We start from the raw sequence: 72,089 nt of genomic DNA, 5'->3' as shown, positions 1-72,089 counted from the left end.
AATGCTCGCAATGGATTCAGCTTATTTGAAAACCTTTATTTTTATGATAAACTTTCAAATATCTGACTTTGTTTAAAAAATAATCAATTTATTGTTTTTCATTTTTCATTTTCCAGTTCACTTCGGAGTGCTCTCTAGAGTGCAATTCTCTATTGAATCATCAACTGTTAGGTTCGGTTTAATCAAAAAAGTGAGTTTCATACACTCCATATCCTAAGACAGTAGTAGGACACCCTGATTTTTATGCAAAGGGGTCATTTTAGGGGGGTCTAACCCCTTGCTCATTTTTGACCCAAAAAATCGAGATTTTCGATATTTAGTTTTTGAGCTGGAATGGAAGCCTTATCAATGCTGATTACGAAACCGGAAATCCCAATTGGATCAGACGAATATAACAAGAGATATTGAAGATTGAAATTTTCAACTTTTGAAAAATGACATTTCCAAAATGAAAATCTGAACGGTGAGAGATAGGCTTTCGAGAATGCTCGCAATGGATTCAGCTTATTTGAAAACCTATATTTCCATGATAAACTTTCAAATATCTGACTTTGTTTAAAAAAAATAATTTTTTTTTCCATTTTTCATTTTCCAGTTCACTTTGAACTGCTCTCTGGAGTGCAATTCTCTATTGAATCATCAACTGTTAGGTTTGGTTGAATCAAAAAAGTAAGTACTATACACTCCATATCCTAAGACAGTAGTAGGACACCCTGATTTTTATGCAGAGGAGCAAATAGGTCATTTTAGGGGGGGTCTAAGCCCTTGCTCATTTTTGACCCAAAAAATCGAGATTTTCGATATTTAGTTTTTGAGCTGGAATGGAAGCCTTATCAATGCTGATTACGAAACCGGAAATCCCAATTGGATCAGACGAATATAACAAGAGATATTGAAGATTGAAATTTTCAACTTTTGAAAAATGACATTTCCAAAAAATTCAACATGTGCATCTCAATTCGAAAACTATGTGCAGTTTCAAGATTTCGGTCGAATTGGTTTAACAGTTTTTGAGGAATTGATATCACACTTTGCCGAATAGACCACTGAAATCACAATTCCTATCTGAACTATCGAACTAAAATTCAACATGTGCATCTCAAATCAAAAACTGTGTACAGTTTCGGGATTTGGGTCGAATTGATCCAATAGTTCCTTAGGAATTGAAATGATATTTTGTCGATTCGACCACTGAAATCTCAATTCCTATCTGAACTATCGAACTGAAATTCAACATGTGCATCTCAATTCGAAAACTGTGTAAAATTTCAAGATTTGGTTGGAATTGATCCAACAGTTTTCGAGGAATTGATATCACACTTTGCCGAATTGACCACTGAAATCTCAATTCCTATCTGAACTATCGAACTGAAATTCAACATGTGCATCTCAATTCGGACACTATGTGCAGTTTCAAGATTTGGTTCGAATCGATCCAATAGTTCCTTAGGAATTGAAATGATATTTTGCCGAATCGACTACTGAAATCATCATTCCTATCAGAACTATCGATCTGAAATTCAACATTAGCATCTCAATTCGAAAACTATGTGCAGTTTCAAGATTTGGGTCGAATTGGTTCAACAGTTTTTGAGGAATTGATATCACACTTTGCCGAATAGACCACTGAAATCTCAATTCCTATCTGCACTATCGAACTGAAATTCAACATGTGCATCTCAATTCGAAAACTATGTGCAGTTTCAAGATTCGGTTCGAATTGATCCAACAGTTTTCGAGGAATTGATATCACACTTTGCCGAATTGACCACTGAAATCTCAATTCCTATCTGAACTATCGAACTGAAATTCAACATGTGCATCTCAATTCGAAAACTATGTGCAGTTTCAAGATTTGGTTCGAATCGATCCAATAGTACCTTAGGAATTGAAATGATATTTTGCCGAATCGACTACTGAAATCTCCATTCCTATCAGAACTATCGATCTGAAATTCAACATGTGCATCTCAATTCGAAAACTATGTGCAGTTTCAAGATTTGGTTCGAATTGATCCAACAGTATTCAAGGAATTGTTATCACACTTTGCCGAATTGACCACTGAAATCTCAATTCCTATCTGAACTATCGAACTGAAATTCAACATGGGCCTCTCAATCCGAAAACTATGTGCAGTTTCAAGATTTGGTTCGAATTGATCCAATAGTTCCTTAGGAATTGAAATGATATTTTGTCGAATCGACTTCTGAAATCTTAATTCCTATTAGAACTATCGATCTGAAATTCAACATGTGCATTTCATTTCGAAAACTATGTGCAGTTTCAAGATTTGGTTCGAATTGATCCAACAGTTTTCGAGGAATTGATATCACACTTTGCCGAATAGACCACTGAAATCTCAATTCCTATCTGCACTATCGAACTGAAATTCAATATGTGCATCTCAATTCGAAAACTATGTGCAGTTTCAAGATTTGGGTCGAATTGGTTCAACAGTTTTTGAGGAATTGATATCACACTTTGCCGAATAGACCACTGAAATCTCAATTCCTATCTGCACTATCGAACTGAAATTCAACATGTGCATCTCAATTCGAAAACTATGTGCAGTTTCAAGATTTGGTACGAATTGATCCAACAGTTTTCGAGTAATTGATATCACACTTTGCCGAATTGACCACTGAAATCTCAATTCCCATCTGAACTATCGAACTGAAATTCAACATGTACATCTCAATCCGAAAACTATGTGCAGTTTCAAGATTTGGTTCGAATTGATCCAACAGTTTTCGAGGAATTGATATCACAATTTGCCTAATAGACAACTAGAATCTCAATTCCTATCTGAACTATCGAACTGAAATTCAACATGTGCATCTCAATTCGAAAACTATGTGCAGTTTCAAGATTTGGTTCGAATCGATCCAATAGTTCCTTAGGAATTTAAATGATATTTTGCCGAATCGACTACTGAAATCTTCATTCCTATCAGAACTATCGATCTGAAATTCAACATGTGCATCTCAATTCGTAAACTATGTGCAGTTTCAAGATTTGGGTCGAATTGGTTCAACAGTTTTTGAGGAATTGATATCACACTTTGCCGAATAGACCACTAAAATCTCAATTCCTATCTGCACCATCGAACTGAAATTCAACATGTGCATCTCAATTCGAAAACTATGTGCAGTTTCAAGATTTGGTTCGAATTGATCCAACAGTTTTCGAGGAATTGATATCACACTTTGCCGAATAGACCACTGAAATCTCAATTCCTATCTGCACTATCGAACTGAAATTCAACATGTGCATCTCAATTCGAAAACTATGTGCAGTTTCAAGATTTGTTTCGAATTGATCCAACAGTTTTCGAGGAATTGATATCACACTTTGCCGAATTGACCACTGAAATCTCAATTCCTATCTGAACTATCGAACTGAAATTCAACATGTACATCTCAATCCGAAAACTATGTGCAGTTTCAAGATTTGGTTCGAATTGATCCAATAGTTTTCGAGGAATTGATATCACACTTTGCCGAATTGACCACTGAAATCTCAATTCTATCGAACTATCGAACTGAAATTCAACATGTGCATCTCAATTCGAAAACTGTGTGAAATTTCAAGATTTGGTTCGAATTGAATCAACAGTTTTCGAGGAATTGATATCACACTTTGCCAAATTACTGAAATCTCAATTCCTATCTGAACTATCGAACTGAAATTCAACATGTGCATCTCAATTCGAAAACTATGTGCAGTTTCAAGATTTGGTTCGAATCGATCCAATAGTTCCTTAGGAATTGAAATGATATTTTGCCGAATCGACTACTGAAATCTTCATTCATATCAGAACTATCGATCTGAAATTCAACATGTGCATCTCAATTCGAAAACTCTGTGCAGTTTCAAGATTTGGGTCGAATTGGTTCAACAGTTTTAGAGGAATTGATATCACACTTTGCCGAATAGACCACTGAAACCTCAATTCCTATCAGAACTATCGAACTGAAATTCAACATATGCATCTTATTTCGAAAACTATGTTCAGTTTCAAGATTTGGTTCGAATTGATCCAACAGTTTTCGAGGAATTGATATCACAATTTGCCGAATAGACCACTAGAATCTCAATTCCTATCTGCACTATCGAACTGAAATTCAACATGTGCATCTCAATTCGAAAACTATGTGCAGTTTCGAGATTCGGTTCGAATTGATCCAACAGTTTTCGATATTTTGTCGAATCGCCTTCTGAAATCTCCATTCCTATTAGAACTATCGATCTGAAATTCAACATGTGCATATCATTTCGACAACTATGTGCAGTTTCAAGATTTGGTTCGAATTGATCCAACAGTTTTCGAGGAATTGATATCACACTTTGCCGAATTGACCACTGAAATCTCAATTCCTATCTGAACTATCGAACTGAAATTCAACATGTGCATCTCAATTCGAAAACTATGTGCAGTTTCAAGATTTGGTTCGAATCGATCCAATAGTTCCTTAGGAATTGAAATGATATTTAGCCGAATCGACTACTGAAATCTTCATTCCTATCAGAACTATCGATCTGAAATTCAACATGTGCATCTCAATTCGAAAACTATGTGCAGTTTCAAGATTTGGGTCGAATTGGTTCAACAGTTTTTGAGGAATTGATATCACACTTTGCCAAATAGACCACTGAAATCTCAATTCCTATCTGCACTATCGAACTGAAATTCAACATGTGCATCTCAATTCGAAAACTATGTGCAGTTTCAAGATTTGGTTCGAATTGATCCAACAGTTTTCGAGTAATTGATATCACACTTTGCCGAATTGACCACTGAAATCTCAATTCCCATCTGAACTATCGAACTGAAATTCAACATGTACATCTCAATCCGAAAACTATGTGCAGTTTCAAGATTTGGTTCGAATTGATCCAACAGTTTTCGAGGAATTGATATCACAATTTGCCTAATAGACAACTAGAATCTCAATTCCTATCTGAACTATCGAACTGAAATTCAACATGTGCATCTCAATTCGAAAACTATGTGCAGTTTCAAGATTTGGTTCGAATCTATCCAATAGTTCCTTAGGAATTTAAATGATATTTTGCCGAATCGACTACTGAAATCTTCATTCCTATCAGAACTATCGATCTGAAATTCAACATGTGCATCTCAATTCGTAAACTATGTGCAGTTTCAAGATTTGGGTCGAATTGGTTCAACAGTTTTTGAGGAATTGATATCACACTTTGCCGAATAGACCACTAAAATCTCAATTCCTATCTGCACTATCGAACTGAAATTCAACATAAGCATCTCAATTCGAAAACTATGTGCAGTTTCAAGATTTGGTTCGAATTGATCCAACAGTTTTCGAGGAATTGATATCGCACTTTGCCGAATTGACCACTGAAATCTCAATTCCTATCTGAACTATCAAACTGAAATTCAACATGTGCATCTCAATTCGAAAACTATGTGCAGTTTCAAGATTTGGTTCGAATTGGTTCAACAGTTTTTGAGGAATTGATATCACACTTTTCCGAATAGACCACTAAAATCTCAATTCCTATCTGCACTATCGAACTGAAATGTGCATCTCAATTCGAAAACTATGAGCAGTTTCAAGATTTGGTTCGAATTGATCCAATAGTTCTTTAGGAATTGAAATGATATTTTGTCGAATCGACTTCTGAAATCTCCATTCCTATTAGAACTATCGATCTGAAATTCAACATGTGAATCTCATTTCGAAAACTATGTGCAGTTTCAAGATTTGGTTCGAATTGGTCCAACAGTTTTCGAGGAATTGATATCACACTTTGCCGAATAGACCACTGAAATCTCAATTCCTATCTGCACTATCGAACTGAAATTCAACATGTGCATCTCAATTCGAAAACTATGTGCAGTTTCAAGATTTGGTTCGAATTGATCCAACAGTTTTCGAGGAATTGATATCACAATTTGCCGAATAGACCACTAGAATCTCAATTCCTATCTGCACTATCGAACTGAAATTCAACATGTGCATCTCAATTCGAAAACTATGTGCAGTTTCGAGATTCGGTTCGAATTGATCCAACAGTTTTCGATATTTTGTCGAATCGCCTTCTGAAATCTCCATTCCTATTAGAACTATCGATCTGAAATTCAACATGTGCATATCATTTCGATAACTATGTGCAGTTTCAAGATTTGGTTCGAATTGATCCAACAGTTTTCGAGGAATTGATATCACACTTTGCCGAATTGACCACTGAAATCTCAATTCCTATCTGAACTATCGAACTGAAATTCAACATGTGCATCTCAATTCGAAAACTATGTGCAGTTTCAAGATTTGGTTCGAATCGATCCAATAGTTCCTTAGGAATTGAAATGATATTTAGCCGAATCGACTACTGAAATCTTCATTCCTATCAGAACTATCGATCTGAAATTCAACATTTGCATCTCAATTCGAAAACTATGTGCAGTTTCAAGATTTGGGTCGAATTGGTTCAACAGTTTTTGAGGAATTGATATCACACTTTGCCAAATAGACCACTGAAATCTCAATTCCTATCTGCACTATCGAACTGAAATTCAACATGTGCATCTCAATTCGAAAACTATGTGCAGTTTCAAGATTTGGTTCGAATTGATCCAACAGTTTTCGAGTAATTGATATCACACTTTGCCGAATTGACCACTGAAATCTCAATTCCCATCTGAACTATCGAACTGAAATTCAACATGTACATCTCAATCCGAAAACTATGTGCAGTTTCAAGATTTGGTTCGAATTGATCCAACAGTTTTCGAGGAATTGATATCACAATTTGCCTAATAGACAACTAGAATCTCAATTGCATCTCAATTCCTAAAGAACTATTGGATCAATTCGAACCAAATCTTGAAACTGCTCATAGTTTTCGAATTGAGATGCACATGTTCAATTTCAGTTCGATAGTGCAGATAGGAATTGAGATTTTAGTGGTCTATTCGGAAAAGTGTGATATCAATTCCTCAAAAACTGTTGAACCAATTCGAACCAAATCTTGAAACTTCACATAGTTTTCGAATTGAGATGCACATGTTGAATTTCAGTTTGATAGTTCAGATAGGAATTGAGATTTCAGTGGTCAATTCGGCAAAGTGCGATATCAATTCCTCGAAAACTGTTGGATCAATTCGAACCAAATCTTGAAACTGCACATAGTTTTCGAATTGAGATGCTTATGTTGAATTTCAGTTCGATAGTGCAGATAGGAATTGAGATTTTAGTGGTCTATTCGGCAAAGTGTGATATCAATTCCTCAAAAACTGTTGAACCAATTCGACCCAAATCTTGAAACTGCACATAGTTTACGAATTGAGATGCACATGTTGAATTTCAGATCGATAGTTCTGATAGGAATGAAGATTTCAGTAGTCGATTCGGCAAAATATCATTTAAATTCCTAAGGAACTATTGGATCGATTCGAACCAAATCTTGAAACTGCACATAGTTTTCGAATTGAGATGCACATGTTGAATTTCAGTTCGATAGTTCATATAGGAATTGAGATTCTAGTTGTCTATTAGGCAAATTGTGATATCAATTCCTCGAAAACTGTTGGATCAATTCGAACCAAATCTTGAAACTGCACATAGTTTTCGGATTGAGATGTACATGTTGAATTTCAGTTCGATAGTTCAGATGGGAATTGAGATTTCAGTGGTCAATTCGGCAAAGTGTGATATCAATTCCTCGAAAACTGTTGGATCAATTCGAACCAAATCTTGAAACTGCACATAGTTTTCGAATTGAGATGCACATGTTGAATTTCAGTTCGATAGTGCAGATATGAATTGAGATTTCAGTGGTCTATTCGGCAAAGTGTGATATCAATTCATCGAAAACTGTTGGTTCAATTCTTGAAAACGCACATGGTTTTCGAATTGAGATGCACAAGTTGAATTTCAGATCGATAGTTCTGATAGGAATGAAGATTTCAGTAGTTGATTCGGCAAAATATCATTTAAATTCCTAAGGAACTATTGGATCGATTCGAACCAAATCTTGAAACTGCACATAGTTTTCGAATTGAGATGCACATGTTGAATTTCAGTTCGATAGTTCAGATAGGAATTGAGATTCTAGTTGTCTATTAGGCAAATTGTGATATCAATTCCTCGAAAACTGTTGGATCAATTCGAACCAAATCTTGAAACTGCACATAGTTTTCGGATTGAGATGTACATGTTGAATTTCAGTTCGATAGTTCAGATGGGAATTGAGATTTCAGTGGTCAATTCGGCAAAGTGTGATATCAATTCCTCGAAAACTGTTGGATCAATTCGAACCAAATCTTGAAACTGCACATAGTTTTCGAATTGAGATGCACATGTTGAATTTCAGTTCGATAGTGCAGATAGGAATTGAGATTTCAGTGGTCTATTCGGCAAAGTGTGATATCAATTCCTCAAAAACTGTTGAACCAATTCGACCCAAATCTTGAAACTGCACATAGTTTTCGAATTGAGATGCAAATGTTGAATTTCAGATCGATAGTTCTGATAGGAATGAAGATTTCAGTAGTCGATTCGGCTAAATATCATTTCAATTCCTAAGGAACTATTGGATCGATTCGAACCAAATCTTGAAACTGCACATAGTTTTCGAATTGAGATGCACATGTTGAATTTCAGTTCGATAGTTCAGATAGGAATTGAGATTTCAGTGGTCAATTCGGCAAAGTGTGATATCAATTCCTCGAAAACTGTTGGATCAATTCGAACCAAATCTTGAAACTGCACATAGTTGTCGAAATGATATGCACATGTTGAATTTCAGATCGATAGTTCTAATAGGAATGGAGATTTCAGAAGGCGATTCGACAAAATATCGAAAACTGTTGGATCAATTCGAACCGAATCTCGAAACTGCACATAGTTTTCGAATTGAGATGCACATGTTGAATTTCAGTTCGATAGTGCAGATAGGAATTGAGATTCTAGTGGTCTATTCGGCAAATTGTGATATCAATTCCTCGAAAACTGTTGGATCAATTCGAACCAAATCTTGAAACTGAACATAGTTTTCGAAATAAGATGCATATGTTGAATTTCAGTTCGATAGTTCTGATAGGAATTGAGGTTTCAGTGGTCTATTCGGCAAAGTGTGATATCAATTCCTCTAAAACTGTTGAACCAATTCGACCCAAATCTTGAAACTGCACAGAGTTTTCGAATTGAGATGCACATGTTGAATTTCAGATCGATAGTTCTGATATGAATGAAGATTTCAGTAGTCGATTCGGCAAAATATCATTTCAATTCCTAAGGAACTATTGGATCGATTCGAACCAAATCTTGAAACTGCACATAGTTTTCGAATTGAGATGCACATGTTGAATTTCAGTTCGATTGTTCAGATAGGAATTGAGATTTCAGTAATTTGGCAAAGTGTGATATCAATTCCTCGAAAACTGTTGATTCAATTCGAACCAAATCTTCAAATTTCACACAGTTTTCGAATTGAGATGCACATGTTGAATTTCAGTTCGATAGTTCGATAGAATTGAGATTTCAGTGGTCAATTCGGCAAAGTGTGATATCAATTCCTCGAAAACTATTGGATCAATTCGAACCAAATCTTGAAACTGCACATAGTTTTCGGATTGAGATGTACATGTTGAATTTCAGTTCGATAGTTCAGATAGGAATTGAGATTTCAGTGGTCAATTCGGCAAAGTGTGATATCAATTCTTCGAAAACTGTTGGATCAATTCGAACCAAATCTTGAAACTGCACATAGTTTTCGAATTGAGATGCACATGTTGAATTTCAGTTCGATGGTGCAGATAGGAATTGAGATTTTAGTGGTCTATTCGGCAAAGTGTGATATCAATTCCTCAAAAACTGTTGAACCAATTCGACCCAAATCTTGAAACTGCACATAGTTTTCGAATTGAGATGCACATGTTGAATTTCAGATCGATAGTTCTGATAGGAATTGAGATTTTAGTGGTCTATTCGGCAAAGTGTGATATCAATTCCTCAAAAACTGTTGAACCAATTCGACCCAAATCTTGAAACTGCACATAGTTTTCGAATTGAGAAGCACATGTTGAATTTCAGATCGATAGTTCTGATAGGAATGAAGATTTCAGTAGTCGATTCGGCAAAATATCATTTCAATTCCTAAGGAACTATTGGATCGATTCGAACCAAATCTTGAAACTGCACATAGTTTTCGAATTGAGATGCACATGTTGAATTTCAGTTCGATAGTTCAGATAGGAATTGAGATTTCAGTGGTCAATTCGGCAAAGTGTGATATCAATTCCTCGAAAACTGTTGGATCAATTCGAACCAAATCTTGAAACTGCACATAGTTTTCGAATTGAGATGCACATGTTGAATTTCAGTTCGATGGTGCAGATAGGAATTGAGATTTTAGTGGTCTATTCGGCAAAGTGTGATATCAATTCCTCAAAAACTGTTGAACCAATTCGACCCAAATCTTGAAACTGCACATAGTTTTCGAATTGAGATGCACATGTTGAATTTCAGATCGATAGTTCTGATAGGAATGAAGATTTCAGTAGTCGATTCGGCAAAATATCATTTCAATTCCTAAGGAACTATTGGATCGATTCGAACCAAATCTTGAAACTGCACATAGTTTTCGAATTGAGATGCACATGTTGAATTTCAGTTCGATAGTGCAGATAGGAATTGAGATTTCAGTGGTCTATTCGGCAAAGTGTGATATCAATTCCTCGAAAACTGTTGGATCGATTCGAACCAAATCTTGAAACTGCACATAGTTTTCGAATTGAGATGCACATGTTGAATTTCAGTTCGATAGTTCAGATAGGAATTGAGATTTCAGTGGTCAATTCGGCAAAGTGTGATATCAATTCCTCGAAAACTGTTGGATCAATTCGAACCAAATGTGGGAACTGCACATAGTTTTCGAATTGAGATGCACATGTTGAATTTCAGTTCTATAGTGCTGATAGGAATTGAGATTTCAGTGGTCTATTCGGCAAAGTGTGATATCAATTCCTCAAAAACTGTTGAACCAATTCGAACCAAATCTTGAAACTGCACATAGTTTTCGAATTGAGATGCACATGTTGAATTTCAGTTTGATAGTTCAGATAGGAATTGAGATTTCAGTTGTCAATTCGGCAAAGTGTGATATCAATTCTTCGAAAACTGTTGGATCAATTCGAACCAAATCTTGAAACTGCACGTAGTTTTCGAATTGAGATGCACATGTTGAATTTCAGTTCGATAGTGCAGATAGGAATTGAGATTTCAGTGGTCTATTCGGCAAAGTGTGATATCAATTCCTCGAAAACTGTTGGACCAATTCGAACCAAATCTTGAAACTGCACATAGTTTTCGAAATGAGATTCACATGTTGAATTTCAGATCGATAGTTCTAATAGGAATGGAGATTTCAGAAGTCGATTCGACAAAATATCATTTCAATTCCTAAAGAACTATTGGATCAATTCGAACCAAATCTTGAAACTGCTCATAGTTTTCGAATTGAGATGCACATGTTTAATTTCAGTTCGATAGTGCAGATAGGAATTGAGATTTTAGTGGTCTATTCGGAAAAGTGTGATATCAATTCCTCAAAAACTGTTGAACCAATTCGAACCAAATCTTGAAACTGCACATAGTTTTCGAATTGAGATGCACATGTTGAATTTCAGTTTGATAGTTCAGATAGGAATTGAGATTTCAGTGGTCAATTCGGCAAAGTGCGATATCAATTCCTCGAAAACTGTTGGATCAATTCGAACCAAATCTTGAAACTGCACATAGTTTTCGAATTGAGATGCTTATGTTGAATTTCAGTTCGATAGTGCAGATAGGAATTGAGATTTTAGTGGTCTATTCGGCAAAGTGTGATATCAATTCCTCAAAAACTGTTGAACCAATTCGACCCAAATCTTGAAACTGCACATAGTTTACGAATTGAGATGCACATGTTGAATTTCAGATCGATAGTTCTGATAGGAATGAAGATTTCAGTAGTCGATTCGGCAAAATATCATTTAAATTCCTAAGGAACTATTGGATCGATTCGAACCAAATCTTGAAACTGCACATAGTTTTCGAATTGAGATGCACATGTTGAATTTCAGTTCGATAGTTCAGATAGGAATTGAGATTCTAGTTGTCTATTAGGCAAATTGTGATATCAATTCCTCGAAAACTGTTGGATCAATTCGAACCAAATCTTGAAACTGCACATAGTTTTCGGATTGAGATGTACATGTTGAATTTCAGTTCGATAGTTCAGATGGGAATTGAGATTTCAGTGGTCAATTCGGCAAAGTGTGATATCAATTACTCGAAAACTGTTGGATCAATTCGAACCAAATCTTGAAACTGCACATAGTTTTCGAATTGAGATGCACATGTTGAATTTCAGTTCGATAGTGCAGATAGGAATTGAGATTTCAGTGGTCTATTTGGCAAAGTGTGATATCAATTCCTCAAAAACTGTTGAACCAATTCGACCCAAATCTTGAAACTGCACATAGTTTTCGAATTGAGATGCACATGTTGAATTTCAGATCGATAGTTCTGATAGGAATGAAGATTTCAGTAGTCGATTCGGCTAAATATCATTTCAATTCCTAAGGAACTATTGGATCGATTCGAACCAAATCTTGAAACTGCACATAGTTTTCGAATTGAGATGCACATGTTGAATTTCAGTTCGATAGTTCAGATAGGAATTGAGATTTCAGTGGTCAATTCGGCAAAGTGTGATATCAATTCCTCGAAAACTGTTGGATCAATTCGAACCAAATCTTGAAACTGCACATAGTTATCGAAATGATATGCACATGTTGAATTTCAGATCGATAGTTCTAATAGGAATGGAGATTTCAGAAGGCGATTCGACAAAATATCGAAAACTGTTGGATCAATTCGAACCGAATCTCGAAACTGCACATAGTTTTCGAATTGAGATGCACATGTTGAATTTCAGTTCGATAGTGCAGATAGGAATTGAGATTCTAGTGGTCTATTCGGCAAATTGTGATATCAATTCCTCGAAAACTGTTGGATCAATTCGAACCAAATCTTGAAACTGCACGTAGTTTTCGAATTGAGATGCACATGTTGAATTTCAGTTCGATAGTGCAGATAGGAATTGAGATTTCAGTGGTCTATTCGGCAAAGTGTGATATCAATTCCTCGAAAACTGTTGGACCAATTCGAACCAAATCTTGAAACTGCACATAGTTTTCGAAATGAGATTCACATGTTGAATTTCAGATCGATAGTTCTAATAGGAATGGAGATTTCAGAAGTCGATTCGACAAAATATCATTTCAATTCCTAAAGAACTATTGGATCAATTCGAACCAAATCTTGAAACTGCTCATAGTTTTCGAATTGAGATGCACATTTCAGTTCGATAGTGCAGATAGGAATTGAGATTTTAGTGGTCTATTCGGAAAAGTGTGATATCAATTCCTCAAAAACTGTTGAACCAATTCGAACCAAATCTTGAAACTGCACATAGTTTTCGAATTGAGATGCACATGTTGAATTTCAGTTTGATAGTTCAGATAGGAATTGAGATTTCAGTGGTCAATTCGGCAAAGTGTGATATCAATTCCTCGAAAACTGTTGGATCAATTCGAACCAAATCTTGAAACTGCACATAGTTGTCGAAATGATATGCACATGTTGAATTTCAGTTCGATAGTTCAGATAGGAATTGAGATTTCAGTGGTCAATTCGGCAAAGTGTGATATCAATTCTTCGAAAACTGTTGGATCAATTCGAACCAAATCTTGAAACTGCACATAGTTTTCGAATTGAGATGCACATGTTGAATTTCAGTTCGATGGTGCAGATAGGAATTGAGATTTTAGTGGTCTATTCGGCAAAGTGTGATATCAATTCCTCAAAAACTGTTGAACCAATTCGACCCAAATCTTGAAACTGCACATAGTTTTCGAATTGAGATGCACATGTTGAATTTCAGATCGATAGTTCTGATAGGAATTGAGATTTCAGTGGTCTATTCGGCAAAGTGTGATATCAATTCCTCAAAAACTGTTGAACCAATTCGACCCAAATCTTGAAACTGCACATAGTTTTCGAATTGAGATGCACATGTTGAATTTCAGATCGATAGTTCTGATAGGAATGAAGATTTCAGTAGTCGATTCGGCAAAATATCATTTCAATTCCTAAGGAACTATTGGATCGATTCGAACCAAATCTTGAAACTGCACATAGTTTTCGAATTGAGATGCACATGTTGAATTTCAGTTCGATAGTTCAGATAGGAATTGAGATTTCAGTGGTCAATTCGGCAAAGTGTGATATCAATTCCTCGAAAACTGTTGGATCAATTCGAACCAAATCTTGAAACTGCACATAGTTTTCGAATTGAGATGCACATGTTGAATTTCAGTTCGATGGTGCAGATAGGAATTGAGATTTTAGTGGTCTATTCGGCAAAGTGTGATATCAATTCCTCAAAAACTGTTGAACCAATTCGACCCAAATCTTGAAACTGCACATAGTTTTCGAATTGAGATGCACATGTTGAATTTCAGATCGATAGTTCTGATAGGAATGAAGATTTCAGTAGTCGATTCGGCAAAATATCATTTCAATTCCTAAGGAACTATTGGATCGATTCGAACCAAATCTTGAAACTGCACATAGTTTTCGAATTGAGATGCACATGTTGAATTTCAGTTCGATAGTGCAGATAGGAATTGAGATTTCAGTGGTCTATTCGGCAAAGTGTGATATCAATTCCTCGAAAACTGTTGGATCGATTCGAACCAAATCTTGAAACTGCACATAGTTTTCGAATTGAGATGCACATGTTGAATTTCAGTTCGATAGTTCAGATAGGAATTGAGATTTCAGTGGTCAATTCGGCAAAGTGTGATATCAATTCCTCGAAAACTGTTGGATCAATTCGAACCAAATGTGGGAACTGCACATAGTTTTCGAATTGAGATGCACATGTTGAATTTCAGTTCGATAGTGCTGATAGGAATTGAGATTTCAGTGGTCTATTCGGCAAAGTGTGATATCAATTCCTCAAAAACTGTTGAACCAATTCGAACCAAATCTTGAAACTGCACATAGTTTTCGAATTGAGATGCACATGTTGAATTTCAGTTTGATAGTTCAGATAGGAATTGAGATTTCAGTTGTCAATTCGGCAAAGTGTGATATCAATTCTTCGAAAACTGTTGGATCAATTCGAACCAAATCTTGAAACTGCACGTAGTTTTCGAATTGAGATGCACATGTTGAATTTCAGTTCGATAGTGCAGATAGGAATTGAGATTTCAGTGGTCTATTCGGCAAAGTGTGATATCAATTCCTCGAAAACTGTTGGACCAATTCGAACCAAATCTTGAAACTGCACATAGTTTTCGAAATGAGATTCACATGTTGAATTTCAGATCGATAGTTCTAATAGGAATGGAGATTTCAGAAGTCGATTCGACAAAATATCATTTCAATTCCTAAAGAACTATTGGATCAATTCGAACCAAATCTTGAAACTGCTCATAGTTTTCGAATTGAGATGCACATGTTTAATTTCAGTTCGATAGTGCAGATAGGAATTGAGATTTTAGTGGTCTATTCGGAAAAGTGTGATATCAATTCCTCAAAAACTGTTGAACCAATTCGAACCAAATCTTGAAACTTTACATAGTTTTCGAATTGAGATGCACATGTTGAATTTCAGTTTGATAGTTCAGATAGGAATTGAGATTTCAGTGGTCAATTCGGCAAAGTGCGATATCAATTCCTCGAAAACTGTTGGATCAATTCGAACCAAATCTTGAAACTGCACATAGTTTTCGAATTGAGATGCTTATGTTGAATTTCAGTTCGATAGTGCAGATAGGAATTGAGATTTTAGTGGTCTATTCGGCAAAGTGTGATATCAATTCCTCAAAAACTGTTGAACCAATTCGACCCAAATCTTGAAACTGCACATAGTTTACGAATTGAGATGCACATGTTGAATTTCAGATCGATAGTTCTGATAGGAATGAAGATTTCAGTAGTCGATTCGGCAAAATATCATTTAAATTCCTAAGGAACTATTGGATCGATTCGAACCAAATCTTGAAACTGCACATAGTTTTCGAATTGAGATGCACATGTTGAATTTCAGTTCGATAGTTCAGATAGGAATTGAGATTCTAGTTGTCTATTAGGCAAATTGTGATATCAATTCCTCGAAAACTGTTGGATCAATTCGAACCAAATCTTGAAACTGCACATAGTTTTCGGATTGAGATGTACATGTTGAATTTCAGTTCGATAGTTCAGATGGGAATTGAGATTTCAGTGGTCAATTCGGCAAAGTGTGATATCAATTACTCGAAAACTGTTGGATCAATTCGAACCAAATCTTGAAACTGCACATAGTTTTCGAATTGAGATGCACATGTTGAATTTCAGTTCGATAGTGCAGATAGGAATTGAGATTTCAGTGGTCTATTTGGCAAAGTGTGATATCAATTCCTCAAAAACTGTTGAACCAATTCGACCCAAATCTTGAAACTGCACATAGTTTTCGAATTGAGATGCAAATGTTGAATTTCAGATCGATAGTTCTGATAGGAATGAAGATTTCAGTAGTCGATTCGGCTAAATATCATTTCAATTCCTAAGGAACTATTGGATCGATTCGAACCAAATCTTGAAACTGCACATAGTTTTCGAATTGAGATGCACATGTTGAATTTCAGTTCGATAGTTCAGATAGGAATTGAGATTTCAGTGGTCAATTCGGCAAAGTGTGATATCAATTCCTCGAAAACTGTTGGATCAATTCGAACCAAATCTTGAAACTGCACATAGTTATCGAACTGATATGCACATGTTGAATTTCAGATCGATAGTTCTAATAGGAATGGAGATTTCAGAAGGCGATTCGACAAAATATCGAAAACTGTTGGATCAATTCGAACCAAATCTCGAAACTGCACATAGTTTTCGAATTGAGATGCACATGTTGAATTTCAGTTCGATAGTGCAGATAGGAATTGAGATTCTAGTGGTCTATTCGGCAAATTGTGATATCAATTCCTCGAAAACTGTTGGATCAATTCGAACCAAATCTTGAAACTGCACGTAGTTTTCGAATTGAGATGCACATGTTGAATTTCAGTTCGATAGTGCAGATAGGAATTGAGATTTCAGTGGTCTATTCGGCAAAGTGTGATATCAATTCCTCGAAAACTGTTGGACCAATTCGAACCAAATCTTGAAACTGCACATAGTTTTCGAAATGAGATTCACATGTTGAATTTCAGATCGATAGTTCTAATAGGAATGGAGATTTCAGAAGTCGATTCGACAAAATATCATTTCAATTCCTAAAGAACTATTGGATCAATTCGAACCAAATCTTGAAACTGCTCATAGTTTTCGAATTGAGATGCACATTTCAGTTCGATAGTGCAGATAGGAATTGAGATTTTAGTGGTCTATTCGGAAAAGTGTGATATCAATTCCTCAAAAACTGTTGAACCAATTCGAACCAAATCTTGAAACTGCACATAGTTTTCGAATTGAGATGCACATGTTGAATTTCAGTTTGATAGTTCAGATAGGAATTGAGATTTCAGTGGTCAATTCGGCAAAGTGTGATATCAATTCCTCGAAAACTGTTGGATCAATTCGAACCAAATCTTGAAACTGCACATAGTTGTCGAAATGATATGCACATGTTGAATTTCAGATCGATAGTTCTAATAGGAATGGAGATTTCAGAAGGCGATTCGACAAAATATCGAAAACTGTTGGATCAATTCGAACCGAATCTCGAAACTGCACATAGTTTTCGAATTGAGATGCACATGTTGAATATCAGTTCGATAGTGCAGATAGGAATTGAGATTCTAGTGGTCTATTCGGCAAATTGTAATATCAATTCCTCGAAAACTGTTGGATCAATTCGAACCAAATCTTGAAACTGCACATAGTTTTCGGATTGAGATGTACATGTTGAATTTCAGTTCGATAGTTCAGATGGGAATTGAGATTTCAGTGGTCTATTCGGCAAAGTGTGATATCAATTCCTCAAAAACTGTTGAACCAATTCGACCCAAATCTTGAAACTGCACATAGTTTACGAATTGAGATGCACATGTTGAATTTCAGATCGATAGTTCTGATAGAAATGAAGATTTCAGTAGTCGATTCGGCAAAATATCATTTAAATTCCTAAGGAACTATTGGATCGATTCGAACCAAATCTTGAAACTGCACATAGTTTTCGAATTGAGATGCACATGTTGAATTTCAGTTCGATAGTTCAGATAGGAATTGAGATTCTAGTTGTCTATTCGGCAAAGTGTGATATCATTTCCTCAAAAACTGTTGAACCAATTCGACCCAAATCTTGAAACTTCACATAGTTTTCGAATTGAGATGCACATGTTGAATTTCAGATCGATAGTTCTGATAGGAATGAAGATTTCAGTAGTCGATTCGGCAAAATATCATTTCAATTCCTAAGGAACTATTGGATCGATTCGAACCAAATCTTGAAATTTCACACAGTTTTCGAATTGAGATGCACATGTTGAATTTCAGTTCGATAGTTCGATAGAATTGAGATTTCAGTGGTCAATTCGGCAAAGTGTGATATCAATTCCTCGAAAACTATTGGATCAATTCGAACCAAATCTTGAAACTGCACATAGTTTTCGGATTGAGATGCACATGTTGAATTTCAGTTTGATAGTTCAGATAGGAATTGAGATTTCAGTTGTCAATTCGGCAAAGTGTGATATCAATTCCTCAAAAACTGTTGAACCAATTCGACCCAAATCTTGAAACTGCACATAGTTTTCGAATTGAGATGCACATGTTTAATTTCAGTTCGATAGTGCAGATAGGAATTGAGATTCTAGTGGTCTATTCGGTAAATTGTGATATCAATTCCTCGAAAACTGTTGGATCAATTCGAACCAAATCTTGAAACTGAAAATAGTTTTCGAAATGAGATGCATATGTTGAATTTCAGTTCGATAGTTCTGATAGGAATTGAGATTTCAGTGTTCTATTCGGCAAAGTGTGATATCAATTCCTCAAAAACTGTTGAACCAATTCGACCAAAATCTTGAAACTGCACATAGTTTTCGAATTGAGATGCACATGTTGAATTTCATTCAAGGAATTGATATCACACTTTGCCGAATTGACCACTGAAATCTCAATTCCCATCTGAACTATCGAACTGAAATTCAACATGTACATCTCAATCCGAAAACTATGTGCAGTTTCAAGATTTGGTTCGAATTGATCCAACAGTTTTCGAGGAATTGATATCACAATTTGCCTAATAGACAACTAGAATCTCAATTCCTATCTGAACTATCGAACTGAAATTCAACATGTGCATCTCAATTCGAAAACTATGTGCAGTTTCAAGATTTGGTTCGAATCGATCCAATAGTTCCTTAGGAATTTAAATGATATTTTGCCGAATCGACTACTGAAATCTTCATTCCTATCAGAACTATCGATCTGAAATTCAACATGTGCATCTCAATTCGTAAACTATGTGCAGTTTCAAGATTTGGGTCGAATTGGTTCAACAGTTTTTGAGGAATTGATATCACACTTTGCCGAATAGACCACTAAAATCTCAATTCCTATCTGCACTATCGAACTGAAATTCAACATAAGCATCTCAATTCGAAAACTATGTGCAGTTTCAAGATTTGGTTCGAATTGATCCAACAGTTTTCGAGGAATTGATATCGCACTTTGCCGAATTGACCACTGAAATCTCAATTCCTATCTGAACTATCAAACTGAAATTCAACATGTGCATCTCAATTCGAAAACTATGTAAAGTTTCAAGATTTGGTTCGAATTGGTTCAACAGTTTTTGAGGAATTGATATCACACTTTTCCGAATAGACCACTAAAATCTCAATTCCTATCTGCACTAGACCCCCCTAAAATGACCTATTTGCTTTTCTGCCTGAAAATCAGGAAGTTCAACTACTGTCTTAGGATATGGAGTGTATAATACTTACTTTGTTGATTCCACCAAACTAAACAGTTGATGATTCAATAGAGAATTGCACTCCAGAGAGCAGTTCAAATTGAACTGGAAAATGAAAAATGGAAAAACAATAAATTCGATTTTTCTTTGAAAAACGTCGGATATTTGAAAGTTCGTCATGAAAATATAGGTTTCCGAATATGCTGAATCTATAGCAAGTATTCCCGGAAGCCTATCTCCCACCGTTCAGGTTTTCATTTTGGAAAAGTCATTTTTCAAAAGTTGCAAATTTCAATCTGCAATATCTCTTGTTATATTCGTCTGATCCATTTGGGATTTCCGGTTTCGTAATCAGCATTGATCAGGCTTCCATTCCAGCTCAAAAACTAAATATCGAAAATCTCGATTTTTTGGGTCAAAAATGAGCAAGGGCTTAGACCCCCCTAAAATGACCTATTTGCTCCTCTGCATACAAATCAGGGTGTCCTACTACTGTTCTAGGATATGGAGTGTATAATACTTACTTTTTTGATTCAACCAAACCTAACAGTTGATGATTCTATAGAGAATTGCACTCCAGAGAGCAGTCCAAAGTGAACTGGAAAATTGAAAATCGAAAATCAATAAATTCGATTTTTTCTTAAACGAAGTCAGATATTTGCAGGTTTGGTATGAAAAAAAAGGTTTTCGAATACGCTGAATCTATTGCGAGCATTCCCGAAAGCCTATCTCCCACCGTTCAGATTTTCATTTTGAAAATGTCATTTTTCAAAAGTTGCAAATTTCAATCTGCAATATCTCTTGTTATATTCGTCTGATCCAATTGAGATTTCCGGTTTCGTAATCAGCATTGATTAGCCTTCGATTCCAGCTCAAAAACTAAATATCGAAAATCTCGATTTTTTGGGTCAAAAATGAGCAAGGGAGACCCCCCTAAAATGACCTATTTGCTCCTCTGCATAAAAATCAGGGTGTCCTACTACTGTCTTAGGATATGGAGTGTATGGTACTTACTTTTTTGATTCAACCAAACCTAACAGTTGATGATTCTATAGAGAATTGCACTCCAGAGAGCAGTTCAAAGTGAACTGGAAAATTGAAAATCGAAAATCAATAAATTCGATTTTTTTTTAAACAAAGTCAGATATTTGAAAGTTTATCATGAAAATATAGGTCTTCAAATAAGCTGAATCCATTGCGAGCATTCTGGAAAGCCTATCTCTCACCGATCAGATTTTCATTTTGGAAATGTCATTTTTCAACAGTTGAAAATTTCAATCTGCAATATCTCTTGTATATTCGTCTGATCCAATTGGGATTTCCGGTTTCGTAATCAGCATTGATAAGGCTTCCATTCCAGCTCAAAAACTAAATATCGAAAATCTCGATTTTTTGGGTCAAAAATGAGCAAGGGGTTAGACCCCCCCCTAAAATGACTGTTTTGGGATTGAATTGGAGTCCTAAAGATGATTCTTTCAATTTCTTTTGCAAGCCTCTAACCGAGTCTTCCTGCTCTAAACGAATTATGCTCTCTCAATTGGCCAGGGTGTATGATCCTCTTGGATTTGTTGCCCCTACTATTTTCTTATTCAAGCATTTGATACAGAAATTGTGGATTTCTATGCTTGGTTGGGATGAGACTCCAACTGATGATATCGTTCGCACGTGGCAACAGTACAAATTAGAATTACCATTGTTGTCTGAACTAAGAATTGAACGTCGAATCGTTCCCCCTAACGCTTTCTATGAAATTCACGGTTTCTGTGATGCAAGTGAAAAAGGATACGCGTGTGTAGTCTATTTGCGAGCGTTAGGCGCTGACAGAATTACTACGCATTTTGTGTGCGCAAAGTCTAAGATTGCTCCCTTGAAGAAAATCAATATACCTCGCCTCGAATTATGTGCTGCTGTCCTTTTAACTAAACTTATGCGCTTTGTTGTTGACGTTTTTAGTGATGTCATATCGATAAAGAAGGTAGTTTCTTGGTCTGATTCACAAATTGTTCTCCATTGGCTCAAAGGCACGCCCAATCGTTGGAAGACATTCGTTGCAAACCGCGTTTCATACATTCAATCTCATATACCGCAAAATATTTTCATGATGAACTTTCAAATATCCGTCGTTTTTCAAAGAAAAATCGAATTTATTGTTTTTCCATTTTTCATTTTCCAGTTCAATTTGAACTGCTCTCTGGAGTGCAATTCTCTATTGAATCATCAACTGTTTAGTTTGGTGGAATCAACAAAGTAAGTATTATACACTCCATATCCTAAGACAGTAGTTGAACTCCCTGATTTTCAGGCAGAAAAGCAAATAGGTCATTTTAGGGGGGTCTAACCCCTTGCTCATTTTTGACCCAAAAAATCGAGATTTTCGATTTTTAGTTTTTGCGCTGGAACGGAAGCCTCATCAACGCTGATTACGAAACCGGAAATCCCAATTGGATCAGACGAATATAACAAGAGATATTGCAGATTGAAATTTGCAACTTTTGAAAAATGACATTTCCAAAATGAAAATCTGATCGGTGGGATAAAGGCTTTCGGGAATGCTCGCAATAGATTCGGCGTATTTGAAAACCTTTATTTTCATACCAAACCTTCAAATATCTGGCTTCGTTTCAAAAAAAAATCGAATTTATTGTTTTTCCATTTTCAATTTTCCAGTTCACTTTGAACTGCACTCTGGAGTGCAATTCTCTATAGAATCATCAACTGTTAGGTTTGGTTGAATCAACAAAGTAAGTATTATACACTCCATATCCAAAGACAGTAGTAGGACACCCTGATTTTTATGCAAAGGGGTCATTTTAGGGGGGTCTAACCCCTTGCTCATTTTTGACCCAAAAATCGAGATTTTCGATATTTAGTTTTTGAGCTGGAATGGAAGCCTTATCAATGCTGATTACGAAACCGGAAATCCCAATTGGATCAGACGAATATACAAGAGATATTGCAGATTGAAATTTTCAACTGTTGAAAAATGACATTTCCAAAATGAAAATCTGATCGGTGAGAGATAGGCTTTCCAGAATGCTCGCAATGGATTCAGCTTATTTGAAAACCTATATTTTCATGATAAACTTTCAAATATCTGACTTTGCTTAAAAAAAAATCGAATTTATTGTTTTTCAATTTTTCATTTTCCAGTTCACTTTGGAGTGCTCTCTAGAGTGCAATTCTCTATTGAATCATCAACTGTTAGGTTCGGTTGAATCCAAAAAGTGAGTTTCATACACTCCATATCCTAAGACAGTAGTAGGACACCCTGATTTTTATGCAAAGGGGTCATTTTAGGGGGGTCTAACCCCTTGCTCATTTTTGACCCAAAAAATCGAGATTTTCGATATTTAGTTTTTGAGCTGGAATGGAAGGCTAATCAATGCTGATTACGAAACCGGAAATCCCAATTGGATCAGACGAATATAACAAGAGATATTGCAGATTGAAATTTGCAATTTTTGAAAAATGACATTTTCAAAATGAAAATCTGAACGGTGGGAGATAGGCTTTCGGGAATGCTCGCAATAGATTCAGCGTATTCGAAAACCTTTATTTTCATACCAAACCTGCAAATATCTGACTTCGTTTAAGAAAAAATCGAATTTATTGATTTTCGATTTTCAATTTTCCAGTTCACTTTGGACTGCTCTCTGGAGTGCAATTCTCTATAGAATCATCAACTGTTAGGTTTGGTCGAATCAAAAAAGTAAGTATTATACACTCCATATCCTAAAACAGTAGTAGGACACCCTGATTTGTATGCAGAGGAGCAAATAGGTCATTTTAGGGGGGTCTAAGCCCTTGCTCATTTTTGACCCAAAAAATCGAGATTTTCGATATTAAGTTCTTGAGCTGGAATGGAAGCCTGATCAATGCTGATTACGAAACCGGAAATCCCAATTGGATCAGACGAATATAACAAGAGATATTGCAGATTGAAATTTGCAACTTATGAAAAATGACTTTTCCAAAATGAAAATCTGAACAGTGGGAGATAGGCTTCCGGGAATGCTCGCAATAGATTCAGCGTATTTGAAAACCTTCATTTTCATACCAAGCCTTCAAATATCTCACTTTGTTAAAAAAAAAAATCGAATTTATTTTTTTTCCGTTTTTCATTTTCCAGTCCAATTTGAACTGCTCTCTGGAGTGCAATTCTCTATTGAATCATCAACTGTTAGGTTCGGTTGAATCAAAAAAGTGAGTTTTATACACTCCATATCCTAAGACAGTAGTAGGACACCCTGATTTTTATGCAGAGGAGCAAATAGGTCATTTTATGGGGGTCTAAGCCCTTGCTCCATTTTGACCCAAAAAATCGAGATTTTCGATATTTAGTTGTTGAGCTGGAACGGAAGCCTGATCAATGCTGATTACGAAACCGGAAATCCGAATTGGATCAGACGAATATAACAAGAGATATTGCAGATTGAAATTTGCAACTTTTGCAAAATGACATTTTCAAGATGAAAATCTGAACGGAGAGAGATAGGCTTTCAGGAGTACTTGTTATAGATTCAGCATATTCGAAAACCTAAATTTTCATCATGAACTCTCAAATATCGGACGTTGTTTGAAGGAAAATCGAATATTGTTTTTCCATTTTTCATTTTCCAGTTCAATTTGAACTGCTCTCTGGAGTGCAATTCTCTATTGAATCATCAACTGTTTAGTTTGGTAGAATCAACAAAGTAAGTATTATACACTCCATATCCTAAGACAGTAATTGAACTTCCTGATTTTCAGGCAGAAGAGCAAATAGGTCATTTTAGGGGGTCTAACCCCTTGCTCATTTTTGAACCAAAAAATCGAGATTTTCGATTTTTAGTTTTTGCGCTGGAATGGAAGCCTCATCAACGTTGATTACGAAACCGGAAATCTCAATTGGATCAGACAAATATAACAAGAGATATCGCAGATTGAAAAATAGGTCATTTTAGGGGGTCTAACCCCTTGCTCATTTTTGAACCAAAAAATCGAGATTTTCGATTTTTAGTTTTTGCGCTGGAATGGAAGCCTCATCAACGCTGATTACGAAACCGGAAATTTGCTACTTTTGAAAAATGACATTTCCAAAATGAAAATCTGAACGGTGGGAGATAGGCTTTCGGGAATGCTCGCAATAGATTCAGCGTATTCGAAAACCTTTTTTTTCATACCAAACCTGCAAATATCTGACTTCGTTTAAGAAAAAATCGAATTTATTGTTTTTCCATTTTCAATTTTCCAGTTCACTTTGAAGTGCTCTCCGGAGTGCAATTCTCTATAGAATCATCAACTGTTTGGTTTCGTTGAGTCAACAAAGTAAGTATTATACACTCCATATAGTAAGACAGTAGTAGGACACCCTGATTTTTATGCAAAGGAGCAAATAGGTCATTTTAGGGGGGTCTAACCCCTCTCTTATTTTTGACCCAAAAATTCGAGATTTTCTATTTTTAGTTTTTGCGCTGGAATGGAAGCCTCATCAACGCTGATTACGAAACCGGAAATCCCAATTGGATCAGACAAACATAACAAGAGATATTGCAGATTGAAATTTGCTACTTTTGAAAAATGACATTTCCAAAATGAAAATCTGAACGGTGGGAGATAGGCTTTCAGGAATGCTCGCTATAGATTCAGCGTATTTGAAAACCTTTATTTTCATACCAAGCCTTCAAATATCTGACTTTGTTTAAAAAAAAAACCGAATTTATTGTTTTTCCATTTTTCATTTTCCAGATCACTTTGAACTGCTCTCTGCTCATCAACTGTTAGGTTCGGTTGAATCAAAAAAGTGAGTTTTATACACTCCATATCCTAAGACAGTAGTAGGACACCCTGATTTTTATGCAAAGGAGCAAATAGGTCATTTTATGGGGGTCTAAGCCCTTGCTCCTTTTTGACCCAAAAAATCGAGATTTTCGATATTAAGTTGTTGAGCTGGCACGGGAGCCTGATCAATGCTGATTACGAAACCGGAAATCCAAATTGGATCTGTTGGCAAATAAGAACGCAACCATGTTTATTTTGTAAGTTGGCAACATTGATCATTTTACTTTACTGTGTGCATATGGTTGGTAATAATACACTTCAGTTTTTTTGTAACCTATGTGCCAAGAATATACGATCGTTGCATTTCCATGGTAATCATTATTTTATTTCCACCTAAATATCAACATGGTAGCAGAGCGTGGTTGATTGCCACTTGTGGAAATAAAAAAAAAAAGTAAAAACAGTGAAAACTAAGAAAACCGGCCGGCGTTTTTTGTCTGTCATATATTTTGAGGTTACCGGGGCGGCGTGCTCGGTCAGAAGAAATCACGTAAAAGCCACAAATACGCATAGAAAATGTCGAATTCGGGGTACAATCCATTCCATATCGACAGACTAGTTGGAAGAGATAACTATGCCAGTTGGAAGTTTGCAGTCCAAGCATATTTCGAACTCGACGATTTATGGGGTTGTGTCACAGGTACCAATACCGATCAGATAAAAGAAACCAAGGCGAAATCTAAGTTGATTTTATTACTGGACCCTATCATTTACGTACATGTACAGAATGCAACTACTTGTAAAGAAGTCTGGGAGAGTTTGGAACAGGCTTTTGATGACAGCGGGTTGTACAGGAGAGTAGCCTTGTTGAGAGACCTGATAACAACTACATTGAAATCTTCTCGAAGCGTAGATGATTATGTGAATAAAATAATGTCGACCGCCCACAAGCTCAGGAATATTAACTTTGACATTGATGACGAATGGCTTGGTACGCTCATGTTAGCTGGCCTCCCTGAAGTCTATAAGCCCATGATCATGGGGCTGGAGAGCTCTGGCATTAAGATAAGTGCTGATTCTATTAAATCTAAACTCCTGCAGGAAGTACAATGCTCAGATAGTTCAGCATTCTTCACAAGGAAAAAGGTCACTCAAAGAAATCAAAATGAATCAACAAAGGTCAACAAAGTACCCCGATGTTATAATTGTAACAAGCATGGACACTTTGCTAGGAATTGTCGTGCTCCGAAAAAGAAGAATACAGAAAATAAGGAAGAAAATAAAGGTTTTGTTGCAGCTTTTTCAGCATCTCCTCAGACAATGAATCCGGACCTGTGGTATGTGGACTCAGGCGCCTCCATGCATATGACAAATAGATGTGACTGGATGTATGATGTTACAAATCCACCGATACCCACCATAACTGTTGCCAGTAAGACACCGCTACCTGTGGAAAGTATGGGAAAGGTCAATTTATTGCTAAATGGTAATAAAGAAAGTAAAATTCAGGTAAGACAAATTTTATACATACCTAAACTTGCTGCAAACCTCCTGTCAGTCAGTGCTATGGTGAAAAGTGGCTGTAATGTCAATTTTAGAGATGAAGGTTGTGATATCTATGATAAAAAGGCAAGCTCCTGTGTTCAGCCACACTAGTTAACAATTTATATTTACTAAATACACACAGAGAAGAATTTTCTAACCTGTCTTGTTCAGATAACTTGAACGATTTTGTCCTGTGGCATAGACGCATGGGACACCTGAATTTTTCAGATGTTAACAAGCTTCCGGAGTGTGCAGAGGGAGTTCAGCCATTCTCAGACAAAAATAAAGGACCTATCACATGTGCTACCTGTCTCTCGGGGAAACAGACCAGATTGCCCTTTAACAACATTGGTTCAAGATCTTCACAACCACTGCAGCTGGTCCACACTGATTTATGTGGACCAATGGAGCAAGAATCTTTGGGAGGTATGAAATATTTTATCACCTTTATTGACGATTACACAAGACGAGTTCATGTCTATTTTTTGAAAAATAAATTGAATGTTGTAGAAGTTTTCAAGGATTACAAAAACAAAGTAGAGAATGAACATGAAAGAAAAATAAAAGTAATTCGTTCTGATAATGGAAAAGAATACTGCAATAGAGAATTTGAAAACTTTTTGAACAAACACGGGATTGAACATCAAACAAGTGCTCCGTACTCACCCCAGCAGAATGGTCTTGCTGAACGAATGAACAGGACCCTGGTGGAAAGAGCAAAATGTATGTTGTTTGATGCTCAGCTTGCAAAACAGTTCTGGGCAGAAGCCCTTGCAACGGCAGCATATACAATTAACAGGTCACCTACAAAATCAATTGATGGTAAAACCCCTATGGAGATGTGGACTGGTAAGAAACCTAATTTGTCTAATTTAAAAGTATTTGGCTGTGAAGTAATGACACAAGTTCCAAAGGAAAAACGCCTCAAATGGGACTCCAAATCCGGAAAGTTATTATTCGTTGGTTATTGTGAATCTACCAAAGGATACCGAATATTTGATCCAGTTACCAATAGAATCATAAAAAGTAGAGATGTGGTATTTTTAGAAAATATGAAAAAGTACGATAATAATATATACTTACCTTGTACATCCAACAGCAGCAGTCCAGAGGTACAGTCACTCGAAGCCTGTAAAGAAGAATTAGACGACAGCACGGACCATTTTACTGGCGAGTCAAGCAAAGGCTATCAGTCTGGCGAGAATGATGATCCATCTTACATACCAGAGGAATCGATTGATCATGAGTCACTGATAAGAGACATAAATTTACGTCCACGGAGACCTGTTCGGTATGCAGAAACAGATGAACATGATGTAAGTTACTTCTGTCCAATACTTAATTTAAATGATCCTCAAACAGCAGATGAAGCATTATCATCGTCTCATGCTGACCAATGGAAAAGGGCGATGCAAGAAGAGTATGACTCTCTGATCAAAAACAAAACTTGGTCACTGGTTGATGCACCGTCTGGGAAAAGAGTCTTACCATGTAAATGGGTCTATAAAACGAAAACTAATGAAAAAGGTGAGATTATCCGTTTCAAAGCAAGATTGGTTATCAAAGGGTATGCTCAGAGAAAGGGATGTGACTATGATGAGACCCATGCTCCTGTTGTACGATACACATCTGTTCGATTCTTACTTTCACTGGCTTCATAGTATGATTTAGAAATGTTTCAGATGGATGCCATAAGTGCTTTTCTTCAAGGTGACATAGATACTGAGATATACATGTCACAACCAGAATACTACAAAAAAAATGATCAAGTATGCATTTTACATAAATCAATTTATGGACTCAAGCAAGCTAGCCGGCAGTGGAATCTTAAATTGAACAATATTTTATTAAAAATTGGCTTACAAAGATCACATGTAGATCCATGTATTTATTATTTGGTAAATGAGTCTACAACTATATTCATTGCAGTGTGGGTGGATGACCTGTTGATATTCACAAATAATAAGGATAAAACAACAGAGATTAAAAACAAGTTGAAAGGAGAATGCAGTATGAAAGACCTAGGTGAAATGAAGAATTGTATTGGCATAAACATAAATAGGAACCGAGAGGCAGGTATGTTAGATCAAGAAAAGTACATCAACCTGATATTGGACCGCTTTAATATGTCTGATTGCAAACCAGTTTGTACCCCGATAGAGGTAAATGCGAAATTTGAGAAAAATCCTGGAGATGTAAACAAAAATATCCCATATAGGGAAGCAGTGGGATGTCTGATATATCTGGCACATGTCACGAGACCTGATATCACCTATGCAGTTAATAAATTGAGTCAATACTGTAATTATCCAGGGAATCAACACTGGCTTGGAATAAAAAGGATTATGAGGTATCTTCAAGGAACCAAGGACCTAAAGCTATGCTATGTCAAAGATGACTCAATGGAAATAATCTATCTCTCTCCGTTCAGATTTTCATCTTGAAAATGGCATTTTTCAAAAGTTGCAAATTTCAATCTGCAATATCTCTTGTTATATTCGTCTGATCCAATTGGGATTTCCGGTTTCGTTATCAGCATTGATCAGGCTTTGATTCCAGCTCAACAACTAAATATCGAAAATCTCGATTTTCTGGGTCAAAAATGAGCAAGGGCTTAGACCCCCCTAAAATGACCTATTTGCTCCTCTGCATACAAATCAGGGTGTCCTACTACTGTTTTAGGATATGGAGTGTATAATACTTACTTTTTTGATTCAACCAAACCCAACAGGTGATGATTCAATAGAGAATTGCACTCCAGAGAGCAGTTCAAAGTGAGCTGGAAAATGAAAAATGGAAAAACAATAAATTCGATTTTTTTTTTCAAACGAAGTCAGATATTTGAGAGTTTGATATGAAAATATAGGTTTTCAAATAAGCTGAATCCATTGCGAGCATTCTCAAAAGCTTATCTCTCACCGTTCAGATTTTCATTTTGGAAATGTCATTTTTCAAAAGTTGCAAATTTCAATCTGCAATATCTCTTGTTATATTCGTCTGATCCAATTGGGATTTCCGGTTTCGTAATCAGCATTGATTAGCCTCCCATTCCAGCTCAAAAACTAAATATCGAAAATCTCGATTTTTTGGGTCAAAAATGAGCAAGGCGTTAGACCTCCCTAAAATGACCCCTTTGCATAAAAATCAGGGTGTCCTACTACTGTCTTAGGATATGGAGTGTATGAAACTCACTTTTTGGATTCAACCGAACCTAACAGTTGATGATTCAATAGAGAATTGCACTCTAGAGAGCACTCCAAAGTGAACTGGAAAATGAAGAATTGAAAAACAATAAATTCGATTTTTTTTAAACAAAGTCAGATATTTCCAGTTCACTTTGAACTGCTCTCTGGAGTGCAATTCTCTATTGAATCATCAACTGTTTAAATTGGTGGAATCAACGAAGTGAGTATTATACACTCCATATCCTAAGACAGTAGTTGAACTTCCTGATTTTCAGGCAGAAGAGCAAATAGGTCATTTTAGGGGGGTCTAACCCCTCGCTCATTTTTGACACAAAAAATCGAGATTTTCGACATTTAGGTCTTGCGTTGGAATGGAAGCCTTATCAATGCTGATTAGAAAACCGGAAATCCCAATTGGATCAGACGAATATACAAGAGATATTGCAGATTGAAATTTTCAACTGTTGAAAAATGACATTTCCAAAATGAAAATCTGATCGGTGAGAGATAGGCTTTCCAGAATGCTCGCAATGGATTCAGCTTATTTGAAAACCTATATTTTCATGATAAACTTTCAAATATCTAACTTTGTTTAAAAAAAAATCGAATTTATTGTTTTTCAATTTTTCATTTTCCAGTTCACTTTGGAGTGCTCTCTAGAGTGCAATTCTCTATTGAATCATCAACTGTTAGGTTCGGTTGAATCGAAAAAGTGAATTTCATACACTCCATATCCTAAGACAGTAGTAGGACACCCTGATTTTTATGCAAAGGGGTCATTTTAGGGGGTCTAACCCCTCGCTCATTTTTGACACAAAAAATCGAGATTTTCGACATTTAGGTCTTGCGTTGGAATGGAAGCCTTATCAATGCTGATTAGAAAACCGGAAATCCCAATTGGATCAGACGAATATACAAGAGATATTGCAGATTGAAATTTTCAACTGTTGAAAAATGACATTTCCAAAATGAAAATCTGATCGGTGAGAGATAGGCTTTCCAGAATGCTCGCAATGGATTCAGCTTATTTGAAAACCTATATTTTCATGATAAACTTTCAAATATCTAACTTTGTTAAAAAAAAAATCGAATTTATTGATTTTCGATTTTCAATTTTCCAGTTCACTTTGAACTGCTTTCTGGATTGCAATTCTCTATAGAATCATCAACTGTTAGGTTTGGTTGAATCAAAAAAGTAAGTACCATACACTCCATATCCTAAGACAGTAGTAGGACACCCTGATTTTTATGCAGAGGAGCAAATAGGTCATTTAGGGGGGTCTCCCTTGCTCATTTTTGACCCAAAAAATCGAGATTTTCGATATTTAGTTCTTGAGCTGGGATGGAAGGCTAATCAATGCTGATTACGAAACCGGAAATCCCAATTGGATCAGACGAATATAGATATTGCAGATTGAAATTTGCAACTTTTGAAAAATGACATTTTCAAAATGAAAATCTGAACGGTGGGAGATAGGCTTTCGGGAATGCTCGCAATAGATTCAGCGTATTCGAAAACCTTTATTTTCATACCAAACCTGCAAATATCTGACTTCGTTCAAGAAAAAATCGAATTTATTGATTTTCGATTTTCAATTTTCCAGTTCACTTTGGACTGCTCTCTGGAGTGCAATTCTCTATAGAATCATCAACTGTTAGGTTTGGTTGAGTCAACAAAGTAAGTATTATACACTCCATATCCTAAGACAGTAGTAAGACACCCTGATTTTTATGCAAAGGAGCAAATAGGTCATTTTAGGGGGGTCTAACCCCTCTCTCATTTTTGACCCAAAAAATCGAGATTTTCGATTTTTAGTTTTTGCGCTGGAATGTAAGCCCCATCAACGCTGATTACGAAACCGGAAATCCCAATTGGATTAGACGAATGTAACAAGAGATATTGCAGATTGAAATTTGCAACTTTTGAAAAATGACATTTCCAAAATGAAAATCTGAACGGTGGGAGATAGGCTTTCGGAAATGCTCGCAATAAATTCAGCGTAATTGAAAACCTTTATTTTCATACCAAGCCTTCAAATATCTGACTTTGTTAAAAAAAAAATCGAATTTATTGTTTTTCCATTTTTCATTTTCCAGTACATTTTGAACTGCTCTCTGGAGTGCAATTCTCTATTGAATCATAAACTGTTAGGTTTGGTTGAATCAACAAAGTAAGTATTATACACTCCATATCCTAAGACAGTAGTTGAACTTCCTGATTTTCAGGCAGAAGAGCAAATAGGTCATTTTAGGGGGGTCTAACCCCTCGCTCATTTTTGACCCAAAAAATCGAGATTTTCGATTTTTAGTTTTTGCGCTGGAATAGAAGCCTCATCAACGCTGATTACGAAACCGGAAATCCCAATTGGATCAGACGAATATAACAAGAGATATTGCAGATTGAAATTTGCAACCTTTGGAAAATGACATTTCCAAAATGAAAATCTGAACGGTGGGAGATGGGCTTCCGGGAATGCTTGCAATAGATTCAGCGTATTTGAGAACCTTTATTTTCATATCAAACCTTCAAATATCTGACTTCGTAAAAAAAAAATCGAATTTATTGATTTTTGATTTTCAATTTTCCAGTTCACTTTGAACTGCTCTCTGGAGTGCAATTCTCTATAGAATCATCAACTGTTAGGTTTTGTTGAATCAAAAGAGTAAGTACCATACACTCCATATCCTAAGACAGTAGTAGGACACCCTGATTTTTATGCAGAGGAGCAAATAGGTCATTTTAGGGGGGTCTCCCTTGCTCATTTTTGACCCAAAAAATCGAGATTTTCGATATTTAGTTTTTGAGCTGGAATGGAAGCCTAATTAATGCTGATTACGAAACCGGAAATCCCAATTGGATCAGACGAATATAACAAGAGATATTGCAGATTGAAATTTGCAACTTTTGAAAAATGACATTTCCAAAATGAAAATCTGAACGGTGAGAGATAGGCTTTTGAGAATGCTCGCAATGGATTCAGCTTATTTGAAAACCTATATTTTCATATCAAACTCTCAAATATCTGACTTCGTTTGAAAAAAAAAATCGAATTTATTGTTTTTCCATTTTTCATTTTCCAGTTCACTTTGAACTGCTCTCTGGAGTGCAATTCTCTATTGAATCATCAACTGTTTAGTTTGATGGAATCAACAAAGTAAGTATTATACACTCCATATCCTAAGACAGTAGTTGAACTTCCTGATTTTCAGGCAGAAGAGCAAATAGGTCATTTTAGGGGTCTAACCCCTTGCTCATTTTTGAACCAAAAAAATCGAGATTTTCGATTTTTAGTTTTTGCGCTGGAATGGAAGCCTCATCAACGCTGATTACGAAACCGGAAATCCCAATTGGATCATACGAATATAACAAGAGATATTGCAGATTGAAATTTGCAACCTTTGGAAAATGACATTTCCAAAATGAAAATCTGAACGGTGGGAGATAGGCTTTCGAGAATGCTCGCAATAGATTCAGCGTATTTGAGAACCTTTATTTTCATATCAAACCTTCAAATATCTGACTTCGTAAAAAAAAATCGAATTTATTGTTTTTCCATTTTCAATTTTCCAGTTCACTTTGAAGTGCTCTCTGGAGTGCAATTCTCTATAGAATCATCAACTGTTTGGTTTGGTTGAGTCAACAAAGTAAGTATTATACACTCCATATCCTAAGACAGTAGTAGGACACCCTGATTTTTATGCAAAGGAGCAAATAGGTCATTTTAGGGGGGTCTAACACCTTGCTCATTTTTGACCCAAAAAATCGAAATTTTCGATATTTAGTTTTTGAGCTGGAATGGAAGCCTTATCAATGCTGATTACGAAACCGGAAATCCCAATTGGATCAGACAAATATAACAAGAGATATCGCAGATTGAAATTTGCAACTTTCGAAAAATGCCATTTTCAAGATGAAAATCTGAACGGAGAGAGATAGGCTTTCAGGAATACTCGCTATAGATTCAGCATATTCGAAAACCTATATTTTCATGATGAACTTTCAAATATCCGACGTTTTTTAAAGAAAAATCGAATTTATCGTTTTTCCATTTTCAATTTTCCAGTTCACTTTGAAGTGCTCTCTGGAGTGCAATTCTCTATAGAATCATCAACTGTTTGGTTTGGTTGAGTCAACAAAGTAAGTATTATACACTCCATATCCTAAGACAGTAGTAGGACACCCTGATTTTTATGCAAAGGAGCAAATAGGTCATTTTAGGAGGGTCTAACCCCTCTCTCATTTTTGACTCAAAAAAATCGAGATTTTCGATTTTTAGTTTTTGCGCTGGAATGGAAGCCTCATCAACGCTGATTACGAAACCGGAAATCCCAATTGGATCAGACGAATGTAACAAGAGATATTGCAGATTGAAATTTGCAACTTTTGAAAAATGACATTTCCAAAATGAAAATCTGAACGGTGGGAGATAGGCTTTCGGAAATGCTCGCAATAGATTCAGCGTAATTGAAAACCTTTATTTTCATACCAAGCCTCAAAATATCTGACTTTGTTTAAAAAAAAATCGAATTTATTGTTTTTCCATTTTTCATTTACCAGTTCATTTTGAACTGCTCTCTGGAGTGCAATTCTCTATTGAATCATCAACTGTTAGGTTTGGATGAATCAACAAAGTAAGTATTATACACTCCATATCCTAAGACAGTAGTAGGACACCCTGATTTTTATGCAATGGAGCAAATAGGTCATTTTAGGGGGGTCTAACCCCTTGCTGATTTTTGACCCAAAAAAATCGAGATTTTCGACATTTAGGTCTTGAGTTGGAATGGAAGCCTTATCAATGCTGATTACGAAACCGGAATTCCCAATTGGATCAGACAAATATAACACGAGATATCGCAGATTGAAATTTGCAACTTTCGAAAATTGCCATTTTCAAGATGAAAATCTGAACGGAGAGAGATAGGCTTTCAGGAATACTTGCTATAGATTCAGCATATTCGAAAACCTATATTTTCATGATGAACTTTCAAATATCCGACGTTTTTTAAAGAAAAATCGAATTGATCGTTGTAATGAGAAAATGGGTTTTCCAACCTATTCCCTCATTTTAGAATAATTATTTTAGTTTTCCTTTTTAAATAATTTTGTTTCGAATTAATTTCCGAGAAATCTTTTCGAATTTCCAATTCAGGATTCCGACATCGTTCGGAATTGTAAACATACCGCACCGTTTTTATTCCGTTTTTATTTCCTAAAAACGATGTCGCACCGTATAAAACATCCTGAATTGGAAGATAACCGAGTTTTTTGTTCGCTAGCACAGATAAGTCGAAATTAAGACGTTTTCATCGACGCAAAATTACCGAATTTCGACTGCCGGGCGCATCTGATTTCCGCACCCCCCCTGTGGGTATAAAATCAGAGGTGCCCCCGCAGGCCACTTCACTTGCGTTTTTCACTGAAGATTAACTTGCGACACTTGCGTTTTTCACTAAAGATTAACTTGCGTTGCTAATTACGATCCTTAGTGCCGTCCGCCGGAATTTGTCAGAAGATATTTATTTTTTTTTGCTTCTTTATATTAGAGTTCAAATTTTTGTTTGCTTTTTTTTCTCATTCACCGCCGTTGGGGCAAATTACTTTGAAATTCGGGAGTGCAAGTGGCCAAGCCAAAGGTAAGACTACACGCCGTTATTTTTTTTAATATTGGAACTTCAGTTTTTCCGTCTCTCATACCCGAGTCTGAGTTCCACCCCTACTGTCATTAAAGTACCCTGCAGGTGCGGACGCCCAGGGGGTACCGAAGACACTTTGGGGTGGCTCACCCTTTCCCGAAATTTCCCGTCGTATCTAGTTCACCCCTACTGTCGTTAAAGTACCCTGCAGGTGCGGACGCCCAGGGGGTACCGAAGACACTTTGGGGTGACGTACCCGTATTTCTGTGCTGTCTTTTATCCCCTAACCCGGCTGAAGTCCAATATCTGTCCGTCAAGTGTACGTCTCAGGTTCTGGCTGGCGAACAACTCCGTTAACCCCCGTATACCGTTGAGATCGGATCCAATGTTATTCCGTTAGTTTTTGCCCTGTAATTCTCACCGATTTCGAGTCTCTGAATTTTGTAATAGTGCTAGTTGTGTACCCCTTTTTCGAATCGACAAATAAAAGTTGTTGTATACGTTGATTCTGCCTATCATTGTGCGTCGCTAACATCCTAGACACAAGGGAACCCTGTCTCCGGCTAGTAGCTGCCGGGGTAGGTTTGCTATTCTCCCTTAAAGAATAGCTGGCGCTCGAGTCCACCGAGGAAAACCCCGTTACAAAAATGGCGCAACGAGCAGGGACCGTTCAGAATCTACCAGGAAACAACTGAGGTGAGAGACACTAACCGGACAGTGAGTGAATTCCCGAAACAGTGAGTAAAACCTCAGAACAGTGAGTAACTATTCCTTGAACGGAAAACTGTGAAAAATAAACTCGAACTGTGTTTTATTCCCTGCCTCTCTATATTGAACTGTTATACTGTGAATTGAATTGGACTGTATTTTGAAAATTTTCCTACTGTTAAACCCCGTTGAAAATAATTTGTGATTATTCTTTTTGCCGATTACTGTATTGATTTGTTGAAAACTGAACTGTTATTCCGCCGTTATATCAGTGAAGATTATTTCCGATTTCTAATTGCATATTTCTGATTTATTGAATGGAACTGTTTTAATTTCACATTGAAGGTGAGTGAATTTCCGGACTTTGAAAAATTGAAAATTTATTGACGCAATTGGTAAAATTTAATAGGTGTGATTTACCTATCGGTTCAATAGAGAATCACCTATTACCTGTTGATAACCTATCTACCTGTTTTCTATTTTCTTTTGACCTGTACTGTTGAAACTTGCCGATTATTTCTGATTTTTCTGAGGGCTGAAAGACAATTATTGTGATTTATTTTATGGCTATTGAACTTTGAAGACTTTTTGGAAATTTAACCTGTGCGTTTTGGTTCTATTCGAATTTCAGGAAATTTTTCGGACTATACGAAGTGACTTGCGATTGTGTGCGGTATTTCTCGAATATTTTCGGACTTTAGTGGGACTGATAGAATTTTTTTTTCCGAGTAACGTTGGACCTTGAAAGGTTTTTTCTGTGATACATCGGGACTTAGATTGTTTTTGGTGCGCCGGGACTTAGACTTTTTTTCTGATACACCGGGACTTAGACTTAATTTTTGTTCGGGTTGCACTGATACCCACTTCGAACTTAAGTGAATACGATTAACTTACCGGGTTGGACTTAGAACTTAAACGGATTGTGAAAGACATACCGAGTGTGAAATATTGGTGCGTTCTGAATCGGACTTAGTTAAATATAATATGTCGAACATGGATGTGAACCGGTTACTCAGTGATGAACTTACATTCGAATTACAACTGAGAGGACAATCGATACCCGGTACTGTGATGACTAAACGGAGTCTACTACGACAAGTGCTTCATTTTAATGAACCTCTACTACCCCCAACATCGTTGAATCCCGCCTCCGAGATTGAGATCTGTCAAAATAAACTAACCGATTTGGTGGAATCCCTTCAGAACTTCAATCATAGTAATGCGGCTAACGAATTTTCGCGAATTTACACCAGATTAATACACATTCAAGGCAGGCTGAACTTTATTGTCACCACAGACACAACACAGTTACAATTGATTGAGCAAATGAAGGCGACTACAGATAAGGCGTTGGAGACACTGGAGGAGCTGCGTAGGAGGAGTAATGCTGAACAGCCGCAGACAGCCAACCGAGATCACAGGTCTCTTTTGGATGAGGAGGTGCCTAGTTCACCTGGGATGTCGCCGATCCAACCGGAGAGGTTATCAAAGGTTGAGACATCACTTATCGACTTGGGAGATGGTGTCGATCCTCCTGCTGTAGTTAATGTCTCACGTACCGGTACACCTGTAAGAAATCCAACATTAGAACGGGTCATGAATGAGACAAGGCAGACATGTAGAGCATTACTACAACAATTACCAGCGATACCTCTCACACAGTCACAGGACTGTGGGACAACAACACCTGAGGGTCCGACACAAAGTAGATGGGTTAATTCCACACGAAGGGTATCTTTTCCACACTTACCTGCACCGTGGGTAGGTTCTGACCGGCCAATTATCACAACACCTGCCAGATCGGAACCGGAGTCTCGATCAACAGTACCAACTGTTCCGGTACACAAATGGAACATCTCCTTTGATGGCACTGGTAGTGTGACCGGATTTCTTGAAGAAGTGGAGAGACTGGCTGAATCCCGTAAAGTGTCCCTGGAACAAGTTTTCGAATCAGTGTATGAATTGCTGAGAAAGGATGCAAGGGATTGGTTCATTCCCCGGAGAGGTACTTTCGAGGACTGGGAGGATTTTAGCAACCAACTGAAAGAAGCATTTCTGCCAGTTAACTACGAGGAGAATCTGTTGGAGGAAATAAAAAGGCGAACACAAGGCCCTGAAGAAAAGTTGCTTCTATATGTTACCCGGATGCAGAACTTATTCCAGAAACTCACCTATGCAAAACCATCCGAGGTGGAGCAGATCCGGCTTATCCGACAGAGGTTGATCCCGCCCTTACAGCAAGCCTTGGCCTTCCAGGAGACCAAGACTTATGATGAACTTCTCCGTAAGGGAAAAGTTTTTGAACTGGTCCAGTGGCAGATGAGCCAGTACACCCGGCCACCCTCCAAACCAGGTTTCGTGGAAGAACCTCACCTGACATACAATTCCTGTCAACTGAGCCGATATCAAGCCAGCTTTTCTATGGATACCGGAGAACAGGTTCGCCAAACAACTGATCACAGGGAATCGGTCCCGCCGACACAAGCCAACCAGACACGACTTTCTCCGCCGAGGGAAAGCCGCCCAGAGCCACCCAAGTCCAGAGAGTCAATAGCCCAGCGACAGGAATCTCACCGTCCGACTTCTGGAGACAGGTCCGAAGGTCGATCCAGACCTGCAACACCGCCACCCCGCCGTCCAGCCGAAAATAGCCCCGCTGACCGGACGGAACCACCTTCAGGGAGGAGAGTGTCCTTCCAGACACAATGCTTCCGATGTGGTGGATATGGCCACATGCGTCGAGAGTGTCGCAGGCCACCGAAAATCTTCTGTTCCCGATGCCAGAGGGAAAACTTTCTCTCACGAGACTGTCCGTGTTCGGGAAACTGAAGGGGAGATTGGAGGCGGAGTCGACCACATCTCCCGGAATCTTGACTCCACTGGCACCGACTACCTGTAATGATAACCGTCCGTTAGTAGAGGTCAGAATAGCCGGCAAACACTTCCGAGCACTGATAGATACCGGAGCGACCAGGAGTTTCTGCAGTCAGGCCGTATCCGATCAGTGTGAAAGTAAAGGAATCACAGGACAAACAATGCACAACAGTTTCGCAGTAATAGCGAACGGACAAACCACCGTCACACCGAAACTGTACACCACCACCGTGCAAATTTCCGATTACACACTGCCTGATTTGAAATTCTTACTGGTACCAAACTTACCGGTTGACATTATTCTGGGGATGGATGTTCTGTCGACTTTCAAGTTTTCCGTAAATCTCAGTACCGCCGAGTGCTTTCTGGAAGGCCGTCTGATCTCGAAACCGATGACTCCTGTCGAAACCACCGCAGAAGTTCACACCGCCGAAGAACACCTGTTGAAGTTGACGGAGTCTCAGAAACAGGAGCTGGAGGAATTTCTGAAAGAAGAATTAAAGAAGTTTGAGGACCTATATGGTACAACCGACCTGATTGAACATAAGATCAAACTGAAACCGGGCACCGAACCGATCAAACAACGATACCGACCCCTAAACCCGAAAATGCAGGAGATCTTCAATCAGGAAGTAGACCGTATGCTGGCTGAGGGAGTGATTGAACCCTCCAAGTCACCGTGGAGTTCACCAGTAGTGTTGGTCAGGAAGAAAGACGGAAAATACCGTTTTTGCATCGACTTCCGTGCAGTCAACCAAGTGTCTGTGAAAGATGCATATCCGTTGCCGTACATTTCTGGGATTCTGGATAAACTGCGTAAGGCCAAATACATCTCCACACTGGATCTGAAACAAGGATATTGGCAGATACCGTTAGCAAAGGAAAGCCGTCCGATTACTGCCTTCACAGTTCCAGGAAGGGGATTGTTCCAGTTCACCGTCATGCCGTTTGGTCTTCACGCTAGTCCGGCCACATTCCAGAGATTCTTAGACACCGTTATTGGCCCAGAAATGGAACCGGAGGCGTTCGCTTACCTGGACGATATAGTTGTCCTAGGGGAAACTTTCGAGGAGCACCTGGAGAACTTAAGAGAAGTATTCCGGCGGTTGAGAGAAGCCAATCTTCGTCTCAATCCCGAAAAGTGTGACTTTGTGCGAAAATCCCTAAAATACCTAGGACATGTCGTTACCTCCGAAGGAATCCGTACCGACCCGGATAAAGTTTCCTCTATCGTAGCATTCCCAGCGCCGAAAACCATCCGTGAATTGCGCCGTTTTCTGGGAGTTGCTAGCTGGTACCGCCGTTTTATAGAGAACTTTTCCGATGTCGTTTCACCGTTAACTCACCTGTTAAAGAAGAAACCACGTTGGAAGTGGGGTGAGGAACAACAAAAAGCGTTCGACCTCCTGAAACAAAAACTGACCGAATCACCGATACTGGCCTGTCCGGATTTCAATCAACCGTTCGTCCTGCAAACCGACGCCAGTGACGTAGGCCTTGGAGGAGCCCTGACCCAAGTTCTTGATGGAGAGGAAAGGGTGATCGCCTATGTCAGCCGTACCTTGAACACCGCCGAAAGAAATTACTCCGTGTCCGAAAAGGAATGTCTCGCCATTGTTTTCTCAATAGAGAAACTGCGACCATACCTGGAAGGATTTCATTTCACCGTAATTTCCGACCACATGAGTCTGAAATGGCTGAATTCCATCAAGTCACCGTCCGGAAGAATTGCTCGATGGGCCGTTTTCCTTCAGCAATTCGACTTTGAAGTCCAATACCGGAAAGGTGCCCTGAACAAAGTCGCCGACAGTCTGTCCCGAAACCCGTTACCGTCTGTAGATTCCGTATGCCTGGCCGACGTCGAAGTTCGCTGCAGTTGGTACAACAAAAAGCTCCAAGAGGTACAAAGAGACCCAGAAGATTTCCCTGACTACGCCGTTGAGGATGGGAAACTGTATCGTCACTTCTGGGACTCTTCCGACTTTACTGAAGTTGGATCCGGACAACCATGGAAGCTCTGTGTACCCACCGAACAACGACTGGAGGTCCTGAAAGAAAATCACGATTCTGAATTAGCTGGTCACCTGGGAATCTCCAAAACCATCTCTCGGCTAGCCCGGAATTATTACTGGCCAGGGATGTTCAGAGATGTCGCAAAATACGTAAGAAACTGCCCATCCTGTCAAAGGTACAAAGTACCACAACAGAAGACGCCTGGAAAAATGCAACCACATAGAATGACTGATGCACCGTTCCAAGAGGTCTGTACAGATGTGGTTGGGCCACTTCCCCGTTCCAAGAAGGGAAATTCTTACGTAGTGGTGATGCAGGACCGTTTCACGAAATGGGTTGAATGCCGTCCGTTGCGGAAAGCCACCGCCAAAACCGTTTATTCAGCCCTGTATGAACAAGTTATACTCCGATATGGCTGTCCGAAGCTGGTGATATCTGACAATGGGGTACAGTATGACAGTAGACTGTTCAAAAACAGTCTCCGAGAGCTAAACATTGCTCACCGTTTCACCCCTCCGTATACACCACAGTGCAACGCCGTAGAACGAGCCAATCGTACGTTGAAAACTATGATAGGTCAGTTCTGTGAAGCCGACCACCGTACTTGGGATGAGAAATTAGGCGAACTAACTTTCGCCCTGAATACCGCAAAACAAGAATCTACAGGATTCACACCGGCATTCCTGAACTATGGAAGGGAATTAACAGTTCCAAAGGCAATCTACTCGTCAAACACCCAAGAGGAAGACACCGAGGAGACAAACAGAAGCCCAGAAGAAAGTAGAGTAAATCTTACTCACCGTACAGAACAAATCCGTCATCTTCAGGAGGCCTATGAGTTTGTCAATACCAGGTTGTACCGTGCATTTGAGCAGCAGGCTCACCATTACAACCTCCGTCGAAGAGAAGTTCGTTTTTATGTCGGTGATAGAGTTCTGCGCCGTGCTAATCCGTTGTCATCCGCCGTTGATAGCTTTGCAGCCAAGTTGGCTCCGAAGTTCTCTGGTCCGTATACCGTTGTGAAAGTGATTTCACCCGTTGTTTATGACCTGAAAGATGACAGTGGTAAGAAAATCACCAATATTCATGTAAAGGATTTAAAACCGTATCACCCGTCAGATTGTTAGTAAGTATACCGTAAATAACCGTTTAGAAAATTCACCGAACTCACCATTTGGTTCCGGTCTCATTCGAGGGGTTCCCCGTTTCGTCCGCCAGAACCCTCCGGCCGTCGGTGGGTGTTGACCGTACTGAACTTAAAATCAGTTTCAGATGTCCGATTTGCAGACAACCGTATCCGGGGCGTGCTGGCGTTGTGGCCTCCCCGGATCGATCTGGCTGACTAGGGGACCGTCGACTCGAAGCTGTGACCGTTGTGGCCTGTGGGACACACTGGAGGTTTGTGACTGCATCGAGGGTAGGGAAGATATCCCGTGGCCACGTCGGATGCTGACGAGCGAAGAGCTTGCTCTTCGAGCATGCCCGAGATGCTCCACCGATTCACAGCACCTCCACTTGCAGAAACCGACCGTTGAGGCCACGACTTGTCCTCCATCCGACACCATGGCTGACGACAACATGGAGGTGGAGATCCTGGAACGCCTCGATAAGGAGCTGGGATTTGTGGACCCCGAGGAGGTGGACATACCCGAAGATCCACCCAGACCGGTCCCCTTACCGTTGGGAGCAGCGAAGGCGTTCCTCCGCCCGACGCCGAATATCGCCGCCGGTTGCTCCACAACACCGTCCCCAGCGCTCGGACCGGCGAGACTACCAGGGACAACACCGCCCAGGGAGAAGGTCCCATCCAACACCGTTGAATCCTGGGGAAAAACCGGAGTCAGTAAAAGGTACCTAGAGACGAAAGCGAGGATACGGAAGGGAACACAAACACAAGAACAACAAACTGACAAAGACGAGTACCTACCCCCAAGCACCAGAACCGTTGGGACTATGGGCCCCCAGGTATACGTGGAGCTCCGCCCGGGGTTGTGTTGGAGGTGCGGCCAGGGGGAACACACCAGAGCCACCTGTAGCAGAACCCCCACCCTGTTCTGCAGCCGCTGTGGTCTGTTGGACACCCTCTCCCGGGATTGTCCATGTGGAGGTGTGAAGAAAGATCCAACACCGTCTCCTACCGGTCCAGGAAACAAGAAGCCCCGTACCGCTCCAATTCCGAAGAAGGAACCGCTTCCCCGGAAGACCGCTCCAGGTCCAAAGAAGGAACCGCTCCCCCGGAAGACGTCCCAGAAGACGACCCAGGCCTGTCCGAGGTGCCACTATGTGGCCAAAACCTACAACAAGAAGTCTTGTTAATGACCGTAATCAAATTAAACCGTACCGTTATATTATAGCATGCACCGATAATAAATGGGATACATCCGTTCTGTCTGTCTCTATTTCACTCCTCTATTACCGTTAAAAATAATATTTATCACCGAAAATAGGTTAGTAATGGGGTACTACCGCTGCTTTCACTGAATAAGTGCCCAGGTGAGTGAAATAGAGCCTTATACTTGTATCTCCTTATTAACTGACAGAATGTACATACCTATATTTCCGCGATTCCACCATAACCGATAGATCTAACCTGGTCTGCCAGCGTTGGAAGATTCTGTTCCGTACAGTTTTGTTTGTTCTGTGCAGCTTTTATTACCACCAAACAGGGCCGTCTGACTGTCATTGTGTAGATAAGTGGTATCCCAGAACACCTACAACAGAAAATTCCGTTAATTCACTGGAAAAACAGTAACCGTTACAGTTAATTCAATTTTTCTGTATCAATTGTGGGTCCGATAATAACAAGTGAGATACACCCGTCCTGTTTGTCTCTATTTCACCCCTGTGTCACTGTTAAATACAATAACCGAATAGAAAATAGCAATAGAAGGCTGACACCGCTTACACCGATATTACAAACTGGCCTGAACGGTAAGTGAAATAGAACAGTATATTTGTATCTCCTTATTAACATTACCGACCGTACTTACCGTTTCTTCCGAAATTTCACCGTACACCCTGTCATCCCTCTGCTCCAGGATATCAATATACTGAATGCTTTTCTCTCATTTTTATGCAACCTACAACTGCTGCTGACTCCAACACCATTGGGGAATTGCACCACCGTCACATGGGGAGCCAACGACGCTGTCTGGTATTCCAAACTACCCTGGTTCGATGATATTGGTAACTGTTAACCCCCCATGACATGTGCCCGGAGCCGGCTTTGCGAAGTCCACCCTAAAATGGTTCAGAAATAACACAACGAATGACAAATCGAAATGGTACTCACTTTGAACATTCCGTCCTGCACTGTTTCCACTATTTTCCGGCATTTCCTTCACCGATGGAAATGGAAATCGAAGTTTGGAACCACCCGGCGAAATTTGACAATTAGACTTTGGAGGTTAGCTGATAGAACACAGAACTTCGACAGATTAATCGAAAAGCGCCGTCATCGCGGACCATAGAGTGGGAGCATTGGCCGAGTATAAGCCACCTGGAGTAGATTAGGTGAACTTGTTTATTGTAAATCCGATCTCAATCGTCTTGCCGTGAATAGTCAAACCGTTAACCGGACTTAGTAGATTTCACCGTGAAAAATTTAATCCCCTATTTCATCGTGGATTCAATTTTTCAACCGGAGACGAGGGGATGTAATGAGAAAATGGGTTTTCCAACCTATTCCCTCATTTTAGAATAATTATTTTAGTTTTCCTTTTTAAATAATTTTGTTTCGAATTAATTTCCGAGAAATCTTTTCGAATTTCCAATTCAGGATTCCGACATCGTTCGGAATTGTAAACATACCGCACCGTTTTTATTCCGTTTTTATTTCCTAAAAACGATGTCGCACCGTATAAAACATCCTGAATTGGAAGATAACCGAGTTTTTTGTTCGCTAGCACAGATAAGTCGAAATTAAGACGTTTTCATCGACGCAAAATTACCGAATTTCGACTGCCGGGCGCATCTGATTTCCGCACCCCCCCTGTGGGTATAAAATCAGAGGTGCCCCCGCAGGCCACTTCACTTGCGTTTTTCACTGAAGATTAACTTGCGACACTTGCGTTTTTCACTAAAGATTAACTTGCGTTGCTAATTACGATCCTTAGTGCCGTCCGCCGGAATTTGTCAGAAGATATTTATTTTTTTTTGCTTCTTTATATTAGAGTTCAAATTTTTGTTTGCTTTTTTTTCTCATTCACCGCCGTTGGGGCAAATTACTTTGAAATTCGGGAGTGCAAGTGGCCAAGCCAAAGGTAAGACTACACGCCGTTATTTTTTTTAATATTGGAACTTCAGTTTTTCCGTCTCTCATACCCGAGTCTGAGTTCCACCCCTACTGTCATTAAAGTACCCTGCAGGTGCGGACGCCCAGGGGGTACCGAAGACACTTTGGGGTGGCTCACCCTTTCCCGAAATTTCCCGTCGTATCTAGTTCACCCCTACTGTCGTTAAAGTACCCTGCAGGTGCGGACGCCCAGGGGGTACCGAAGACACTTTGGGGTGACGTACCCGTATTTCTGTGCTGTCTTTTATCCCCTAACCCGGCTGAAGTCCAATATCTGTCCGTCAAGTGTACGTCTCAGGTTCTGGCTGGCGAACAACTCCGTTAACCCCCGTATACGGTTGAGATCGGATCCAATGTTATTCCGTTAGTTTTTGCCCTGTAATTCTCACCGATTTCGAGTCTCTGAATTTTGTAATAGTGCTAGTTGTGTACCCCTTTTTCGAATCGACAAATAAAAGTTGTTGTATACGTTGATTCTGCCTATCATTGTGCGTCGCTAACATCCTAGACACAAGGGAACCCTGTCTCCGGCTAGTAGCTGCCGGGGTAGGTTTGCTATTCTCCCTTAAAGAATAGCTGGCGCTCGAGTCCACCGAGGAAAACCCCGTTACATCGTTTTTTCATTTTTCATTTTCCAGTTCACTTCGAACTGCTCTCTGGAGTGCAATTCTCTATTGAATCATCAACTGTTAGGTTCGGTTGAATCAAAAAAGTGAGTTTGTTTCATCCTTGTTAGTACTAACTTCCAAAGATGAGACGAAGACTTCACAATTATCCTCGCCAACAGTAGACTTCGGATTCACCATTTTCACCGGACGTTCATTTTCCTTTTCCGCAGAATTTGTGTTTTCAGATGTCGGCAATAATGATTTCTTCACTGGTTGCAAGGAGCCAGTTGAAAAACCGACAGATGGCTTCTTTGATGCTGATGTACCGTCTCCGAATTTCTCCAAGATACTAATATAATTTTTCAATATTTTTATTTTATCATCAAGTTCATCAATCAACCTGTCTTTACCCCCAATGATCCTGTTCAAGTATTCCACCTCCAGATCTACATTCTTTTCTTCAACAGTATCGCCATTCTTTGGGACTTCATGGGCGTTATCTGCTACAAACATTTCATCCTCCACAGTCAAACTATGGAGTTGGGAAACGGAATTTTCGAAACACAGTTCATTCAGACCACTAAGACGTGTTCTCAGCTTCTCAACTTCCAACTCTGCTTGTTTCAGTTTTGAGGTTATATCATCGCAGCAGAGCAATCTTCCTTTTTGGTCCACAAAAATACCACAAACTTTCAGTACACAACTAAAATGATATGAACTATTGCATCTAAAGCACGTTATGTAAGTTTTCACTTCTTTTACACATTTCTTGCAATAAATTTCCACACCGTTATTCGTACGTGGCGGAGCCATTGCGAGAGGGGGGTTAGACCCCCCTAAAATGACCCCTTTGCATAAAAATCAGGGTGTCCTACTACTGTCTTAGCATATGGAGTGTATGAAACTCACTTTTTCGATTCAACCGAACCTAACAGTTGATGATTCAATAGAGAATTGCACTCTAGAGAGCACTCCAAAGTGAACTGGAAAATGAAAAATTGAAAAAAAAATAAATTCGATTTTTTTTTAAACAGAGTCAGATATTTGAAAGTTTATCATGAAAATATAGGTTTTCAAATAAGCTGAATCCATTGCGAGCATTCTGGAAAGCCTATCTCTCACCTATCAGATTTTCATTTTGGAAATGTCATTTTTCAACAGTTGACAATTTCAATCTGCAATATCTCTTGTATATTCGTCTGATCCAATTGGGATTTCCGGTTTCGTAATCAGCATTGATAGGGCTTCCATTCCAGCTCAAAAACTAAATATCGAAAATCTCGATTTTTTGGGTCAAAAATGAGCAAGGGGTTAGACCCCCCTAAAATGACCCCTTTGCATAAAAATCAGGGTGTCCTACTACTGTCTTTGGATATGGAGTGTATAATACTTACTTTGTTGATTCAACCAAACCTAACAGTTGATGATTCTATAGAGAATTGCACTCCAGAGAGCAGTTCAAAGTGAACTGGAAAATTGAAAATGGAAAAACAATAAATTCGATTTTTTTTTAAACGAAGCCAGATATTTGAAGGTTTGGTATGAAAATAAAGGTTTTCAAATACGCCGAATCTATTGCGAGCATTCCCGAAAGCCTTTATCCCACCGATCAGATTTTCATTTTGGAAATGTCATTTTTCAAAAGTTGCAAATTTCAATCTGCAATATCTCTTGTTATATTCATCTGATCCAATTGGGATTTCCGGTTTCGTAATCAGCGTTGATGAGGCTTCCGTTCCAGCGCAAAAACTAAAAATCGAAAATCTCGATTTTTTTGGGTCAAAAATGAGCCAGGGGTTAGACCCCCCTAAAATGACCTATTTGCTTTTCTGCCTGAAAATCAGTAAGTTCAACTACTGTCTTAGGATATGGAGTGTATAATACTTACTTTGTTGATTCCACCAAACTAAACAGTTGATGATTCAATAGAGAATTGCACTCCAGAGAGCAGTTCAAATTGAACTGGAAAATGAAAAATGGAAAAACAATAAATTCGATTTTTCTTTGAACAACGTCGGATATTTGAAAGTTCATCATGAAAATATAGGTTTCCGAATATGCTGAATCTATAGCAAGTAGTCCTGAAAGCCTATCTCTCTCCGTTCAGATTTTCATCTTGAAAATGGCATTTTTCAAAAGTTGCAAATTTCAATCTGCAATATCTCTTGTTATATTCGTCTGATCCAATTGGGATTTCCGGTTTCGTAATCAGCGTTTATGAGGCTTCCGTTCCAGCGCAAAAACTAAAAATCGAAAATCTCGATTTTTTGGGTCAAAAATGAGCAAGGGGTTAGACCCCCCTAAAATGACCTATTTGCTCTTCTGCCTGAAAATCAGGAAGTTCAACTACTGTCTTAGGATATGAAGTGTATAATACTTACTTTGTTGATTCCACCAAACTAAACAGTTGATGATTCAATAGAGAATTGCACTCCAGAGAGCAGTTCAAATTGAACTGGAAAATGAAAAATGGAAAAACAATAAATTCGATTATTTTTTGAACAACGTCGGATATTTGAAAGTTCATCATGAAAATATAGGTTTCCGAATATGCTGAATCTATAGCAAGTATTCCTGAAAGCCTATCCCTCTCCGTTCAGATTTTCATCTTGAAAATGGCATTTTTCAAAAGTTGCAAATTTCAATCTGCAATATCTCTTGTTATATTCGTCTGATCCAATTGGGATTTCCGGTTCCGTTATCAGCATTGATCAGGCTTTGATTCCAGCTCAACAACTAAATATCGAAAATCTCGATTTTCTGGGTCAAAAATGAGCAAGGGCTTAGACCCCCCTAAAATGACCTATTTGCTCCTCTGCATACAAATCAGGGTGTCCTACTACTGTTTTAGGATATTGAGTGTATAATACTTACTTTTTTGATTCAACCAAACCCAACAGGTGATGATTCAATAGAGAATTGCACTCCAGAGAGCAGTTCAAAGTGAACTGGAAAATGAAAAATGGAAAAACAATAAATTCGATTTTTTTTTTCAAACGAAGTCAGATATTTGAGAGTTTGATATGAAAATATAGGTTTTCAAATAAGCTGAATCCATTGCGAGCATTCTCAAAAGCCTATCTCTCACCGTTCAGATTTTCATTTTGGAAATGTCATTTTTCAAAAGTTGCAAATTTCAATCTGCAATATCTCTTGTTATATTCGTCTGATCCAATTGGGATTTCCGGTTTCGTAATCAGCATAAATTAGGCTTCCATTCCAGCTCAAAAACTAAATATCGAAAATCTCGAATTTTTGGGTCAAAAATGAGCAAGGGAGACCCCCCTAAAATGACCTATTTGCTCCTCTGCATAAAAATCAGGGTGTCCTACTACTGTCTTAGGATATGGAGTGTATGGTACTTACTTTTTTGATTCAACCAAACCTAACAGTTGATGATCCTATAGACAATTGCACTCCAGAGAGCAGTTCAAAGTGAACTGGAAAATTGAAAATCAAAAATCAATAAATTCGATTTTTTTTTTACGAAGTCAGATATTTGAAGGTTTGATATGAAAATAAAGGTTCTCAAATACGCTGAATCTATTGCAAGCATTCCCGGAAGCCCATCTCCCACCGTTCAGATTTTCATTTTGGAATTGTCATTTTCCAAAGGTTGCAAATTTAAATCTGCAATATCTCTTGTTATATTCGTCTGATCCAATTGGGATTTCCGGTTTCGTAATCAGCGTTGATGAGGCTTCTATTCCAGCGCAAAAACTAAAAATCGAAAATCTCGATTTTTTGGGTCAAAAATGAGCGAGGAGTTAGACCCCCCTAAAATGACCTATTTGCTCTTCTGCCTGAAAATCAGGAAGTTCAACTACTGTCTTAGGATATGGAGTGTATGAAACTCACTTTTTTGATTCAACCGAACCTAACAGTTGATGATTCAATAGAGAATTGCACTCCAGAGAGCAGTTCAAAGTGATCTGGATAATGAAAAATGGAAAAACAATAAATTCGGTTTTTTTTTTAAACAAAGTCAGATATTTGAAGGCTTGGTATGAAAATAAAGGTTTTCAAATACGCTGAATCTATTGCGAGCATTCCCGAAAGCCTATCTCCCACCGTTCAGATTTTCATTTTGGAAATGTAATTTTTCAAAAGTAGCAAATATCAATCTGCAATATCTCTTGTTATGTTTGTCTGATCCAATTGGGATTTCCGGTTTCGTAATCAGCGTTGATGAGGCTTCTATTCCAGCGCAAAAACTAAAAATCGAAAATCTCGATTTTTTGGGTCAAAAATGAGCGAGGGGTTAGACCCCCCTAAAATGACATATTTGCTCTTCTGCCTGAAAATCAGGAAGTTCAACTACTGTCTTAGGATATGGAGTGTATAATACTTACTTTGTTGATTCCACCAAACCAAACAGTTGATGATTCAATAGAGAATTGCACTCCAGAGAGCAGTTCAAAGTGAACTGGAAAATGAAAAATGAAAAAACGATAAATTCGATTTTTCTTTAAAAAACGTCGGATATTTGAAAGTTCATCATGAAAATATAGGTTTTCGAATATGCTGAATCCATAGCAAGTATTCCTGAAAGCCTATCTCTCTCCGTTCAGATTTTCATCTTGAAAATGGCATTTTTCAAAAGTTGCAAATTTCAATCTGCGATATCTCTTGTTATATTTGTCTGATCCAATTGGGATTTCCGGTTTCGTAATCAGCATTGATAAGGCTTCCATTCCAACGCAAGACCTAAATGACGAAAATCTCGATTTTTTGGGTCAAAAATGAGAGAGGGATTAGACCCCCCTAAAATGACCTATTTGCTCCTTTGCATAAAAATCAGGGTGTCCTACTACTGTCTTAGGATATGGAGTGTATAATACTTACTTTGTTGATTCAACCAAACCTAACAGTTTATGATTCAATAGAGAATTGCACTCCAGAGAGCAGCTCAAAATGTACTGGAAAATGAAAAATGGAAAAACAATAAATTCGATTTTTTTTTTAACAAAGTCAGATATTTGAAGGCTTGGTATGAAAATAAAGGTTTTCAATTACGCTGAATTTATTGCGAGCATTTCCGAAAGCCTATCTCCCACCGTTCAGATTTTCATTTTGGAAATGTCATTTTTCAAAAGTTGCAAATTTCAATCTGCAATATCTCTTGTTACATTCGTCTGATCCAATTGGGATTTCCGGTTTCGTAATCAGCGTTGATGGGGCTTCCATTCCAGCGCAAAAACTAAAAATCGAAAATCTCAATTTTTTGGGTCAAAAATGAGAGAGGGATTAGACCCCCCTAAAATGACCTATTTGCTCCTTTGCATAAAAATCAGGGTGTCTTACTACTGTCTTAGGATATGGAGTGTATAATACTTACTTTGTTGACTCAACCAAACCTAACAGTTGATGATTCTATAGAGAATTGCACTCCAGAGAGCAGTCCAAAGTGAACTGGAAAATTGAAAATCGAAAATCAATAAATTCGATTTTTTCTTGAACGAAGTCAGATATTTGCAGGTTTGGTATGAAAATAAAGGTTTTCGAATACGCTGAATCTATTGCGAGCATTCCCGAAAGCCTATCTCCCACCGTTCAGATTTTCATTTTGAAAATGTCATTTTTCAAAAGTTGCAAATTTCAATCTGCAATATCTCTTGTTACATTCGTCTGATCCAATTGGGATTTCCGGTTTCGTAATCAGCATTGATTAGCCTTCCATCCCAGCTCAAGAACTAAATATCGAAAATCTCGATTTTTTGGGTCAAAAATGAGCAAGGGAGACCCCCCTAAATGACCTATTTGCTCCTCTGCATAAAAATCAGGGTGTCCTACTACTGTCTTAGGATATGGAGTGTATGGTACTTACTTTTTTGATTCAACCAAACCTAACAGTTGATGATTCTATAGAGAATTGCACTCCAGAGAGCAGTTCAAAGTGAACTGGAAAATTGAAAATCGAAAATCAATAAATTCGATTTTTTTTTAAACAAAGTCAGATATTTGAAAGTTTATCATGAAAATATAGGTCTTCAAATAAGCTGAATCCATTGCGAGCATTCTGGAAAGCCTATCTCTCACCGATCAGATTTTCATTTTGGAAATGTCATTTTTCAACAGTTGAAAACTTCAATCTGCAATATCTCTTGTATTTGTTTCGTGATCAGCATTGATAAGGCTTCCATTCCAGCTCAAAAACTAAATATCGAAAATCTCGATTTTTTGGGTCAAAAATGAGCAAGGGGTTAGACCCCCCTAAAATGACCCCTTTGCATAAAAATCAGGGTGTCCTACTACTGTCTTAGGATATGGAGTGTATGAAATTCACTTTTTCGATTCAACCGAACCTAACAGTTGATGATTCAATAGAGAATTGCACTCTAGAGAGCACTCCAAAGTGAACTGGAAAATGAAAAATTGAAAAACAATAAATTCGATTTTTTTTTTAACAAAGTTAGATATTTGAAAGTTTATCATGAAAATATAAGTTTTCAAATAAGCTGAATCCATTGCGAGCATTCTGGAAAGCCTATCTCTCACCGATCAGATTTTCATTTTGGAAATGTCATTTTTCAACAGTTGAAAATTTCAATCTGCAATATCTCTTGTATATTCGTCTGATCCAATTGGGATTTCCGGTTTTGTAATCAGCATTGATAAGGCTTCCATTCCAACGCAAGACCTAAATGTCGAAAATCCCGATTTTTTGTGTCAAAAATGAGCGAGGGGTTAGACCCCCCTAAAATGACCTATTTGCTCTTCTGCCTGAAAATCAGGAAGTTCAACTACTGTCTTAGGATATGGAGTGTATAATACTCACTTCGTTGATTCCACCAATTTAAACAGTTGATGGTTCAATAGAGAATTGCACTCCAGAGAGCAGTTCAAATTGAACTGGAAAATGAAAAATGGAAAAACAATAAATTCGATTTTTTTTCGAACAAAGTCAGATATTTGAAAGTTTATCATGAAAATATATGTTCTCAAATAAGCTGAATCCTGTGCGAGCATTCTCGAAAGCCTATCTCTCACCGTTCAGATTTTCATTTTGGAAATGTCATTTTTCACAAGTTGAAAATTTCAATCTGCAATATCTCTTGTTATATTCGTCTGATCCAATTGGGATTTCCAGTTTCGTAATCAGCATTGATAAGGCTTTCATTCCAGCTCGAAAACTAAATATCGAAAATCTAGATTTTTTGGGTCAAAAATGAGCAAGGAGTTAGACCCCCCTAAAATGACCTATTTGCTACTCTGCATAAAAATCAGGGTGTCCTACTACTGTCTTAGGATATGGAATATATAAAACTCACTTTTTTGATTCAACCGAACCTAACAGTTGATGATTCTATAGAGAATTGCACTCCAGAGAGCACTTCAAAGTGAACTGGAAAATTGAAAATGGAAAAACAATAAATTCGATTTTTTTTTACGAAGTCAGATATTTGAAGGTTTGATATGAAAATAAAGGTTCTCAAATACGCTGAATCTATTGCGAGCATTCCCGAAAGCCTATCTCCCACCGTTCAGATTTTCATTTTGGAAATGTCATTTTCCAAAAAAATCGAAAATCTCGATTTTTTTGGGTCAAAAATGAGCAAGGGGTTAGACCCCCCTAAAATGACCTATTTGCTTTTCTGCCTGAAAATCAGTAAGTTCAACTACTGTCTTAGGATATGGAGTGTATAATACTTACTTTGTTGATTCCACCAAACTAAACAGTTGATGATTCAATAGAGAATTGCACTCCAGAGAGCAGTTCAAATTGAACTGGAAAATGAAAAATGGAAAAACAATAAATTCGATTTTTCTTTGAACAACGTCGGATATTTGAAAGTTCATCATAAAAATATAGGTTTCCGAATATGCTGAATCTATAGCAAGTAGTCCTGAAAGCCTATCTCTCTCCGTTCAGATTTTCATCTTGAAAATGGCATTTTTCAAAAGTTGCAAATTTCAATCTGCAATATCTCTTGTTATATTCGTCTGATCCAATTGGGATTTCCGGTTTCGTAATCAGCGTTTATGAGGCTTCCGTTCCAGCGCAAAAACTAAAAATCGAAAATCTCGATTTTTTGGGTCAAAAATGAGCAAGGGGTTAGACCCCCCTAAAATGACCTATTTGCTCTTCTGCCTGAAAATCAGGAAGTTCAACTACTGTCTTAGGATATGAAGTGTATAATACTTACTTTGTTGATTCCACCAAACTAAACAGTTGATGATTCAATAGAGAATTGCACTCCAGAGAGCAGTTCAAATTGAACTGGAAATTGAAAAATGGAAAAACAATAAATTCGATTATTTTTTGAACAACGTCGGATATTTGAAAGTTCATCATGAAAATATAGGTTTCCGAATATGCTGAATCTATAGCAAGTATTCCTGAAAGCCTATCCCTCTCCGTTCAGATTTTCATCTTGAAAATGGCATTTTTCAAAAGTTGCAAATTTCAATCTGCAATATCTCTTGTTATATTCGTCTGATCCAATTGGGATTTCCGGTTTCGTTATCAGCATTGATCAGGCTTTGATTCCAGCTCAACAACTAAATATCGAAAATCTCGATTTTCTGGGTCAAAAATGAGCAAGGGCTTAGACCCCTCTAAAATGACCTATTTGCTCCTCTGCATACAAATCAGGGTGTCCTACTACTGTTTTAGGATATGGAGTGTATAATACTTACTTTTTTGATTCAACCAAACCCAACAGGTGATGATTCAATAGAGAATTGCACTCCAGAGAGCAGTTCAAAGTGAACTGGAAAATGAAAAATGGAAAAACAATAAATTCGATTTTTTTTTTTCAAACGAAGTCAGATATTTGAGAGTTTGATATGAAAATATAGGTTTTCAAATAAGCTGAATCCATTGCGAGCATTCTCAAAAGCCTATCTCTCACCGTTCAGATTTTCATATTGGAAATGTCATTTTTCAAAAGTTGCAAATTTCAATCTGCAATATCTCTTGTTATATTCGTCTGATCCAATTGGGATTTCCGGTTTCGTAATCAGCATTAATTAGGCTTCCATTCCAGCTCAAAAACTAAATATCGAAAATCTCGATTTTTTGGGTCAAAAATGAGCAAGGGAGACTTCCCTAAAATGACCTATTTGCTCCTCTGCATAAAAATCAGGGTGTCCTACTACTGTCTTAGGATATGGAGTGTATGGTACTTACTTTTTTGATTCAACCAAACCTGAAAACCTGAAACTGCACAAAGTTTTCGAATTGAGATGCACATGTTGAATTTCAGTTCGATAGTGCAGATAGGAATTGAGATTTCAGTGGTCTATTCGGCAAAGTGTGATATCAATTCCTCAAAAACTGTTGAATCAATTCGAACCAAATCTTGAAACTGCACAGTTTTCGAAATGAGATGCACATGTTGAATTTCAGATCGATAGTTCTAATAGGAATTAAGATTTCAGAAGTCGATTCGACAAAATATCATTTCAATTCCTAAGGAACTATTGGATCAATTCGAACCAAATCTTGAAACTGCACATAGTTTTCGGATTGAGATGCACATGTTGAATTTCAGTTCGATAGTTCAGATAGGAATTGAGATTTCAGTGGTCAATTCGGCAAAGTGTGATATCAATTCTTTGAAAACTGTTGGATCAATTCGAACCAAATCTTGAAACTGCACATAGTTTTCGAATTGAGATGCACATGTTGAATTTCAGTTCGATAGTGCAGATAGGAATTGAGATTTCAGTGGTCAATTCGGCAAAGTGTGATATCAATTCCTTGAAAACTGTTAGATCAATTCGAACCGAATCTTGAAACTGCACATAGTTTTCGAATTGAGATGCACATGTTGAATTTCAGATCGATAGTTCTGATAGGAATGAAGATTTCAGTAGTCGATTCGGCAAAATATCATTTCAATTCCTAAGGTACTATTGGATCGATTCGAACCAAATCTTGAAACTGCACATAATTTTCGAATTGAGATGCACATGTTGAATTTCAGTTCGATAGTTCAGATAGGAATTGAGATTTCAGTGGTCAATTCGGCAAAGTGTGATATCAATTCCTCGAAAACTGTTGGATCAATTCGAACCGAATCTTGAAACTGCACATAGTTTTCGAATTGAGATGCACTTGTTGAATTTCAGTTCGATAGTGCAGATAGGAATTGAGATTTCAGTGGTCTATTCGGCAAAGTGTGATATCAATTCCTCAAAAACTGTTGAACCAATTCGACCCAAATCTTGAAACTGCACATAGTTTTCGAATTGAGATGCACATGTTGAATTTCAGATCGATAGTTCTGATAGGAATGAAGATTTCAGTAGTCGATTCGGCAAAATATCATTTCAATTCCTAAGGAACTATTGGATCGATTCGAACCAAATCTTGAAACTGCACATAGTTTTCGAATTGAGATGCACATGTTCAATTTCAGTTCGATAGTTCAGATAGGAATTGAGATTTCAGTAGTCAATTCGGCAAAGTGTGATATGAAATTTGCAACTTTTGCAAAATGACATTTTCAAGATGAAAATCTGAACGGAGAGAGATAGGCTTCCAGGAGTACTTGTTATAGATTCAGCATATTCGAAAACCTATATTTTCATCATGAACTTTCAAATATCGGACGTTGTTTGAAGAAAAATCGAATATTGTTTTTCCATTTTTCATTTTCCAGTTCAATTTGAACTGCTCTCTGGAGTGCAATTCTCTATTGAATCATCAACTGTTTAGTTTGGTGGAATCAACAAAGTAAGTATTATACACTCCATATCCTAAGACAGTAGTTGAACTTCCTGATTTTCAGGCAGAAGAGCAAATAGGTCATTTTAGGGGGTCTAACCAGGGCTCATTTTTGAACCAAAAAATCGAGATTTTCGATTTTTAGTTTTTGCGCTGGAATGGAAGCCTCATCAACGCTGATTACGGGACCGGAAATCCCAATTGGATCAGACGAATATAACAAGAGATATTGCAGATTGAAATTTGCAACCTTTGAAAAATGACATTTCCAAAATGAAAATCTGAACGGTGGGAGATAGGCTTTCGGTAATGCTCGCAATAGATTCAGCGTATTTGAGAACCTTTATTCTCATATCAAACCTTCAAATATCTGACTTGACCCAAAAATGCACATATTGAATGTGAAATTTGCACTGGAACGGAAGCCTCATCAACGGTGATTACGAAACCGGAAATCCCAATTGGTTCAGACGAATATAACAAGAGATATTGCAGATTGAAATTTGCAACTTTTGAAAAATGACATTTCCAAAATGAAAATCTGATGGGTGGGATAAAGGCTTTCGGGAATGCTCGCAATAGATTCGGCGTATTTGAAAACCTTTATTTTCATACCAAACCTTCAAATATCTGGCTTCGTTTAAAAAAAAAATCGAATTTATTGTTTTTCCATTTTCAATTTTCCAGTTCACTTTGAACTGCTCTCTGGAGTGCAATTCTCTATAGAATCATCAACAGTTAGGTTTGGTTGAATCAACAAAGTAAGTATTATACACTCCATATCCAAAGACAGTAGTAGGACACCCTGATTTTTATGCAAAGGGGTCATTTTAGGGGGGTCTAACCCCTTGCTCATTTTTGACCCAAAAAATCGAGATTTTCGATATTTAGTTTTTGAGCTGGAATGGAAGCCTTATCAATGCTGATTACGAAACCGGAAATCCCAATTGGATCAGACGAATATACAAGAGATATTGCAGATTGAAATTTTCAACTGTTGAAAAATGACATTTTCAAAATGAAAATCTGATCGGTGAGAGATAGGCTTTCCAGAATGCTCGCAATGGATTCAGCTTATTTGAAAACCTGTATTTTCATGATAAACTTTCAAATATCTGACTTCGTTTAAAAAAAATCGAATTTATTGTTTTTCAATTTCTCATTTTCCAGTTCACTTTGGAGTGCTCTCTAGAGTGCAATTCTCTATTGAATCATCAACTGTTAGGTTCGGTTGAATCCAAAAAGTGAGTTTCATACACTCCATATCCTAAGACAGTAGTAGGACACCCTGATTTTTATGCAAAGGGGTCATTTTAGGGGGGTCTAACCCCTTGCTCATTTTTGACCCAAAAAATCGAGATTTTCGATATTTAGTTTTTGAGCTGGAATGGAAGGCTAATCAATGCTGATTACGAAACCGGAAATCCCAATTGGATCAGACGAATATAACAAGAGATATTGCAGATTGAAATTTGCAACTTTTGAAAAATGACATTTTCAAAATAAAAATCTGAACGGTGGGAGATAGGCTTTCGGAAATGCTCGCAATAGATTCAGCGTATTCGAAAACCTTTATTTTCATACCAAACCATCCCCAGGAGGGGTACATTCAGGAATTGGCAGGATTTCAAGGAGCAACTTAAGGAAGCATTTTTACCGGTGAACTATGAGGAGAACCTGTTGGAGGAAATAAAAAGGAGAACGCAGGGTCCTGATGAAAAGCTGCTGATGTACGTCACTCGAATGCAGAATTTGTTCCAGAAGCTAACATACAGTAGACCAACCGAAACGGAACAAATCCGAATCATCAGGCAGAGGCTGTTACCGACCCTACAACAGGCCTTAGCATTCCAGGAGACAAACACCTACGATGAGCTCCTGCGAAAAGGAAAGGTTTTCGAGTTAGTACAGTGGCAAATGAGCCAGTACACCAGGCCACCGTCGAAACCAGGTCTTCTTGACGAGCCCCACCTGACGTATCGTCCGGTCCAACAAAACCGACAACAGGCCAGTTTCTCCTTGGACACCGAAAACATATCAGGAAACTCAGAACCACCAGTACCAGTAGGTCACAACAGACCACAAACACCGCCGTCACCGCCTAGAAACACCCAGCCAAGACCGGATCGACCAACGGCACGAGTCGACAAGCAAAATACAGGTTCACCCAACCGAGCTCCATCACCTACACCAACACGACGATCAAACCAACAAGGAGACCGACAGGAAACACAAGGAAACCGGACTGACCCACCGACAAGGAAAGTATCTTTCCAAACACAGTGTTTCCGATGTGGTGAATACGGCCACATGCGGCGAGAATGTCGAGGACGACCGAGGTTGTTCTGTTCTCGTTGCCAGAGGAAAAACATTCGGTCAAGCGATTGTCCATGCGGCCCGGAAATGTAAAGGGAGGTATGGAGAAGGGGTCGACCATATCTCCGGGGACGCTGACTCCTATGGCATCGACTGTGTGTAACGACAACCGTCCGCTTGTGGAAGTAAAAGTAGCCGGGAAGCGCTACAATGCACTGATTGACACCGGAGCCACGAGGAGTTTCATCAGTCAGAAAGTGGCAGAACAATGTGAACGCAAAGGAATCACGGGAGAACCCATTGAGGATGGTTTTGTGGTGGTTGCCAATGGTCAGTATACCGCGACGCCGAAACTTTATACTACCGCCATACACATAGCTGAATACTAAAGTCGGGATGGATAATTAATTCAACAAAATTCACTGAGGCCCGGATGAATGATTAAAAATTCACTGAAACCCGGATCAATAATCAATGTCCAATCGAGGAAGCACCTATTATTCTAACACTCACTATTTATCGGTCACTTGACAGCTCACTGTTAACCTAACACTTGTTCGAAGAAATAGGTTACCTGTCAACAAAATATTTCAGACCAAGTCCACTATCGGTTTTAACAGCCAAGAAAATTATTTCGGTTCAAGTTCACTTACAGTTTTACCTTTCTGAAGTTTTTTCGGTTCAAGCTCACCTAATTCAAAGGGAATAATTCACCAACAGTGTATCAACGGTCTCAAATAAAATAAAGTAATCAGAGAAACAACAAGTCCAATGCGGTTATAATCACAATAAACTATCAGAGTTATAATGAACACTTGTCAACCAGCAAATAAATCAAATGGGGAAAGGGAAAAGAAAACACAGTCAGTTTTATTATTCAAGTGAAAATCATAAGCGTGTGAAAATCATAAGTCAATTTCCATATTGTGCGGTTATCAGAAATAGCTGGTTAACTGTTCGGTTCTGTTTAAGGTTACCAGTGATGTTCTATTATAACTCAAGATAGGTTAACTCAACGCAATCAGCAAATCGGTCACTCAACTGATCTAAATAAATTATATTTCAGAAATATAAGCCGGATAAAATATTTCTTGCAAGTCAACAGCTGAATAAATTGGTTTGTATGGTTCACTGTTCAAAACTATTCTCCTCGGTTAGATAAAAAAAAGAAGTTATTCCAAAAATGAACCCGGTTTTAAGAGTTCCAACGCTCGGGCGTCAATTTTGTAACGGGTTTGGTTCGGAAAAAGGATTAATCTCGAGCGCCAGCTATTCTTTCAATAGGGAGAAATAGCAAACCCACCCAGGCACCTACCAGTCGGAGACAGAGTTGGGTTTACCTAAGGTGGTAGCGATAACAAGTACTTTAAAACCGAATTTATTACAACAATCTAAATTACAGTGAACTATACAGTTATTTCCAAGTCAAGAAATATATTCAGCTGATGACCAAGTTCAAAATATATTCAGCTGATGACCAAGTTCAAAAATAAGGAAAACAGAAATGTAATAACTTGTCACGGTGATCAGAAAGTGAAATCAATGAATCAAAGAATATTCAAATCAACTATATTCAGTCAAACTATCAGGTATCAAAGAAAGCAAACAATTAATAGCAGTCACTTTGATTCCTTCTGAGACAATAACGGATGTACGGGGTTTACACAAAACAGCAACCGGGTGTCTCAGAAAGATCCAAGTCTCTGTAATCGGTTAATTTAGCAATGGGTTTGATCCCGAGCACTTCCAGTGATTTTCAGTGTACAGGCCAATCAGAATTTGAAACTATTCAATTAACGGGACGGGGTTGATACAGGTGAAACACAATGCAACAATTTACAGGATAACGGGGTAGTTTATCGTGGTCTCTCCGTGGCAACCTTGGGTGTACACGCCAAGCATTACCAGTAGAAAAACTTCGAGACTTCTGCCGATTGGTTTCTGTCACAAGATAGCCAGGCGAGAGAAGTCTGCGGTAAACGGGAAATCTACACGGAACACAACAGGGGTAGTACGGTATAAGTTACTGTGGTCTTTCTGTGGCAACCTTGGGTGTCACACGCCAAGCATTACCAGTAGAAAACTTCGAGACTTCTGCCGATTGGTTTCCGTCACCAGATAGCCAGGCGACAGAAGTCTGCGTTAAACGGGAAGTCCAAACGGAACACAAATGGGGTAGGACGGGATAGGTTACTGTGGTCTTTCTGTGGCAACCTTGGGTGTCACACGCCAAGCATTACCAGTAGAAAGACTTCGAGATTTCCGTCGACTGGTCTTGGTTCACCAGAGAACCAGGCGACAGAAGTCTGCGTTAAACAAGGGGATTAACAACAAGCAATAACACAATTAAACAAATAAAAGAATGCAACTTTGAATCACGAAGTATGCGGTATCAAGAAAAGACTTACAGTTTGTTCCGGTACGGTCACACCACCACTTAGCAAAAAAAAAAAGAAAAGCAAAAGAAAACTCTAATACGAAGAAAGACTTAATTAAAGCGGAAATGAATTAAAGAATCACGAAGAAATCAAGAAAAGAATCACTACCGAATCAAGACTGAAAACAGAATCGCAGAATGACTACCGAATGAATAATCATGAATTAATTCTCGTCTGGTGGTGCGGTCCTATTTATTAACTCTCCAACATGTGGACGGTCACGTGATCAAAATTGCATTCAAAATTCGGAATTCTCGAATATTCTCCCCAGAAGAAATATTCTCGGTGGCGGTTATCTCTTTATCGGTAAAAGAAACTGTCGTTATCTGCAATCCGCGTTGTTTTATACTGAATTCGGTGTGTTTTTGTGGACGGAAAAACAACGCCGAATGCAGAAAGACACTTTTTCTTTATTTTGGATTCTTACGGCGGATTAATGATGGAAATTTCAATTATACGGAATTTGAATTTATTCATCAGGATTCTGAAAAATATTTCCAAAATGAAACGGAATTACTATATTGAAACTGAAATCTCCATCAGACGGTGTTCGACAAAATATCATTTCAATTCCTAAGGAACTATTGGATCAATTCGAACCAAATCTTGAAACTGCACATAGTTTTCGGATTGAGATGCCCATGTTGAATTTCAGTTCGATAGTTCAGATAGGAATTGAGATTTCAGTGGTCAATTCGGCAAAGTGTGATAACAATTCCTTGAATACTGTTGGATCAATTCGAACCAAATCTTGAAACAGCACATAGTTTTCGAATTGAGATGCACATGTTGAATTTCAGTTCGATAGTACAGATATGAATTGAGATTTCAGTGGTCTATTCGGCAAAGTGTGATATCAATTCCTCAAAAACTGTTAAACCAATTCGACCCAAATCTTGAAACTGCACATAGTTTTCGAATTGAGATGCAAATGTTGAATTTCAGATCGATAGTTCTGATAGGAATGAAGATTTCAGTAGTCGATTCGGCAAAATATCATTTCAATTCCTAAGGTACTATTGAATCGATTCGAACCAAATCTTGAAACTGCACATAGTTTTCGAATTGAGATGCACATGTTGAATTTCAGTTCGATAGTTCAGATAGGAATTGAGATTTCAGTGGTCAATTCGGCAAAGTGTGATATCAATTCCTCGAAAACTGTTGGATCAATTCGAACCGAATCTTGAAACTGCACATAGTTTTCGAATTGAGATGCACATGTTGAATTTCAGTTCGATAGTGCAGATATGAATTGAGATTTCAGTGGTCTATTCGGCAAAGTGTGATATCAATTCCTCAAAAACTGTTAAACCAATTCGACCCAAATCTTGAAACTGCACATAGTTTTCGAATTGAGATGCACATGTTGAATTTCAGATCAAGGGCTTAGACCCCCATAAAATGACCTATTTGCTCCTCTGCATAAAAATCAGGGTGTCCTACTACTGTCTTAGGATATGGAGTGTATAAAACTCACTTTTTTGATTCAACTGAACCTAACAGTTGATGATTCAATAGAGAATTGCACTCCAGAGAGCAGTTCAAAGTGATCTGGAAAATGAAAAATGGAAAAACAATAAATTCGATTTTTTTTTCAAAAGAAGTCAGATATTTGAAAGTTTGATATGAAAGTATAGGTTTTCAAATAAGCTGAATCCATTGCGAGCATTCTCAAAAGCCTATCTCTCACCGTTCATATTTTCATTTTGGAAATGTCATTTTTCAAAAGTTGAAAATTTCAATCTGCAATATCTCTTGTTATATTCGTTTGATCCAATTAGGATTTCCGGTTTCGTAATCAGCATTGATAAGGCTTCCATTCCAGCTCGAAAACTAAATATCGAAAATCTCGATTTTTTGGGTCAAAAATGAGCAAGGGCTTAGACCCCCCTAAAATGACCTATTTGCTCCTCTGCATAAAAATCAGGGTGTCCTACTACTGTCTTAGGATATGGGGTGTATAGTACTTACTTTTTTGATTCAACCAAACCTAACAGTTGATGATTCAATAGAGAATTGCACTCCAGAGAGCAGTTCAAAGTGAACTGGAAAATGAAAAATGGAAAAAAAAATTATTTTTTTTAAACAAAGTCAGATATTTGAAAGTTTATCATGGAAATATAGGTTTTCAAATAAGCTGAATCCATTGCGAGCATTCTCGAAAGCCTATCTCTCACCGTTCAGATTTTCATTTTGGAAATGTCATTTTTCAAAAGTTGAAAATTTCAATCTTCAATATCTCTTGTTATATTCGTCTGATCCAATTGGGATTTCCGGTTTCGTAATCAGCATTGATGAGGCTTCCATTCCAGCTCAAAAACTAAATATCGAAAATCTCGATTTTTTGGGTCAAAAATGAGCAAGGGGTTAGACCCCCCTAAAATGACGTATTTGCTCTTCTGCCTGAAAATCAGGAAGTTCAACTACTGTCCCAGTATATGAAGTGTATGATACTTACTTTGTTGATTCCACCAAACTAAACAGTTGATGATTCAATAGAGAATTGCACTCCAGAGAGCAGTTCAAATTGAACTGGAAAATGATAAATGGAAAATCAATATTCGATTTTTCTTCAAACAACGTCCGATATTTGAGAGTTCATGATGAAAATATAGGTTTTCGAATATGCTGAATCTATAACAAGTACTCCTGAAAGCCTATCTCTCTCCGTTCAGATTTTCATCTTGAAAATGTCATTTTGCAAAAGTTGCGAATTTCAATCTGCAATATCTCTTGTTATATTCGTCTGATCCAATTGGGATTTCCGGTTTCGTAATCAGCATTGTTCAGGCTCCCGTTCCAGCTCAACAACTAAATATCGAAAATCTCGATTTTTTGGGTCAAAAAGGAGCAAGGGCTTAGACCCCCATAAAATGACCTATTTGCTCCTCTGCATAAAAATCAGGGTGTCCTACTACTGTCTTAGGATATGGAGTGTATAAAACTCACTTTTTTGATTCAACCGAACCTAACAGTTGATGATTCAATAGAGAATTGCACTCCAGAGAGCAGTTCAAAGTGATCTGGAAAATGAAAAATGGAAAAACAATAAATTCGATTTTTTTTTCAAGCGAAGTCAGATATTTGAAAGTTTGATATGAAAGTATAGGTTTTCAAATAAGCTGAATCCATTGCGAGCATTCTCAAAAGCCTATCTCTCACCGTTCATATTTTCATTTTGGAAATGTCATTTTTCAAAAGTTGAAAATTTCAATCTGCAATATCTCTTGTTATATTCGTTTGATCCAATTAGGATTTCCGGTTTCGTAATCAGCATTGATAAGGCTTCCATTCCAGCTCGAAAACTAAATATCGAAAATCTCGATTTTTTGGGTCAAAAATGAGCAAGGGCTTAGACCCCCCTAAAATGACCTATTTGCTCCTCTGCATAAAAATCAGGTTGTCCTACTACTGTCTTAGGATATGGAGTGTATAGTACTTACTTTTTTGATTCAACCAAACCTAACAGTTGATGATTCAATAGAGAATTGCACTCCAGAGAGCAGTTCAAAGTGAACTGGAAAATGAAAAATGGAAAAAAAAATTATTTTTTTTAAACAAAGTCAGATATTTGAAAGTTTATCATGGAAATATAGGTTTGCAAATAAGCTGAATCCATTGCGAGCATTCTCGAAAGCCTATCTCTCACCGTTCAGATTTTCATTTTGGAAATGTCATTTTTCAAAATTTGAAAATTTCAATCTTCAATATCTCTTGTTATATTCGTCTGATCCAATTGGGATTTCCGGTTTCGTAATCAGCATTGATAAGGCTTCCATTCCAGCTCAAAAACTATATATCGAAAATCTCGAATTTTTGGGTCAAAAATGAGCAAGGGGTTAGACCCCCCTAAAATGACCCCTTTGCATAAAAATCAGGGTGTCCTACTACTGTCTTAGGATATGGAGTGTATGAAACTCACTTTTTTGATTCAACCGAACCTAACAGTTGATGATTCAATAGAGAATTGCACTCTAGAGAGCACTCCAAAGTGAACTGGAAAATGAAAAATGAAAAACAATAAATTGATTATTTTTTAAACAAAGTCAGATATTTGAAAGTTTATCATAAAAATAAAGGTTTTCAAATAAGCTGAATCCATTGCGAGCATTCTCGAAAACCTATCTCTCACCGTTCAGATTTTCATTTTGGAAATGTCATTTTTCAAAAGTTGAAAATTTCAATCTGCAATATCTCTTGTTATATTCGTCTGATCCAATTGGGATTTCCGGTTTCGTAATCAGCATTGATGAGGCTTCCATTCCAGCTCAAAAACTAAATATCGAAAATCTCGATTTTTTGGGTCAAAAATGAGCAAGGGCTTAGACCCCCCTAAAATGACCTATTGGTCCTCTGCATAAAAATCAGGGTGTCCTACTACTGTCTTAGGATATGGAGTGTATAATACTTACTTTGTTGATTCAACCAAACCTAACAGTTGATGATTCAATAGAGAATTGCACTCCAGAGAGCAGTTCAAAGTGAACTGGAAAATGAAAAATGGAAAAACAATAAATTCGATTTTTTTTCGAACAAAGTCAGATATTTGAAAGTTTATCATGAAAATATATGTTCTCAAATAAGCTGAATCCTGTGCGAGCATTCTCGAAAGCCTATCTCTCACCGTTCAGATTTTCATTTTGGAAATGTCATTTTTCACAAGTTGAAAATTTCAATCTGCAATATCTCTTGTTATATTCGTTTGATCCAATTGGGATTTCCGGTTTCGTAATCAGCATTGATAAGGCTTCCATTCCAGCTCAAAAACTAAATATCGAAAATCTCGATTTTTCGGGTCAAAAATGAGCAAGGGCTTAGACACCCCTAAAATGACCTATTTGCTCCTCTGCATAAAAATCAGGGTGTCCTACTACTATCTTAGGATATAGAGTGTATAGTACTCACTTTTTCGATTCAACCAAACCTAACGGTTGATGATTCAATAGAGAATTGCACTCCAGAGAGCAGTTCAAAGTGAACTGAAAAATGAAAAATGGAAAAAAAATAATTTTTTTTTAAACAAAGTCAGATATTTGAAAGTTTATCATGGAAATATGGGTTTTCAAATAAGCTGAATCCATTGCGAGCATTCTCGAAAGCCTATCTCTCACCGTTCAGATTTTCATTTTGGAAATGTCATTTTTCAAAAGTTGGAAATTTCAATCTTCAATATCTCTTGTTATATTCGTCTGATCCAATTGGGATTTCCGGTTTCGTAATCAGCATTGATAAGGCTTCCATTCCAGCTCAAAAACTAAATATCGAAAATCTCGATTTTTTGGGTCAAAAATGAGCAAGGGGTTAGACCCCCCTAAAATGACCTATTTGCTCTTCTGCCTGAAAATCAGGAAGTTCAACTACTGTCTCAGGATATGAAGTGTATGATACTTACTTTATTGATTCCACCAAACTATCAAACTGAAATTCAACATGTGCATCTCAATTCGAAAACTATGTGCAGTTTCAAGATTTCGGTCGAATTGGTTTAACAGTTTTTGAGGAATTGATATCACACTTTGCCGAATAGACCACTGAAATCACAATTCCTATCTGAACTATCGAACTAAAATTCAACATGTGCATCTCAAATCAAAAACTGTGTACAGTTTCGGGATTTGGGTCGAATTGATCCAATAGTTCCTTAGGAATTGAAATGATATTTTGTCGATTCGACCACTGAAATCTCAATTCCTATCTGAACTATCGAACTGAAATTCAACATGTGCATCTCAATTCGAAAACTGTGTAAAATTTCAAGATTTGGTTGGAATTGATCCAACAGTTTTCGAGGAATTGATATCACACTTTGCCGAATTGACCACTGAAATCTCAATTCCTATCTGAACTATCGAACTGAAATTCAACATGTGCATCTCAATTCGGACACTATGTGCAGTTTCAAGATTTGGTTCGAATCGATCCAATAGTTCCTTAGGAATTGAAATGATATTTTGCCGAATCGACTACTGAAATCATCATTCCTATCAGAACTATCGATCTGAAATTCAACATGTGCATCTCAATTCGAAAACTATGTGCAGTTTCAAGATTTGGGTCGAATTGGTTCAACAGTTTTTGAGGAATTGATATCACACATTGCCGAATTGACCACTGAAATCTCAATTCCTATCTGAACTATCGAACTGAAATTCAACATGTGCATCTCAATTCGAAAACTATGTGCAGTTTCAAGATTTGGTTCGAATCGATCCAATAGTACCTTAGGAATTGAAATGATATTTTGCCGAATCGACTACTGAAATCTTCATTCCTATCAGAACTATCGATCTGAAATTCAACATGTGCAGTCGATTCGACAAAATATCATTTCAATTCCTAAGGAACTATTGGATCAATTCGAACCAAATCTTGAAACTGCACATAGTTTTCTGATTGAGATGCCCATGTTGAATTTCAGTTCGATAGTTCAGATAGGAATTGAGATTTCAGTGGTCAATTCGGCAAAGTGTGATAACAATTCCTTGAATACTGTTGGATCAATTCGAACCAAATCTTGAAACAGCACATAGTTTTCGAATTGAGATGCACATGTTGAATTTCAGTTCGATAGTGCAGATATGAATTGAGATTTCAGTGGTCTATTCGGCAAAGTGTGATATCAATTCCTCAAAAACTGTTAAACCAATTCGACCCAAATCTTGAAACTGCACATAGTTTTCGAATTGAGATGCACATGTTGAATTTCAGATCGATAGTTCTGATAGGAATGAAGATTTCAGTAGTCGATTCGGCAAAATATCATTTCAATTCCTAAGGTACTATTGGATCGATTCGAACCAAATCTTGAAACTGCACATAGTTTTCGAATTGAGATGCACATGTTGAATTTCAGTTCGATAGTTCAGATAGGAATTGAGATTTCAGTGGTCAATTCGGCAAAGTGTGATATCAATTCCTCGAAAACTGTTGGATCAATTCGAACCGAATCTTGAAACTGCACATAGTTTTCGATTTGAGATGCACATGTTGAATTTCAGTTCGATAGTGCAGATAGGAATTGAGATTTCAGTGGTCTATTCGGCAAAGTGTGATATCAATTCCTCAAAAACTGTTGAACCAATTCGACCCAAATCTTGAAACTACACATAGTTTTCGAATTGAGATGCACATGTTGAATTTCAGATCGATAGTTCTGATAGGAATGAAGATTTCAGTAGTCGATTCGGCAAAATATCATTTCAATTCCTAAGGAACTATTGGATCGATTCGAACCAAATCTTGAAACTGCACATAGTGTCCGAATTGAGATGCACATGTTGAATTTCAGTTCGATAGTTCAGATAGGAATTGAGATTTCAGTGGTCAATTCGGCAAAGTGTGATATCAATTCCTCGAAAACTGTTGGATCAATTCCAACCAAATCTTGAAATTTTACACAGTTTTCGAATTGAGATGCACATGTTGAATTTCAGTTCGATAGTTCAGATAGGAATTGAGATTTCAGTGGTCGAATCGACAAAATATCATTTCAATTCCTAAGGAACTATTGGATCAATTCGACCCAAATCCCGAAACTGTACACAGTTTTTGATTTGAGATGCACATGTTGAATTTTAGTTCGATAGTTCAGATAGGAATTGTGATTTCAGTGGTCTATTCGGCAAAGTGTGATATCAATTCCTCAAAAACTGTTAAACCAATTCGACCGAAATCTTGAAACTGCACATAGTTTTCGAATTGAGATGCACATGTTGAATTTCAGTTTGATAGTTCAGATAGGAATTGAGATTTCAGTTGTCAATTCGGCAAAATATCATTTCAATTCCTAAGGAACTATTGGATCGATTCGAACCAAATCTTGAAACTGCACGTAGTTTTCGAATTGAAATGCACATGTTGAATTTCAGTTCGATAGTGCAGATAGGAATTGAGATTTCAGTGGTCTATTCGGCAAAGTGTGATATCAATTCCTCGAAAACTGTTGGATCAATTCGAACCAAATCTTGAAACTGCACGTAGTTTTCGAATTGAAATGCACATGTTGAATTTCAGTTCGATAGTGCAGATAGGAATTGAGATTTCAGTGGTCTATTCGGCAAAGTGTGATATCAATTCCTCGAAAACTGTTGGATCAATTCGAACCAAATCTTGAAACTGCACATAGTTTTCGAATAGAGATGCACATGTTGAATTTCAGATCGATAGTTCTGAGTGGAATGAAGATTTCAGTAGTCGATTCGGCAAAATATCATTTCAATTCCTAAGGAAATATTGGATCGATTCGAACCAAATCTTGAAACTGCACATAGTTTTCGAATTGAGATGCACATATTGAATTTCAGTTCGATAGTTCAGATAGGAATTGAGATTTCAGTGGTCAATTCGGCAAAGTGTGATATCAATTCCTCGAAAACTGTTGGATCAATTCGAACCAAATCTTGAAACTGCACGTAGTTTTCGAATTGAAATGCACATGTTGAATTTCAGTTCGATAGTGCAGATAGGAATTGAGATTTCAGTGGTCTATTCGGCAAAGTGTGATATCAATTCCTCAAAAACTGTTGAACCAATTCGACCCAAATCTTGAAACTGCACATAGTTTTCGAATTGAGATGCACATGTTGAATTTCAGATCGATAGTTCTGATAGGAATGAAGATTTCAGTAGTCGATTCGGCAAAATATCATTTCAATTCCTAAGGAACTATTGGATCGATTCGACTCAAATCTAGAAACTGCACATAGTTTTCGAATTGAGATGCACATGTTGAATTTCAGATCGATAGTTCTGATAGGAATGAAGATTTCAGTAGTCGATTCGGCAAAATATCATTTCAATTCCTAAGGAACTATTGGATCGATTCGAACCAAATCTTGAAACTGCACATAGTTTTCGAATTGAGATGCACATGTTGAATTTCAGATCGATAGTTCTGATAGGAATGAAGATTTCAGTAGTCGATTCGGCAAAATATCATTTCAATTCCTAAGGAACTATTGGATCGATTCTAACCAAATCTTGAAACTGCACATAGTTTTCGAATTGAGATGCACATGTTCAATTTCAGTTCGATAGTTCAGATAGGAATTGAGATTTCAGTAGTCAATTCGGCAAAGTGTGATATCAATTCCTCGAAAACTGTTGGATCAATTCCAACCAAATCTTGAAATTTTACACAGTTTTCGAATTGAGATGCACATGTTGAATTTCAGTTCGATAGTTCAGATAGGAATTGAGATTTCAGTGGTCAATTCGGCAAAGTGTGATATCAATTCCTCGAAAACTGTTGGATCAATTCGAACCGAATCTTGAAACTGCACATAGTTTTCGAATTGAGATGCACATGTTAAATTTCAGTTCGATAGTGCGGATAGGAATTGAGATTTCAGTGGTCTATTCGGCAAAGTGTGAAATCAATTCCTCAAAAACTGTTGAACCAATTCGAACCAAATCTTGAAACTGCACATAGTTTTCGAATTGAGATGCACATGTTGAATTTCAGATCGATAGTTCTGATAGGAATGAAGATTTCAGTAGTCGATTCGGCAAAATATCATTTCAATTCCTAAGGAACTATTGGATCGATTCGAACCAAATCTTGAAACTGCACATAGTTTCCGAATTGAGATGCACATGTTGAATTTCAGTTCGATAGTTCAGATAGGAATTGAGATTTCAGTGGTCAACTCGGCAAAGTGTGATATCAATTCCTCGAAAACTGTTGGATCAATTCCAACCAAATCTTGGAATTTTACACAGTTTTCGAATTGAGATGCACATGTTGAATTTCAGTTTGATAGTTCAGATAGGAATTGAGATTTCAGTAATCGAATCGACAAAATATCATTTCAATTCCTAAGGAACTATTGGATCAATTCGACTCAAATCCCGAAACTGTACACAGTTTTTGATTTGAGGTGCACATGTTGAATTTTAGTTCGATAGTTCAGATAGGAATTGTGATTTCAGTGGTCTATTCGGCAAAGTGTGATATCAATTCCTCAAAAACTGTTAAACCAATTCGACCGAAATCTTGAAACTGCACATAGTTTTCGAATTGAGATGCACATG

The 72,089-nt window shown here is 37.7% G+C and overlaps 1 protein-coding gene across 2 annotated transcripts; it reads left to right on the top strand.

Moving 5' to 3' along the window:
- Positions 1-35,914: 35,914 nt before the first annotated feature.
- On the top strand, positions 35,915-44,110 carry LOC123307593. 2 transcript variants are annotated; one of them, XM_044889967.1, is made up of 2 exons: positions 35,915-36,128; positions 42,990-44,110. In XM_044889967.1, exon 2 carries the CDS (start codon positions 42,996-42,998, stop codon positions 44,037-44,039), a length of 1,044 nt encoding a protein of 347 aa, XP_044745902.1. In that variant the 5' UTR covers positions 35,915-36,128; positions 42,990-42,995; the 3' UTR covers positions 44,040-44,110. The 2 variants fall into 2 exon arrangements, with proteins under 2 accessions (XP_044745902.1, XP_044745901.1); XM_044889966.1 differs by lacking the exon at positions 35,915-36,128 and adding an exon at positions 42,705-42,849.
- Positions 44,111-72,089: the final 27,979 nt, after the last annotated feature.

The sequence above is a fragment of the Coccinella septempunctata genome, chromosome 2 (genome assembly GCF_907165205.1).
Source record: "Coccinella septempunctata chromosome 2, icCocSept1.1, whole genome shotgun sequence".
In the NCBI taxonomy this organism is placed as follows: Eukaryota; Metazoa; Arthropoda; class Insecta; order Coleoptera; family Coccinellidae; genus Coccinella; species Coccinella septempunctata.
This window is presented reverse-complemented; position numbering and strand designations above follow the sequence as displayed.

Bases quoted from the DNA above. Each gene is read 5' to 3' on its own strand.
- LOC123307593 (XM_044889967.1), top strand. From the start codon at position 42,996: ATGTCCGATTTGCAGACAACCGTATCCGGGGCGTGCTGGCGTTGTGGC.